At 36.1% G+C, this 72089-nt stretch overlaps 2 protein-coding genes across 2 annotated transcripts; one reads left to right on the forward strand and one right to left on the reverse strand.

The window, feature by feature from the left end:
• Window positions 1-8833: 8833 nt before the first annotated feature.
• LOC131636451 (F-box/kelch-repeat protein At3g06240-like) lies at window positions 8834-10060 on the forward strand. The gene has a single exon (XM_058907059.1). It carries the CDS (start codon window positions 8894-8896, stop codon window positions 10058-10060), a length of 1167 nt encoding a protein of 388 aa, XP_058763042.1. The 5' UTR covers window positions 8834-8893.
• Window positions 10061-24502: 14442 nt separating this feature from the next.
• LOC131636445 (pentatricopeptide repeat-containing protein At4g32450, mitochondrial-like) lies at window positions 24503-28401 on the reverse strand. The gene is made up of 3 exons (XM_058907054.1): window positions 28267-28401; window positions 25884-27934; window positions 24503-24882 (listed from the first exon to the last, which is right to left on the reverse strand). Exon 2 carries the CDS (start codon window positions 27915-27917, stop codon window positions 25896-25898), a length of 2022 nt encoding a protein of 673 aa, XP_058763037.1. The 5' UTR covers window positions 27918-27934; window positions 28267-28401; the 3' UTR covers window positions 24503-24882; window positions 25884-25895.
• Window positions 28402-72089: the final 43688 nt, after the last annotated feature.

A 72089-nucleotide genomic window follows, 5' to 3' on the forward strand; every position in this document is an offset into this window, starting at 1 on the left:
AATCCTAAAAAACTAAATTAGTTTATCTTTAAAAAGTTTGATTTTAATTAAAAGATTTGCAATTTTTAAAGAAGAAAAAGAAAAGAATAAAACTAACCATATAAATAAATATAAAACAATTTAGAAAAACCTAGGGTTTAGATCTGGTGTTGCTGGTCTTTGAAGTCCATGGTGGGGCGCAAGCTCTAGAGCGTTAGTACTGGCCTCGTGATTGATCTGAGGGCGTAAGGTTGAGAGCGCATCATAATCGCCTGGATCGAACTGGGATCTGCATGGACATCAATTCATTTACGAACCAGTGGAGCAGCGCTGCCTTGTTGATATTTGTATCGTTGCCAATCAAAATATATTAAACTCAAATATCAATTTGGATGTTCAATGGTCAAACGCGGGCCCCAGCACTGGAACATATAACCGAATCAAACGAGGAGAGAGGGGATGGACTTTGTTGACTAGCGAACAAAAGTTAGCCACGTGTGGAAAGAGAGCCACAAGCGCTGACCGGCCAATAACATCCCTACGCGTGCATTCAACTTTCGTCCCAGGCACTGTTCATCTTCTTCCTCAGTTTACCTGCGGATTTTGCTACGCTTTCACCTGCGAATTTACCTGCAATTTTCGAAGCTATTCCTATGTAGATTCAACACTCAAAGAATACATGTTAGAAAAATCAAAGGGGACTCAGATCCCCTAATTAGAGTGCCACAAACTCATTGGTGGGATCGTTTTGAACTGAAACATAATGTATCATCAAGAACAAAAGCCCTCATTGTTTGTGCCCTAACAATGGTTTAACTTGCTATAGGCTCCGAAGCTTCAGTTATATGATTCTAACCTCTTCTAAACAACCTTAAGAACACGTTAGTAGGGTTAGTTTGAATGAAAACACACCAGATAATTGAAAACGAAAAACTTACCATGAGGAGCATGATGAACATATGACTCGCGTTCTAGGCAGCATGGGACTCAACCAATGAATCATTCTTACCCTATAGCATCTCAGAAACAGTTTGGAATGGCTGGTGTTGGTTGAAAGTGACTGAACCGAAAAATCCAACATGCCCTAGCTTCTTGAAAATTTTTGTAACTTTGAAACCCTTATCTTCCACCTTTTTTCCGTTACCCTATTGCTCAGAATATATGCACTTATATAGAGGGTGAGAATTAGGTCAGAAAACTTGCATAAAATCCAACCATTGACATGTTGAATATTTGATTGAAAATTGATTGGAAACTTTCTATTTTAGCTTCAATTTTGATCCAATCTCTCTTGCCATGATTTAGGTCCATATATTTGACATATTGATTAATTGGATTTGATTGGAAAATCAATCTTTGATTTTAAACAAATTATTAATATTTAATTGAATTAAAATCCAAATAAATAAAATGAATATTACAAACATTAAATAATTGGTCCAGGAGTCTTCAAATAGCCCACAAGCACGTTTGAAACCCCTCTTTTAGGCCCATTGGTCCAAAAGTTCATTTTTGCTCATATTGACTTTTGTGCATTTCTCCAAAATTGCCTAACTTTACGAAATTATAACTCTCTCAATTTTTATCATATAAAGGTGTTCTAGGACTTTTTGGAAAGCTTAAGATGTCCTCTACAAGCCACTTTGGAACATATTTTGCATTTGGAGATTTTATCTTGATGATATGGCTCCTGACAAAAAATATCTTTTTGCGAGCTTCTAGAAGGACCTGTAATGTTTTGACCCATATCTCTTAAATAGTGCATTTCTTGGCTTTGGGTCCAACATCAAAGTTGTAGAGAATGAAATTTCCTTGAGAGTAGGCTTTGGTTGGGGAATTTATGATAAATTATGAAAGAGATATGATCGGTCAAAGTTAGTTGACTTTCTCCTAGAAATCCTAATTTAGTAACTTGGACATTTGTGGATTTCTGAACTTTCCTTGATGAATCATGATCAACCCTTGATCAAATGATGAATTTGACTTCAAAATACTGATGTTGACCAAAAATCAGGAGTTTTGACTGCAATTTGACCATAGTTGACTTTTATGTCAAATTGGTCGACTGTTGACTATTTGAGCTTTTGTCTGGGCAATCTTGTGAATCAGAGCTTGAATCTTGGCATGAGGACCCTTTGAAGCATATGAGAGACCATGGGATCCATTCGAGGTGTCGGAACCTTGGGAGAGAGAAAACCCTAATTGGAGGCTTGTTGCTTAGGAGATATGTAAGTGAACCCAATTCTTGTATAGCCTTGAGTTATATGATTCAAAGTATATTGAAATGTGATAGGCATTTTGGGGTATGACAATCTCCATATTTAGAAACTATATAATCTTCAAATATTCTGATTTGATTCTTCTGATTGATTCCTCAAATCTTCTTATTGATTCTTCATACTTGTTATGCGTATATGCCTTTATTTGATTTGATAATATTCCTGAATATTCTGCATTCTTCTGTAGTAATTAAATCACACCAATTTAATTAAAACTCTTTACTTCTGCTAAGGCATGATGTCATAACATCCCATGTGACATTTTATGCTAGATGTTAAATTTATTCAACATAATATGTTCTGTCACTTCAGTGGGACTTCTTTGTTGTACATTTTTTTCTTATTTATTAAATTATCGACATTCTTATTTGTTTTACAAAATTTTAACCAATTCTAAAAATAGAGAACTAACAACTATAATATTAAGAAGTCAATAAATAATTTTAAATAGTAATTGTAAAAATAAATAATTACATTTATTAATTATAGTCAATAATTATTTATCGGTTTTAAATAAATAATTTTTAAAATAAATATTTTTCCTTTCATAATAACTATCTTGAAAAAGTAAACTGTTTTTATTTTCTTGTTTTTATGTTAAAATTATTAAATAGTTTTTTGTTTCACATGGATCCTAAAAATGTGCTCCTCTCAAGGTCTCAGGTTCGAAATCCGCCAGATACAAATCGCTTATTAAAAAATAATAATTTTTTATTATACATTTACATTTACAGTAGTTATCACACAAAAAAACTAAAAAAGATATTGAAATAATTGTTTTATTAACCTAATTTGGATATTAAAATAAATTTTATGACTTGTATTAAAAATTTAAATTATTTTTGTTGTTCATTATTACCCACTTATCACATACATAAAATCGTAATAATTATTTATTATTATCGTTAAAAAAAATTAAAAAAATCATAAAAAATATAAAAAAAATTTAAAATTGTAATAATTATCTAATAAAATCTTATGTTACTATTATATACATTTTTTATTACACTTATTATATATTTTTATTTTGCAATAATTATAAATGATAACCATAATATTAAGAGATTGACCATAATTAATAAATTTCATTATTTTCAAAAGTATTGATTGACAATAAAAATTGACCGATAACCAAATCAAAAGTATTGAATAATTAGTTTTTAATTTTTTGTTTCTATGTTAAAATCATTTAAAAGTTTTTCGTTTTTAATTTTGAGTTATGTGATGCATGTACTCCTTCTGTCCCAAAACAAATGTCATATTTATAAAAATTATTTGTCACAAAATAAGTGTCACTTTTAGTTCCAATGCAATTTTAGTTTTTATCTTCCAATTGTATCCTCTAATTAATATTCTTAAGTTACTATTTCTCTCCCATTGCATTAATGATAATAAGAATACACCAATAACAAATAAGAATAATATGATAAAATTGTCATTCTCTCTCTTTTATTTATCACATTTTCTAAATTTGTGTGAAAGTGTCAACTATGACACTTATTTTGGGAAGGAGGGAGTACCATACAATTTTTCTTTATATTTCTATTTTAAAAAACTTTGACGTAAAGGTAGAGTTTATACCTCACTCTCTATGCGGCTTTTGGTTGCTCTATGCATTGAACAAAGTGTCAATTCAAATTTTTATTGAAAGTTGGAAATGACTATTCATTTTTGCATACGTGAATCAGATTTAATGTATAAAGTAAAAGGAAATGATAAATTATATGTAAAAGATAAAAACATCCATTTAATTAAGTACGTTTATAGGGATTTGTCCTTGTAATTCAAAAAAATTAAACATACATTAATAAGAGTTTAGTGGGGATTTCAAGAGATATATTTAATAGATAAAGAGAGATAGATATCAAATAAAAAATTAAACATATTTAGAACTTACAATTATATTTAATTTTATAATTTAAGATTACCAAAAAATTAATTTAAATTATATATAAATATTTATTAAGTGTAATGTGGTGGTATATTTTTTTTATAATAAATATTAAACCAACTATATTGGAGTGGTGAGACTTTATTTTGATGTATAATATTATGCATGTGATAATGGACAATATTGTCGTGCCTAACACGACCATGTGCACATTATGGATTCATCTTTTAGAAAACTTCCTTTCAGTATTTATACATTTTTTGTGAGAAAGATATAAGAACAATGAAGTTAAATAATATAATGAAAATATCATAATGTACATTCCTTAAATAAATCTTAGTGTTTGTATAGCAAATGTAAAAGAAATCAAATGAAGACTCGTTAGGATAAACTGTCAACATGAAAAGATTGTTTGGTATACATGTTTCAAATGCCAAAATTTTAATGATAACTTGGTACAACCAATTACAAAAAGCACAAGATGAAGAATATTAACTAAATCTATGTAAACTACGAAAATCACGTTAAAAGAGATTGCTAATTCTCTTTCCAGGATCCCTTTGTTTCATATTAGACTCTCCCATCAAAACCCGCAGAAAATTTAAAATAACTACTTTTTCAGTTTATTTTCATAAGCCCTTTATAATGGATTTTAAGAACAGATAATAGTTGATATAAAAAGTTGACTTCAATAATCATAAAAATAAAATTCTCAATACTTACAACTCTAACTCTTGCTTCTTGTTCATAGGCAATATCTTTATAATTAAACAAACCAGATTCCCCTATCATCTAAACAAACCATATAATCATCCGTTTAAAATAAAAAATGAAACCATACAGATCAAGAGAAGTGGCGGTTTAACCGCTTGCCAAGTGAAACACACTTGCCTTATAATCTTTTCATGGTGTGTCTACTGTGCATGTGAGCATTTCATTTTAATGACGTTCATGAGTGATTCCAAAACATCGTCGGGAGTGATTACTAAAGAAGAAGCCATGAATAATCGCAGTCACTATCGAAGTCTATTTGATTTCACACGAAACCGATGAGGAAACAATATTAAAGAGTTTTGATATTGGTTTGTATAGTTGAATAGAGAGAAAAGTAGGAATTGAAAACGCAGCAAGGGATGAGGAAGAAAAGGAATGAGGAAGAATAAAAAAGTTAAGAGAGAAAAAGGGGGATAAAAAAGGGAGTGAATATGAGGAAAATTAAAAATTAATGCATCGATTGTTTTTTCATTTTTTCAATGTGACTTTTCGGTTCAAAAGATGCATTGAAAATGTTAAGTGTAATTTAAATAAAAAATAAAAATAGTAAGAAAAATTGGTGGACTGACATGTTAGCAATATTAAATATCAAGTGAGTGAGGTTTAAGTAGGGGTGGCAAAACAGGCCGAGGCCCGCCGGGCCGGCCCGCGCACCCGCCAAAAAATGACGGGTTGGGTTGGGATTTTAGGCCCGCCGCTCGCCAAAGTCCGCCCCGCCAAAACCCGCTGCCCGCCCCGCCAATGGCCGCCGCCCGCCAAAGTCCGCCCCTCCTCCAAAAAATTTTCTTTATTAGTTAATTCTAGGAATTCCAATTCTTGATGGTTTATTTTATATATTTATTTGTAAATATATGTAATTTTTTTAAGTAAAACTTGTTAAAAAGTTGCTTTTAAAAAAAATTATTTTAAAAAATAAGTGAAAAATTTAATTAAAAGGTAAAAAAACCTATTAATCTATTAAAAAAATGAAGAAAAAATATAAATAAAAATAGGCGGCCAAGTCCGCCGCCCGCCAACCCGCCATCTTGGCGGGGCGGGCATGATTTTTCTGCCCATTTCACTTGGCGGGCATGCCCGCCCCGCTCGTTTTTTGGCGGACTTAAGGCGGGGCGGGCGGCCTGTAACACCCCATTTTAAATTATTTAGTCAGTAGGTTATATTTTAATTGCTTGTCCTTGTTTTGGGTGTGTGATCGAGCGCGTAGGCGAAGTACCCTTACCGGAACGGATAATTTAGAGATGTCGATATAATATTAATTTAGTAATATTAGACTTGGATAGATTAATTATCAGTGAGAGTATTAATAATATTGCCATTATTATTATTATTACTGTTATTAATATTATTATTAGTACTATTATTATTAATATTATTGTTATTAATACAAGGGAGAAACTAAGTCATTAGTGGTTAAGGGTAGAAGTGGTATTTTAGTAATAAGAGTATAAGGGTTTAGTGGTAGATATGAGAAGTTAGTTTTCATTTAGAATCAAGAACCGTAACATTGAGAGGAGAGGAGCAAGGAGGCCAAGCAAGAGGGTTTCACCATTGTTGAGTCAAGCTTTCCGGAATCGAGGTAAGGGGGGAGAATCGGTTCATTATAGGTGATTTAATCATGAGGGGGTAGTGAGAGGTCCTTTCCCTCGTAGGAATTTCATATGTTAATTTTGTCTGGTTTGACTGTTTGATTTGAATTGAATAATTTGTATAATCGAAGAATTGAATTTGTGTGAAATCGGTATTCTTCTTGCGGTCATACTGTTTGATATTGTTGCTGTGAATCCATTGTGAATCGTACTCTGGAAATGCTGTGTGTCAATGATAGGGTGTCTGTGAAAATATTATACAATTGCTGGGAATCATATGTTGACAATTGATACTGATAAGAATTAAGGAAATAAAGTGTGAATTTGGGCGCCCCACACTTACTTCACTATTATTTTCTTTAATTTAATTACTGTAAGAGTAGCATTATGCTTAACCATAGGGAATTGTTTCTAATAGAAACATAATTAATTGGGAATGGGGGCCCCATAAATGGGATGACCGCCCCACACTTAGTTCATGGTGTTTTCATTTTGATTTAGTTACTGTAAGTGCATCATATTAATGCATTTAGTATAATGCATTGGGGATGAGGGCCCCATAAATGGGATGGCCGCCCCATGCTTGTTTCACACATATATATATATATATATATATATATATATATATATATATATATATATATATATATATATATATATATATATATATATATATAGGGGACGACTCAAGTGAGAACACTTGGTTATTATGAGAAATGAGAACAATGAATCACGACCATTAAATTTGATTTTAATGGACTGGATTGGTTTCTCTTTCTAAGATCCAGTCCATTAAATATTAAGGATCTTAGAAAGAGAAATCAATCCAGTCCATTAAAATCAAATTTAATGGTCGTGATTCATTGTTCTCATTTCTCATAATAACCAAGTGTTCTCACTTGAGTCGTCCCCTATATATATATATATATATATATATATATATATATATATATATATATATATATATATATATATATATATATATATATATATATATATATATATATTTGCTTGGATTAAGTTACAGTAAGGCATTATGCTAAATCAATATATCATTTACAATAGAAAATTAATAATAGGAATATGGCTTTAATTAGATGCACACCATATAATTACCTTTAATTAAAAATAATATTTATACATAATTAATTAGTTTAATTAAGTGGTAGTATAATTAAGTGGTGGTATAATTAGTGAACTGCAAAATTAATGTGAATGGTTGGCAGTAGCAGTTCTGGAAAATGTTTGAGTACCAGAACATATTTTGATGATAGAATTATAATAAAATCTGGAAGTGAACTAACAGTGGTCGGTTAGTAGTATAGATCAGAATTGACAGTTAACAGGTTTTCATCAGTATTGATATTATTATGTGCAAGTGTGCTGTATTTGGACAGCGATTGTAATTTCGATGTGAATTACGGTAAGCGTTGCTTACGAGTGATCAGGGGGATCGTGGATCGGGCGGATCGTGTAATATGCATATTGTGTATATTTTAATATGTATATTGTTTTTGGTGCATTGCATATCATCGCATGGAGACTGCTAGGTGAAGATCTTTGGTAGATGCCTAGTAGGTCCGGACTCACTTGTGGAGTCGTTGTGGAGATAATTCGTTGCTCAATGGAGTGTATGCGAATTATCCGGATTCCGTAGTGAATCGGGTTCAATTGAATGAACCGAGTTTGGTACCACATGCATTTGTGTCAAGACATGGAGTCATATTGCATTATTGTAATTGATTTTTAAATTGTGATTATGTGATATTGTGTGATAGGTGTGAGTACTACTCCTTAGCATGTATTATTCACTGTTATTTATTGAATGTAGTTCTCACCCCTTTCCTTCTTGTTTGTTGTGTCTGTGCTTCTTCGGAAGTACAGGTAACTCAGGTACCTAATCTGTGCGGGGAGTACGTGTTGCTTGATCGAGTCTTAGGAGTCGCTCTGATACGTAACACGGGAATTTTTGGGAATTTATTTCAAATGTTTTTTTTCTTATGGAATTTTGTTACGTATCGCTTTTAAATTCTAATTTTTGGAGAACCACAAGTTTGAGGTGGATTTGTTTGTTAGTGGCAAGTGTGCCGTGATTTGGTTTAAATAAAAACTATTTCCGCTGTATTATTGATTTTTGTGAGAAACGAATAAATAAAGTATTTAAACTTTAGTTTCTGTTTTATTGGAAAAGTGAGACATTCCACTTAATAAATACCACATCAATCTAGACATTAACTTTTGAGTTTAATTTCTTTTATTGCTATTAAGTGCGAGTGCAACCGCCACAAACTTTATCACAACAATTTTGCAACTGCACACATTCCCTTTGCTTTTCCACACAGCATCACGCTACTTCCATTTTCTTTTCAGATAACAATCACTCCATGGCGCCAACAATTGAAAAGGTTAGTAACCATGTTCCCGAAGATATCATCTTCTCTATTTTCTCTAAACTACCTTTAAAATCTGTTCATCGTTTTACCTGTGTGCGTAAATCTTTGACTCTTTTATTTCAAAACCCTATTTTCATGAATATGTTTGGCAAAAACATGGTTTCCAAATATCATTCACTACACGATGATGAAGCTATTCTCCTTCTAAACCATTTTGATAACATCCACCGTCAATGCAAGTTGTATCTTCTATCTGATGAGAAATTTGAAAGCAAAGCGCAACTGAACTGGCCATGTCCTTTCAGCCCAAACTATGGTCCTTCTAATCCTCATATTGTAGGTTCTGCTATTAATGGTATTCTTTGTATATGTGATACAGAATACTCTTACAGGATTGTGTTATGGAATCCCGCTACTGATGAGTTAACTAGGGTTCCTCAGAGTAGGGCTGGATTGTATCATGAGTATGAAACTCATTTTGTTATTCATGGATTTGGTTATGATCATGTTAAAGATGACTATAAAATCATTCAACGTATTGTTTATATCGGAGGCTTAGAAGATTATTGGCAATCAGTGCCATCGGGTCCTTTTTGGGAGTTATATAGTTTTAGAAACAACTCATGGAAGAAAATTAATGTCGACATGCGACAACGCTACCTAATGAGTGATGAAGGTGTTGAAGTATACTTGAATGGAGTGTGCTATTGGTGGGGGAAGACAGATCATGAAACATATGTTGTGTCGTTTAACTTGACCAATGAGATGCATACTACCACTCTCTTTCCCTTTAATTTGGATGATTTTAAAAGGGTTGATAGGCATTTGGCTGTGTTGAATGGGCATGTTGCTATGATCTTGAGCTATGTTAAGAAAACTTCACCTTCTTTTAACATATCAATATCAGTTTTGGGTGAGGCTGGTGTTGCGGAATCGTGGACTAAACTCTTTGAAGTTAGACCATTGTCTTGTATCGAGCATCCTATTGGATCGGGCAAGAAGGGTAATGTGTTTTTCAGAAAAGATGATGATGAACTAGCTTGTCTTGATTTATCTACCGGAGTTGTTGAGAACATTGGTATTAAAGCAAAAAGATATTATTCTCAGGTGGTTGTTTATAAGAAAAACTTTCTTTCGGTGGGAGGAATGATCAATTAGTTTTTTTTTGTTGTCTAAGCTTCAAGTTTGTGCCCTCAAGGTTTACTAGCATGGTTATCAGAAGTTAGCATTATTTTATATGCAAATTGGTTTGTTATTTTCATGTGGCTTTGTTTTGGTTTTTATTTCTGTTTTTATTTCAGTTGTATGAGTAATCTCTTCTAAATATTAGATGTTGTATGTATTATGGTGAAGCAACTCATGCTTTGTAGACTTTTGATGGCTTTCTAATTAAAATATATCAGTTTCAACTTCAGTACATCCTAACTATATTTTCTGTGTATTATATTCTGGAGCAAATAGTCAAATTAGTCTATGTAATTTTAAGTTGCTCTCAAGAGAAATACCTGCTTGATCACAACCTTGGGCATAAAAATTTAAATATTATAAAAAGAATTTAAATGAAAACATCGAGAGTGTAAAGAAATTTGATTTTTATTTTAAATATATTTAAAATAATAATTATGAATAGTTGTGATGAATTGATTGCGTAAAACTTTATATACCAACCGTGTATAATAATTAATCTCTTATAAAAATATACTATTAAATTATTTTTATTTTTTATCTTTTTCTTTTATGAGTGTGTGCTTAAATTTTGCCTAAACTTTGTGCCCATACAAGAGTTGCTGTGCTCTCAAACACATTTTTGACTCTTACTATTTTAAATTAATTTCGGTCAATATGAAATGTAATGGTACTTGAATTTAAGTCAAGCTTATGAATGATAAATCTTTTTTTATTTCGTTATTTTTTTTTTTTGCATTTATTTTCTTTGAACAATCTTGGTCTAACGATGACCGCCCTTAGTGGAAGTCTTGGGTTAAATATTCGGAGAGTTTAAAGGGTTTTAGTGGTCGTCTCTAGTGGAGGTCTTGGATTAAATACTCAAAGAGCCCAGAGAATTATGGTGGCCTCCCTCTAGTGGAGGTCTTGTGTTAAATACTCAGAGAGTCCAGAGAGATCCAGTGGCCATCCCCAATGGAGGTCTTGGTTAAATACTCGAAGAGCCCAAAGAGTTTCTATGGTCGACCTAATGGAGGTCTTAGGTTAAGTACTTGGAGATCTCAAAGGGTTTCGGTGGCCTCCCCCAATAGAAGTCTTGGTTTAAATACTTTAAGAGCTTTATGTGTTCCGATTCGTGCTTCGTTGACACCTCAAAATAATATATTTATGAAATGCCTAGGGTGCCTCATTAAAAAATCCTTTCACTTGTAAGGGAAATGAATGCTATCCAAGGTCGTTATTTTATTTATAACTTTCAAAGTTTATTTTACAATTTATTCGAGACGATAAAAATATCCTCCTAATTGAAATGATGCCTTACGCTTGATGCATTCCAGGTCCGATGAACTTCCACTCTATCCAAGCTTTCTAGCTTGTATCCCTTATTTGACAGCTTATAAAAAATCATGTATGGTCCTTCCTAGTTGGGTTGTCATTTTCCCTTTTTGGACGGGTCCATCACTCGCTTCAAAGCTAGATTACCTTACTCCATCATCATTGGTCGCACCTTGTTGTTGTGCATGTTCTCTCTGCAGTGGCAGAGAGACTCAGAGGCCTTAATATGTTTATAAAATAATAAATGGTGAGGGTTTGTCCACGGCGGCGAGAGGCCCTATATAGTGATGTTTTTAGGTGATTTAGGATATCTACTCACGTGAGGAGATAAACTTTGCTGATGACTGGTAATGCTTGGTAGCAAGCGTTTAATTATTGGAGGTCGTGTATTAAGGTTTTAGTGAATGTTGTGCTATTTTGGATGTAAATAATATGTATTACTTGGGGTATGTCCTTTCTCTCCTTGAGAGGAGATGCATTTATAGAAGTCTATAGGACCTAGGGCTTCCTAGGAAATGGACACCTCCCATTTAGTCTATAGTGGACAGTTGAATCCCTATTTTCAATGGAGTCGTGGGTCAGTTAATGACCTTGACTTTCTCTTTTTCTCAGAAATGTCTTATCCCACATTTACTCTATAGGAGCGAGGGAAGACTACGGGGCGAGGCGATACCTTCCTTCGGGCGAACTTTCATCGTCGTCTCTTCTTGGGAAGTCCATGGTCATATCCCTATTACACTTAATAAACATCTCATTCCGCTATGTTTAGTAGGAAAAATACTAGTTACAAGTCCAACAAAACATTTTGTCTTGTGCGTGTACCAATTCATGTTGTTTGATTAAATTGTACTAATTAGGAACTTAAGTCCTAAAATAAAAATCATAGTCTTAAAATAAACTCTTTAAGCTTTCCGAAACATATTTATTTGTTTGATTCCGAATCCGTTTGATATTCATTTGCTTGATTCTGAATCCGCCTGATTCTCAGCACGTACTAATTCATGATTTCTTTAGTATTTTAGCTGCACCTTTCATTTTTATTTAAAAAAAGAGAGTGATGTCACTACGATTCTTTAATCTAACCATTGTGATATAGTATTTTCTAATTTTTAATTACTTAAAACCTGATGTTTTTTTAATAAAATATCATAATATAAATCTTATATCACCACGGTTGTTTAAAAAAAACATTTTAATATATTTTTCATTATTTTTTAAAAATTTTAAATGCTTAAAACCTGGCGCTTTTTTATAAAATTTTATCATATATCACAACAGTTTTAATAAACAACGATGATGATATGATTTATTCACTTTAAGAAAATAGAGCTAGCTAACTTGTCTCTTCAGTTCCATATTCTCATTTCCATCACGAAAACAATGCAATTTCAACCCCTGGCAAAGTAAAACCAGTTTCAATCCTAACAAAACAAAACCAGTTTCAACCCTAACGGAACATACAACATCGTCTTGAAGCCTGAAGAAACGACGTCATTTTCAACCAATTGTTGTGCTTTCGTGCCGTCGAGGAAAGAGCCGATATCGTGTTCTTCGTTGTTGATTAGCCTTCGGTCTAGCTATCGGGATGAACTCAAAGAATCTGACAACTTTTTTGTACTTATTCATCACGTTTCCAGTACGTAAACATTCTCCCCATGTATCTACAGTACTGTCATTTTCCATTGTTGTTTATGTATTTTTTGTTGTTGATGCCATTGTGTTGATGATACCACCGATGCTTATGTATTTACTGTTGTTGATGCCATTGTTTTTTATGATGTCATTGTTGTTGTTGATGCCATTGTTGTTGATGATGTAATTGTTACTAATGTATTTGTTGTTGTTGATGTCATTGTGTTGATGATGCCTACTGATTGTTATGTATTTATGGTTATTGATGACATTGTGTTGATGATGCCACTTTTATTGATAATGCCATTATGTTGGTGATGCTATTGTGAATGATATTTGTGTCTTAATGTTGATTATTTTATGTCTTGATAGATGGCTTTTTCTTCATCTAGTAGAGACGAAGCTACATATAAAAAAGAAACCAGTACAAATGATTCTCAATCTATAGGCGGACAACAGAAAAAAATACAAAGAGGTGTCATAATGATGGCTAAATATGTTAGGCAAAATACCTTTTTTAGTGCCCTATATTTACCTCGGGGCCCATTTTGATAACCTTGATGGTGAACACATGCCATGTCAAATGTCACGTGTACAAACAGATGTCACGCATGCAAAATTAATCGCCGTTTGTGAAAATTGGACGGAAAAGAGTTAAATGATATTGTCTGAAAACTTAAGAGACTACAATGGTCCTTTTAAAATTTAAAGGACCAAAATGAACAACGAAGTAAAGATAAGGGACTAAAAGGGTATTTTGTCAAAATATTATTTATAAATTAATTAGTAATTGCTAAATTTTTTAGAATGATTTTAAAACTTTTGTTGTTTGGGAAAAAAGGTTATGCTATTTCTTTTATATCTATATATATATATATATATATATATATATATATATATATATATATATATATATATATATATATATATATATATATATATATATATATATATATATATATATATATATATATATATATATATATATATATATATATATATATATATATATAGAAAAGTTGATATATTATTAGGCTAGATTCAATTTTATCATCTTGCATGACATACATGTAATTATATATATATATATATATATATATATATATATATATATATATATATATATATATATATATATATATATATATATATATATATATATATATATATATAATTACATGTATGTCATGCAAGATGATAAAATTGAATCTAGCCTAATAATATATCAACTTTTCTATATATATATATATATATATATATATATATATATATATATATATATATATATATATATATAAAGAAAAGTTGATATATTATTAGGCTAGATTCAATTTTATCATCTTGCATGACATACATGTAATTAATTTGTGATGAAATTCTTTGTCAAAACAAAGAAAATAAAAAAGTAGGTAAACAAAAATTGGATAAAGCAAAAAAAAAAAATTGAATGGGTTAAATCTAGTTCGAAGAAAAATTGGATTTCAAATCGGTTCTCAAAAAAAAATCCAATTTTGAACTTGTTCAAACAAAATAGGGATTCAAATTTAAGAGTTTGAATCTCGGCAGTGTTAAATTTGAAACTCGGTAATATCTAACAACTCTTGAATTAGGTTAGTTCATACGGAATTTTAATAGGGTCTCTAACAATTCTTGAATTAGGTTAATTCATACGGAGTTTTAATAGGGTCCCGGATTAGTCGGTAGGGTTGGAGGGTCCAGGATTAGTCGGTAGGGTTGGATGTCGAATTTTGTTTTAAAAAAAACATGATGCGATCTAATTATTAAATGAAGAAATCATAAATACAACTCATTAAATGTGAATTTTACTATTTTCCAATAAAAATGACATAAGTAATTTTTTTCATATTTTCACAATCTACACTTATCATATTTTCATTTGAAAAATAGTAAAAATTATACATAAGAAACTGCATCTAAGTTTTCTCCTTGTTAAATTTTAAAAAAAATATATGAGAATGAGTGAACTATCCAGTATCATGCTCTTGAATTTTAGTGAAACTTTCATATTCTAATGAAACCTAATCGTTGATTGAGGTTTTAGACTTTTCAGCAGTAACTTGCCCAAAATCTGGATTGAGAACTGAAATTCTGGACTCAGACACGCGATGTCTAACAGGATGTCACGACATCACTATCTGAATGTTTTTAAACAAATGAACAAAGTGTAAACAGAAAAACAACACAGGAAAGTTGTTAACCCAGTTCGGTGCAAACACACCTACATCTGGGGGCTACCAAGCCAGGGAGGAAGTCCACTATAAGTAATATCAATTCAAGGTAATACAAAACAAGATTACGCCTTTCACTTAATATCTACCCAATGCAACTTCAATCTAAACCACTTAGACCAGAGTTCCTACTCACTCCCCCTCAATCACAGCAGTGATGAAAAACTAACCAACGAATAACAAAAGAAGACACTCTTCAAAAACACAACTTGATCTTGCTTAAAAGCTTTGATCAAGTACAATAGTACTCTTGCTTAAAAGCTTTGAGTACTTCTTACAACTCAAATCAAAACACCTAGACCAAGACAATCATCATGATGATTGTTTTGGCTTACAAGAAAACTACAACAAGAAACTTAACCACAAAGAACTCTAACAGTTTCTCCACCAAAAAACCCCTGACGGCAACAGCAGCCCCTGCGTGGAATAAATAGCCTTCAAGCAATACAGCAACTGGGCCTTGGATCCACAAAATAGTTTTTGCCCTAATAAAACAAATCTCCATAACACAAGGAACTGATAATAAAAATCATCCAAGACGTCCTTAAAACAGATCAGAATCCATCATTACCAAATATAGCGCATAAGGTCTTATCAGATCATAAAATCATAAGTAGTAATAGAAACTAACGAACAGCTGCGAATGTCATGACATCGGCCTTGACATCAGGTAAAGGCCTGCATAAGGAAGGACTTCACAACAACAGAAAGCATGTCATGACACTGGTTTTGACAGGATAGAACCACAATTAGTTTTACCAAAAATTACAGCCAATCAACAACATCTACAAACTCCCCCTTTGGCAAATTTTTGGCTAAAACACTAATAGATGTAAAACAGATATCAGAGCATACAGCAGCCAACAACAGAAAAATAAATTCTGTAACAGAAAAATAAATTCTGAAGAAACAGCAGCAACTTGATTCAACTTGATTAATCACCAGAAAACCAGAGAACAACTACTTAATCAATTGTTACAGAAATCACTTGTCCTTGTCAGGGAGAACCAGAGAACACCCAAATAAAGAAAACCACAAAATAACCATGTCCAAGAAAAAACCAAAAGATCACCAGAACAACAAAACAACCATTACAACCATTACAATCAAAACAACAAACACACACTATACTCCCCCTTTTTAGCCACAAAAGGAGCCAAAACATATTCAGCTCAGCAGAGCTAATCATCAGACCCATCACTGTCTTCATCACTAGAGCCACCAGGATTGTCATCACTTGAGCTACTAGTCCATTCAGCAGCATCACTACTCCCACTTTCAGCACCCTCAGCCTCTTCCTCAGCTTCTTCCTCAGCCTCTTTGTCTTCATCCATATTGTCACCACCCTTTTCACCAGCAAGATCATCATCTGTAGACTGCTCAAGACTGTGGATGAGATTTTCAAGTTTCAGCTTCCTGTTGTCCAACTCTTGACAAGTCTCTTTTAGCTCAGCAATAAGAAGAGCTTTGTTCATAGATTTGCTGGGTTGTGATGTCCCAGCAGATGTCTTGTCATCAGACCTCTGCAGCAGCTTGTAGTGAAAAGACAAAGCACTCTCCCTCTTACATACAGAATCTTTACTTTTCAGAATTCCAGGGTGTTGCTTGAGGATTATTCCACATATTAGGGATGGAAAGGCAATAGGAAGCTTAGTGGCAGAGGTACCTGCATGTCTCATAGTCTGGTCAAAAATATAGGTCCCATAGTCAAACACAGTCTTGGTCCCTATAGCATAAATGAATCTACCTAAGCCAACAGCAATGGTAGAGGTGTGATTGGTGGGCACCCAGTTGGCAGAACCAATTTTATGCAGCAGAGCATACTTGACAGTCAAGAGACTAGCAGACAGTTTGCTTTTGATGGGCCACTTTTTAACCTTACCCCCAGTGATGGTGTTGCAAACCTCATTATCAGTTACTTCAAGCTCAGGTTGAGCTTCAGCATTTCTACCTAGATAGTGATTGATAGCAGTAGGGGAGAACTCTATGCATTTTCTTCTAACATAAACTTTATGAAAATCATCTGTTCTACCATCAGCACAGTCTTGAGATAAATTGACAATAAACTCTTTCACAAGCATTTCATAACATTTAGAGAATTGAGAAACAGTCTTAATCAAACCTGCAGTCTTGATGAGCTGCATGACCTCTTGATTTTCCAGAGCATCATTTGCTAATTCTCTTTCAAGGGCCAGCTTTCTTTGATACACAAATTTCCACTGGATTGCATTAGAAGCATAGTGCAGATATATGTTATCCAAAGGAACATCACGGACCTTTGTAGCAGATTTAGTAACAGCAATCTTCTTCTTGGAGGGGATGTCAGGGACATCACTTGGGACATCAGCTTCAGAGTCAGAAATGCTTCTTTCCTTCCTCTTCTTCACACTAACTTTGCTTCCAGACTTTGAGGGTCCAGTAGGAACTTTCTTCATCTTTTCTTTAGTAACAGTCTTCAGAGGAGTAACCTGTGGCTTGAGAGAATGTTGCTCACAAACTTGTTTTCCCTTACGAGCCTTGACCCTGTTGGAGATGCTGGAGATGAGGTCATCATCAGCAATATCAATAGGATCATCAAGTTCATCTAGGTCCACCACATCATGCACATTAGGGTTTTCATCTTTCTTAGCAGGAACAGCAGGAACCTCTTCATCTTTCTCAGGTGCAAGAGTCTCATCATCTTTGGTACCAGAGGCTTCAACATTGATAGCTTCAGATGTTTCAACATCTTTGGCAACAGGGGTCTCGTCATTATTAACAGATGTCTCAACATCTTTAGCAACAGGAGTCTCATCATTTTTATCAGCAGATGTCTCATCATTTTTATCCTGATCTTTGCTGGCATCATCTTGCTCACCTTGATCATCATCGGAAGCAGGCATTTGGGCTAGAGGAACAGATATTCCTTCAACCTTGTGCCCTTCATTCAAGATTCTGGTGACAATATTTGCAATCGCATTATGAACATAGGAAGAGCCCTCTCTACCCTGGACAGAAAAAGTTTCTGGAACAGATCCTCCGGTTGATTTTCTTGCATGCATCTTTCTTGGTTGACTGCGAGCAGAATCGGAAGGAGGAACAGTGTTCAATGGTGCGACATTCAACACAACATCTTGATCAGTCACCACATTGGGTGCCCTAGACTCCGATGCTTTTTCAGAGGAGGGAGACGATTGCTTTGAAGGAGTACTTTGAGACATGATGAGAGAGAATGGAAAGCTGGGTAAGTATTTTGGAATGCAGAGAACCAGAGAGATAGCGTGAGTGTGGAGGAGAGGTTTTGAAGGAATGGAAACCGTTTGGGTAACTTGTAAAAGAGGGGGAAAATACACTTTAATGTGTAATGATATCCAAGATTTGGAGAGAGAAATAGTGCTGGCCCCACACCCAATTAATTGCTATAATCCTTCACAAAGACAAATGCCTAATTTGTTTCTTAGATTTTCAAATTGATTTGCATCTAAGGCTTTTGTAAAAATGTCAGCAAGTTGAAGGTCTGTAGCAACATGTTCCAAGCCAATTATTTTGTCCTCAACAAGATCTCTAATGTAGTGGTGTCTAATATCAATATGCTTGGTCCTGCTGTGCTGAATGGGATTCTTTGAAATGTTGATGGCACTTAAGTTGTCACAATATAATGTCATGACATCTTGTGTGACATTGTATTCTGATAACATTTGTTTCATCCAAACAAGTTGAGAACAGCTACTTCCTGCTGCAATATATTCTGCTTCAGCAGTGGATAAGGACACACAGTTTTGTTTCTTGCTGAACCATGAAATAAGGTTATTTCCCAAAAAGAAGCATCCTCCTGAAGTACTTTTTCTGTCATCAGCACTTCCATCCCAGTCTGCATCACAATATCCAGTGAGAATGGGTTCACATCCATGAGAGTAAAGCATTCCATACTCACAGGTACCATTCACATATTTCATTATCCTCTTGACTTGATTTATGTGACTGACTTTGGGTTCTGCTTGATATCTAGCACATACCCCAACAGCAAAGGCAATATCAGGTCTACTGGCTGTAAGGTACAACAGACTTCCTATCATGCTTCTGTATAGACTTTGATCAACACTAGTTCCCTTTTCATCTTTGGACAGTTTCAAATGAGTAGGTGCTGGTGTCCTTTTGTGAGTAGCATTTTCCATTCCAAACTCTTTGACAATATTTCTAGCATACTTGCTCTGAGAGAGAAAGATTGAGTCTTCCATCTGTTTGACTTGCAGCCCAAGAAAGTAAGTTAATTCTCCAACTAAACTCATTTCAAATTCAGATTGCATCTGCTCAACAAAATGTCTAGTCATCTTGTCTGACATCCCACCAAATACAATATCATCCACATAGATTTGAGCTATCAGAATCTTTCCTCCTTCATCTTTAACAAAGAGAGTTTTATCTATCCCTCCTTTCCTGTATCCGTTGCTAGTAAGAAACTCAGTTAGTCTCTCATACCAAGCTCTAGGGGCTTGTTTCAGACCATAAAGAGCTTTTCTTAATTTGTACACATGATCAGGATGGTTTGGATCTGCAAAACCTTTAGGTTGTTCTACATAGACTTCCTCATTCAAATTACCATTCAAGAAAGCACTCTTCACATCCATCTGATATAGTTTGAATTTCATAATGCATGCAACCCCTAACAACAGCCTAATTGACTCAAGTCTGGCAACAGGAGCAAAAGTTTCATCAAAGTCAACTCCCTCAACTTGAGTGTATCCTTGAGCAACTAACCTTGCTTTATTTCTGATTATAGTTCCCAGTTCATCTGACTTATTCTTGTAGAACCATTTTGTTCCAATGACATTAGAATGTTTTGGTCTTGGAACCAGCTCCCATACTTCATTCCTTTCAAACTGGCCTAGTTCTTCCTGCATGGCATTAATCCAGAACTCATCTGTTAATGCTTCCTTGACATTTTTAGGTTCAATTTTTGATACAAAGCAAGAGTTTGAGACAACTTCTCTTGACCTTGTAGTAATTCCACTGTTGAGATCTCCTATAATAAGTTCTTTAGGATGATTTTTCTGAACTCTTATAGATGGACTCTTGTTAGGAGGTTCAGTCTCAGATTCTGTGATAGTAGGACTGCAATCATCTTCTCTTGTAGATCCTTCAGCTGTAATATCCCAGAATGTTCCGACATCTTCTGTGACATCTGCTTGATTATGGGCATCATCAACCACAACATTTATGGACTCCATAATTATTCTGGTTCTTGAGTTGAACACTCGATAGGCTCTGCTGTTTGTAGAGTAGCCCAGAAAAATTCCTTCATCACTCTTGGGATCCATCTTCCTTCTGTGATCTCTATCAGCAAGAATGTAACACCTACTACCAAACACATGGAAGTATTTGACAGTGGGCTTTCTTCCCTTCCAGATCTCATATAGGGTGGTAGAGGTTCCTTTTCTTAATGTAACTCTATTATGGACATAACAAGCAGTATTCATGGCTTCAGCCCAGAAGTAGATAGGAAGATTCTTAGCATGGATCATTGCTCTGGCCGATTCTTGAATAGTTCTATTCTTTCTTTCAACAACCCCATTTTGCTGTGGAGTAATAGGGGAAGAGAATTCATGATGTATTCCTTCAGAGGAGCAAAAATCAGCAAATTTTTTATTCTCAAATTCCTTTCCATGATCACTTCTAATTCTTACAACACCATTTTCTTTTTCTCTTTGAATTCTTTGACATAGGTCCTTGAAAACATCAAACACATCTGACTTTTCTTTGATGAAGTTTACCCAAGTGTATCTGGAGTAGTCATCCACAACCACATAAGCATATTTCTTTCCTCCAAGACTTTCTATTTGCATTGGTCCCATCAAGTCCATATGTAGCAGTTCAAGAACTCTGGAAGTAGTCAGATGTGTAACCTTTGGATGCGACATCCTGGTTTGCTTTCCTACCTGACATTCACCACATATTCTTCCTTCATCAATTTGTAGCTTAGGAATTCCTCTCACAGCTTCCAGAGAAATAATCCTTTTCATACCCCTTAGATGAAGGTGACCAAGTTTTTGGTGCCACAGCTTTGCTTCTTCTTCCTTAGAGCATACAGTAGAATAGCTGGATTCATGAGACACCCACAAGTAGCAGTTATCTTTGGATCTGACACCCCTCATTACTACTTCCTTTTCTTCATTAGTAACCACACACTCAGCTTTGGTGAAGTTGACTTGGTATCCTTGGTCACATAGTTGACTGATGCTTATGAGATTGGCAGTCAGGCCTTTGACCAACAAAACACCTTCTAAATTTGGCACTCTTGAACAATCTAATTTTCCAACTCCTTTGATTTCTCCTTTAGCTCCATCACCAAAGGTTACATAACTAGTAGAATGACTCTTGATATCAACAAGCAGATTTTTGAGTCCAGTCATGTGTCTGGAACATCCACTGTCAAAATACCAGTCTTCTTTGGCTGAAACTCTAAGAGATGTATGGGCTATTAAAGCCATATTTTTGGGTTTCCATTGTTGCTTCTGGATGTGCATGATCTGCTTAGGTTTGTAGTAAGGAGCTTGATCTGGGTATCCATATAATCTGAAGCAAAAAGGCTTAATGTGTCCAAATCTTCCACAATAATGACATCTCCATCTTTGAAACTTTCTCTTCATTTCACTTTTCTCGTGATGTTGAGTCACATGTTTTGACATCGGTTTCAACATCTCAGCTTCAGGTTTAGTTCTGCTACTATCTTGGAAATATTTCTTTGCACCAACAAATCCTATACCAGACATATCTCCTGAACTTTTTCCAACCTGCAAAATCTCCTCCAACATATCCGTGCCACTGTTCAACATTTTTACTGATTTTGACATCTGATCAAGTTTGGATTGTAACATGATAATTTCACTATTCAGTTCAGATATAGTTTCATTAAGCCCTTTGTTATCAGCCTCCAACTGAGCTATGTATTTCTTCTGCTTTTCACCTTGTTGACACACTTCAGCACTTCTGATACAGAGCTTTCTGTAGGAGGTTGCCAGCTCTTCAAAGGATAGCTCATCTTCACTAGAATCTTCATCTGAATTGCAAACTCCAGTAAGGGCTGTGACATGTTTAGCTGATTCTTCTTCAAAATCACTCTCAGAATCTTCATCAGACCAGGAAACTGACAATCCTTTCTTTTGTTTCTTGAGATAAGTAGGACATTCAGCTCTAATATGTCCATACCCTTCACATCCATGACATTGAATCCCTTTACTGTGATTGTATTTTTCTTCTGGTTTAGCTCTTCTGCCTGAGTCATAAGATCTACTGATGTCAGATGAGATGTTCTTGACATTAGGTCTTGGCTTCTGATCCATTCTTCTTATAATTTTGTTGAATTGTTTGCCAAGCATAGCTATAGATTCAGATAGATTCTCTTCTCTACTTTCCTCTACTTCCTCTTGAGAGTTGGACACAAAGGCTATGCTTTTGTTCTTCTTTTCAGAATTCTCACTGATTCCCATCTCAAAGGTTTGAAGAGATCCAATTAACTCTTCTACCTTCATTTTGCTGATGTCCTGTGCCTCTTCTATAGCTGTAACCTTCATGTCAAATCTCTTAGGTAGGGATCTAAGAATTTTTCTCACCAGCTTTTCATCAGACATCTTCTCTCCCAAGGCTCCTGAGGTATTAGCAATATCAAGTATATTCATATGAAAATCCTTAATACTTTCATCATCTCTCATCCTTAGATTTTCAAACTTCGTAGTTAGCAGTTGAAGTCTTGACATCTTCACTTTGGAGGTGCCCTCATGAGTAGTCTTGAGGGTATCCCAGACATCTTTGGCTAGTTCACACTGATGTACCAGTCTGAATATATTCTTGTCAATTCCATTGAATAAAGCATTTAAGGCTTTAGAGTTGCCAAGCGCCAATGCCTCTTCATCTTTGTCCCATTCTTCCTCTGGTTTAAGAGTTTTCTTGCCATCCTTTTCAGTAATAACAGGATGTTCCCATCCTTTGTTCACAGCTCTCCATGCTTTGCTATCCACGGATTTCAGAAAGGCCACCATGCGAGGTTTCCAATAATCATAATTAGAGCCATCCAGAATGGGTGGTCTAATCCTATATCCACCACCTTCTTTGTCCATAATACCAGAAAATACTGTCCCTAGATCTCACCCAGTAAAAACAGGCAGGGTGCCTACTCTGATGCCAATTGAAATTCTGGACTCAGACACGCGATGTCTAACAGGATGTCACGACATCACTATCTGAATGTTTTTAAACAAATGAACAAAGTGTAAACAGAAAAACAACACAGGAAAGTTGTTAACCCAATTCGGTGCAAACACACCTACATCTGGGGGCTACCAAGCCAGGGAGGAAGTCCACTATAAGTAATATCAATTCAAGGTAATACAAAACAAGATTACGCCTTTCACTTAATATCTACCCAATGCAACTTCAATCTAAACCACTTAGACCAGAGTTCCTACTCACTCCCCCTCAATCACAGCAGTGATGAAAAACTAACCAACGAATAACAAAAGAAGACACTCTTCAAAAACACAACTTGATCTTGCTTAAAAGCTTTGATCAAGTACAATAGTACTCTTGCTTAAAAGCTTTGAGTACTTCTTACAACTCAAATCAAAACACCTAGACCAAGACAATCATCATGATGATTGTTTTGGCTTACAAGAAAACTACAACAAGAAACTTAACCACAAAGAACTCTAACAGTTTCTCCACCAAAAAACCCCTGACGGCAACAGCAGCCCCTGCGTGGAATAAATAGCCTTCAAGCAATACAGCAACTGGGCCTTGGATCCACAAAATAGTTTTTGCCCTAATAAAACAAATCTCCATAACACAAGGAACTGATAATAAAAATCATCCAAGACGTCCTTAAAACAGATCAGAATCCATCATTACCAAATATAGCGCATAAGGTCTTATCAGATCATAAAATCATAAGTAGTAATAGAAACTAACGAACAGCTGCGAATGTCATGACATCGGCCTTGACATCAGGTAAAGGCCTGCATAAGGAAGGACTTCACAACAACAGAAAGCATGTCATGACACTGGTTTTGACAGGATAGAACCACAATTAGTTTTACCAAAAATTACAGCCAATCAACAACATCTACAAGAACCTTGAAGAGGACAAATATCATGAATCTTGAGAGAATGTCGAGAGAAAAATAATAGTATAGTCGTAACAACTAACAACACATTCAGAGAGTTCTACAGTCACCATAGTATGAAAGAATAATAAAACAACACATTCATAAGATAGTAAGAGGGAATGACTAGTTAACCCTTGTATTGTTTCACACATCATATAAAACTGCTGCTATGTATATATCTAACAGGAAATTTTTAGGTCAATTTGCATTGCAGGCAGCACTTTGGTACAAAGAAGATGCAAGTAAACAGTACAAACAAAATTTTGAATATAACACTAATAAATTAATTTGAGTTCTGTTATATGTAAATTAATTTGAGTTCTGTTATATGTTGACAGTCATAACAATTTTGACTCCATGGATGCACGCTCCATTACTTGATGATTTATCTACTCATTACGCAGAGTTTGGGGATGGATACCAACGGCCGCATTATTCAATCCAGCATGGAGTCAGGATGCACCTTCATAACAAGATTGCTGTCAGTCAATAAAAACCTCAATGCCAAATAAGATGACGTCGAAAAGAAGCAGCAGTATATTCTACAATACATTAACATCACGTTGCAAACACAGAAGCAAATAATGTAGTTAGCCACAAATCTTCGAAAAAAGCTTTTAATGCCCTCAATTAAGTCTCTGTCATTGCTCTATAACTATTCTTCAGAAAAAAATAGTAGAATCCAGATTCAGGGTGTAATACTTGCCATTTGTTCTATTTGATGAATTTCCCTTGGCTTTTCTCTGTTAGATGATGTGATAAATATCATATAATATTTTGGTTTTACTTTTTAGTATCTTACATTTTCTTTTAAGATTATTTTATAAGTATCTTTGATTTTCTTTTAGGGTTACTTTTCATATGGATTAGTTATTCTTATGATTTTGTTTCTCAATTGATTATAAATAGCAATATTATGATTAGAGGCCAATAATTGGCAGATTGAGTTTGAGGAGGTTAGATGATATGAAAAATATTCTATAATATTTGTCTATATTTCTAACATCTTATATGTCTTATCCATAGTAGTACCCGTACCTATGCATCATAGATTATAATTCATGAAAGTGAAAACTAAAACCCGTTATAGTCAATCTTATAAAACAATATTAAGGCTATACTATTAGCACCACAAATTGTAGATTTAACTGTCATGCAATCATTTGTTTTAATCAAAGCATCAGAGTTTTGTAATCATGATCAAAAGACATACACTCTGGTAAATTTGCTTTGTTCCTAAGAGCATGTCACTAAAAGTGAAAACATGTATCTTTTGCATTGACTTTAACATTTAAACTAAATTATTTATTATAATTTATACCAGAAACTTAAAAAATTTTGATATACAAATTTCAAAACATAGTTCATTTTCCTTCAAATATTTTAGTCAAAGATAATTATGGAAAGGAAAATCAAGACAACTTCAGTTAGAATATATATTTAGCTATCAAAGGTGGACAGTACCTAGGTTAGTGTTCACCAATAATCTCGACAGGAGCATAGGCCATTTTTAAAATGGTGGAACCTTTTAGCATCTCGGATGATGAGTTCTCTTCCGACGAGATCAGAAATAATCTTTAGAGCAGTATGACAATCACCACAAACACGGAGGTTTTTAATTACTCTAATGGGAGAGCGAGCAGAACTATTGAGGAGACCATAAGCAACAGCAAGTCTCTCACTGTGGGCAAGGAGAGCATCTTCTTTGCCTTCCTGGTCTATGTCATGCAACACATATTTCGTCTCAGCAATATAGCCAGCTTCTTTCATTTGCACCCTTAAACCTCTAAGCAAAGCATAGATCTTGTCATTTTCTGGATGGGAAGTATCGCCTGCTCGATATTCATGGATTTTGCTCCGAACTTCCAGAAGATTTTTGCTTGCTAATTTGTTCTGCTCTTTGTTTTTTATTGAGTCTGAAGTTTCTTCGAGTAAAAGGCCAGCTTTTGATTTCTCATTCAAACGAGAAGGATCCAACTTCTCAACTAGTTCAGCACAACGATCCCCCAATTCGGTGTTTCCATGAACTCGGCTACTATTCATCAAAGTCTCCCATACATCTACGCCTGGTTCCATTGGCATCTTTTCGATGAACTCCAAGGCTTCACCAAGATGCCCGATACTACCGATCATGTCTACTAAACTGACATAATGCGCCATAGTTGGCACAATGCCATAGTCCCTACTCATGGTTTCAAAGTGCAGCATTCCCTCACTAATATCTCCGAGCATACTGCACGCACTAAAAACCCCAATAAACAGTTGGCCATCAGGTTTTAGTCCCAAGCTTTTAAATTGAGTAAATATATCAATCGAATCTTCTGCAAACCCATTCTTAGCAAGCTGCGTTATCATAGTATACCAAGTAGTCGAATCGCGCTCAGTCATGTTCTTGAACACCGTGACTGCATCATCTACAGAACCACATTCAAAATACATCTCCAATATTTCATTGCATGTGCTGACGTTGAGAGGTGACAAATGTTGCAACACATGTCTGTGTACAACTTTTGCCTCGTCAAGAGACCTAGCCTTCCTACATTGCTTCATCAATTGCAAACATCGATGCAAATCCACATGAATATGAAGCTTTTCCAACACTTGCAAAACATCAACTGCTTCCTTCACTTTACCCTCGGTGCAAAAACTATCCAATTCCTCGAGTGTGCCTCTATATGGATTATCGCTAGATGCATCAACTGATTCCCCATCAGGTTTTGGATTACTCGATAGATGAGATCCAACCGTTGATTTCTGTACCGATTTAAAATTTGGAGGATATCGACCGTCTACACTCTGTTGAGACTGTCCATAAGCGGAGTACTGTTGACCCATCTCATTACTCCTTGTATAGTAGCCATTATGTGTCTGCGGAAAATGACCAATGTTTTGGGTAACGTTCTGTTGACCCATTTCATTACTCCTTGCGTAGTAATCATTTGGTGTCTGCTGAAAATGACCAATGTTTCCGGTAACGTCTCGTTTTGGATGTCCCTGATACTCTAACGGCCTAGGAAAACTACCCGCATTGGAATACTCCACCTTTTCTCCAGATTCCGGTGTCCAGCTATGATTCTCAAGAGTATTCGGATGCATCCTAAAACCCCTTGAATTATCAACACCTACCCCAACATTTTTTTGCATTTTCAAGTTGCTTTGAACAAAGTCCCCATTGAAACTTCCATTATGCTCCGCCGAATTATTTTGAACTACATTCTGAGTGATATTTACATGACCTCCACCTGCAGTTCGACCAGCCCCATAAGAAATTCGCTCTGTACTAGCATGATTATTCCGATAAGATCCACTTGCGTTTTGCTGATAGAACCCACCTTGATTTTGTTGGTAACCCGAAGACGCGTCTGAATTAAAACCACCAGAAAACTGAGAATCCCATCTCTCAGCAGCAGTGCAGATAGTCCTTGACATATAACAGCCATTGCAGAACCTCAAAAGAGAACTAGCTGTAACTACTGAGGCTTTCCTAGAAGACATCATTAGGGATTTAGCATAATCTGAGAAAAGCCAAAATAGAATAAAAAATAAAGTTAGTACATTTACATTATACCAATCAAAACAACAAGTTTCATCAAACCTCAATGAACAAATAAGATGCTAGAAAGTTCTAGCTACCACATGTGAGTAAGAAACATCAAAATTGAACTGATAACAAAGTAACTATTCACATCTATGGGAAATTTCTAAGCGTGGATACGATTCCATGCTGTGAATGGCGCCGCTTTAGCGCGAATATGCGGCGAAGCAATTCTCTTTTGGGACGGCTATTGCGCCCGCAAAATGCAAGCGCTTGAGAAATTTTTAAATAAATCAATGAAAGAAGGAAAACCTGGAGAATTTTAACGGTGTTTGTGGTGGCCGGCGACGGATTCAGCAGCGTTTACCGGCGGTTGAGTTCGTTTGATGGAGCTGAGTTTCGTTGTTTTAGGTTTTAACTAATTGTATTTTTTTTATTCAGAGTTTTATTTTAGTTCATTGTTAAAATTGTTTATTTTGTTATTTCTGAATGAGAATGGGCTCTTCCAAAGGAAGTTGATTGGGCCTTGTATTAGAATTCCATCGGATTTTATCATGGCACCCTCCAATTACACGAGCATCATCCCCTAATTTATATCTGACATTCCCATAATTTAAATGAATTGACTATATCTTCACACATTTTAGACCATTTTTTTAATTCACTTAAAATTTTTGCACCTAACAAAAGTTCTCGAACGATACTATAAATTTCACTCTTCATAAAAAAAATTTAGTGAAAAGTAAGTTGTTTTCCAGAATTCATGAGTTTTTATCAAGAATTTCAAAATTTCAGATAAAACTCTTTGTATTTGTACCGGGAATTTAAAAAATACCAATATATATGTTAAGAAATGTGGTTGGGCCTAACTCAACCCTACAAAACCGGCTTGTAGGATGATAATCAAGTTGCATTGCATATTGCTTCAAATCCAGTCTTCCATGAGAGGACCAAACATATTGAGATAGACTGTCACTTTGTCAGAGAGAAGATTGAATCAGGCGACATTGTCACAAGCTTTGTCAACTCCAATGATCAATTAGCAGATGTGTTTACAAAATCTTTACGAAGTCCCAGAACTAATTATATATGTGGCAAGCTTGGTGCATTTGACTTATATGCTCAAGCTTGAGGGGGAGTGTTGATATTTGTAAATATATAGTGTTAATAATATTTGTATATAGAATAGTCCCACATCGACTATAACATATAATTAGTTTTAATCTCTCTATATATAATAAAGTCTCTGTAGTGCTTTACAAAACACACGATTTATTCAAATGTCTCTTAGTCTCTCGTATTTCAACATGTTGATATTTGTAAATATATAGTGTTAATAATATTTGTATATAGAATAGTCCCACATCGACTATATCATATAATTAGTTGTAATCTCTCTATATATAATAAAGTCTCCGTAGTGCTTTACAAAACACACGGTTTATTCAAATGTCTCTTAGTCTCTCGTATTTCAACATGGTATCAGAGCTGGAACAGTTATCGACCGAATTGGTGGAGACGTTTCTGCCGGTAAGGTTAGTTAGCCGGAAGATTGCCGGAAACAATAGCAGCAACAACGAATGGCGGCGGCGACTGGAGAAATTTGAAAACAGATGCCGAAATGAGTCACGGCAGTGTATGGAAGGCAAACCGGAGTTATGACACGGTTTGCCAAAAAATTTCTCACTGGACGACAGTGGGTCAACCGGGTAAAGCACGGTAAAGATTGTCTCTCAGTAGGCTCTAGATACCATGTTAAGAAATGTGGTTGGACCTTACTCAACCCTACAAAACCGGCTTGTAGGGTGAGGATTGCCCCCACTTATAAGGACATGTTCAGGCCATATATTGTCCGATGTGGGACTCTTAACAATATATATATGTTCATGAGTTTTTACTAAGAATTTCATAATTTCTAGTATTTACTCATACAATGGTGTACTGGAAATCTTGAAAATCTCGGTACTTCAAATGTTAAAAATTTCATAATCGGCGGTAACTCATTGATTTTTTGCATTTTTACATTTTGCAACGAAGACCATGGGAAAGGACGATACTATTGCAGGCATTTGGATAGAGCAATAACCCGGGCTAGGGCTGATGAAGCAGAATCTTGCAGCTACGGGCTAGGAGAGTGGCTCCAACTGGTTCTCACTAGAAACGGTTGGCGGAACAGTTTTGCGTACCACATAGCACCCGATGTCGAACGGTTAGATTAGACGAGCAGCCCAGAGATGAGCATGTTGCTGAGACTGTTTGTAACACCCTAAACCTCGAAACTTATATAAAAAGAATTACCCAACAATTTAAGGTATCACGACGACAACCCTTCAACAATGAGAAACATTTAGCAACTGTAGAGGAATAATAAAGTACATACAACACCTGTCATCACACGCTCGCCAAACATTAGGCTAATTGCGACGGAATCATCATCAAAGCAAGTAATAACAACATGACACCTCAAGAAATTTAGTCTCATAAAGATGTAACTTTGATAATATTATTAAGAATGGAGTTGTATTGTTCTATTCTTAATATCTTCAAAACTTCAGCAACATGATATTACATTTCAAAAAATCACAATAACCAAAAGCAAACATTCCCAACCCCGATGTTACAAAATCAGAGCCTAACATTTAGAATAATAACAAAACCAAAACAAAAAATAACTCCAACGAGCTATCTTCCACTCACAACAACAACTTCTAATCCAAGTTAGTTGCAACATGTCCATGGTGGACAAAATTAAAGCAAAAGGGATGAGAGTTCAACATTCAACACTAAAGCATAAGGGTTAATGTTGAATCTTTGTTTACATCACTCTATGTTTCAGTAAATTGGGACAGTTGTTAGTTTTTCTTAGTTGAGTTGTAAATTCAATATTCAATAAGGTTGTTATCACTTGGGATTAGTGATTGAAAGAAAGTGAGAGGGGTTGTAATATTTAGGGGAGATTTAAATAGAAGGTCACTAGGATTAGGAAGAGGCATTGAACATCATTAGGTTAATTTTCCTATAAGACTAATTGTACTAATTCGGAGTAGTGAATTTGCTTTCTTGAGTAGAGTGCCCTCCAGACGTAGGTGTTGTTACACCGAACTGTGTTACCAATATCTAGTGTTATTTATTATTTTAACATTGACTTTGTGTTGTCGTACATCTATGTGTTAAATCTGGTTTAACATGTTGGACCAGTTTTTCCAACGTCGTGTTCAATATATGCCCCTCAGAAATAGAATTTCAGATTTTCACACCCTTTGGTTCAATAGATCTCACCTCCCTTTCTCCAAGAAGTTCCCCACTAATTACCAGGCTCTCTATTCCAAACTGACCACGACCATTATGAACATGAAGGATAACCTTTTACTAAGGGGGCTCATGTTACAATATTTTGAGCAAGAAAGTCACAACAAATATGAAAAAAGAGCTGGAGGAGAATCTCTAAAAGCAAGTGGTTGCTTACTATGACATCCAGAGGTTGGTGTAGTCCCTCCATAAAGACTAGGAAAAGTGGAAGGAAAATATGGTAAATGTAAATGCCAAGGCCAAAGAAATCTCTGCTGAAGAGGAATCACTACAAGAATCCTTGCATACTTCTTTCCTTCGTCAAAAGGAGTTGGAGAAAGAGGTTTCTGAGCTCGCCGATAAGGCGGTGTCTACTTCTAGCGTTTATTTCGAGAGTGCCAAGGACCAGGTCCTCTTCCTCTACCCTGCTGTGGATTTGAGCCCCTGGATTTTATCAAAGTCGTTCATGGTGGCGAGCTGGTGGATGAGGAGGCAGTGGTCTCTCTGGAGCTTGGAAAAATCTCCTCCCTCGAGACTGCTACGGGCGAAGGAGAGATGATGGAGGTTGGTGCCTCATCCAAAGAGAGTTGTTGAGAAGGAGATGCATTGGGAGGAAGAATGATGGATTAGTTTTCCGGCCCCCATTGGATTTATATTTCTTTGTCCTTTTTTGTATTTTTGTTGTACTTCTTCGCCAATTTGAGGGATTTTGTAATTGTAATGAATAGAAGCGCCCCTTGAAGGCACCATTTAGGTTAATTGTTCTTATTTTTATCTTATTTGTAATTATTTGTGTGATCTTAACCCTTTAACATTTAATTGAGGGCATTTTCCTCCTCACCCCTTTTGGAATAATTTGATAGCTCGCGAGGGGACTTGCTTTAAGAATCTGACGTTATGGTCATCTATAAGGACGATAAGGATCCCACTTTAGGATCCAACAAAATGTTCACCTATATGTGTGGCAAGGATCCCACTTGAGGGTCCAGCAAAATGATCTCCTTTATGGGTGGCAAGGATCCTACTTGAGGGTCCAATGAAATAATCGTCTTTATGGGCGACAAAGATCCCACTTAAGGATCTAGCGAAATGATCACCAATATGGGCGGCAAGGATCTCACTTGAGAATCCAACGAAATGATCGCCTCTATGAACGACAAGAATCCTACTCGAGGATACAACAAAATGATCGCCTATATGGGCGGAAAGGACCCCACTCGGGGATCTAGCGAAATTATCGCCTCTATGGGAGGAAAAGAACCATTCGAGGATCTAGAAAAATGATCGCATCTATGGTCGACAAGGATCCCATTTGAGGATCCACAAAAATTATTGCCTCTATGGGTGGCAAGGACCCCTTTAGAGAATCCAACAAAATGAACACCTTTATGGGCGACAAGGAATCCACTCGAGGATCCTACGAAATGATCGCCTATATGGGTGAAAAGGATTCCACTTGAAGATCCAGCAAAATGATCATCTCTATTGGTGGCAAGGATCCCACTCAAAGATCAATCTTTTTGGATTGCTTCCATGGCAGATCTTCCCTTGAGATTTTGGGTTTCCTGTAAAAAACAGCGTAGCCAAACATACATATTCTCTAAAATAATAATAGTTAGGTGCCTCATTAAAACCCCTAACCCTATGCAAAAGCGAAGAGAGAAACTAGTGAAATATCTTGTCTTTACGATCGATAGAGATGGAATACTTACCTATAAAAATTATCAATGAAGTAATCCAATAGAATAAACAATGCAGTGCCTAACCAGTTAAATTTGCCCGCCCTATAATCATATTGTATGAAGAGGGGGCATCAATGACCAAATACCTAACCTTTATTTCTTTAGCTTAATTGTGCTCTACGAAAGTGATATTTAAGGTGATATACCCCTTTACCTGTACCTATCTTCTAAAGAATCCAATCAATGATCCTCTAAAAGCCTTTAAATATTTTGGTTTTAGGCAAAGTCTTTTAAACGCCTCCAAGTATAGTATGCCTGTGGAACTCCTTTGATCCACGAGAACTCTTTTAATTTCCCAGTATTCCCACTTGAGGCTAGTGACCATTGGGTTGTGTTCATGAGGATGGATGCCAACTGCATCTTTCTTTAAAAAGGCGGTCATGGTTTTCGAAGTTTGGCGCTTGACTTCGGTATTGATTTCAGAGATGTTTTCTACACTCAGGATCTAGCGAGCGTACCTTCTTCGAGTGAAACTGGTTTCCCCACCACCGACGAATCCTCTTGTTACAGTGTTGAGTGTGTGGTGTGCAGCTTTACTACCTTGGCACTAAGGCATCTCTTTGGCTTTGTTGGGCCTAAGGCTTCAACCTTAATCTTGCATTCTTTAGTTAGACTTGATTTACGCATTTGAGGAGTCGCCTTTCACATATTTCTTGAGGTGTACCTCATGTATTAGTCTATAGATTTCCTTTTTGAGCCGGTAGAAATCTTCAGGATGATTTCCCTTGACTCTATGAAACTTGCACCATCATTCTGGTTTAAAACCCATGACCTTCTCCATGGGGGCAGATGGTGTAGGGATATTGTGCAGGCGGAGAACCTCGCGCCAAATCTACTTACGGCGTGTATTTAGAGGTATGAAGTTCTCTATCGCCTTACCTTTCATTTTGAATGCAATCTTGCCCTTAGTGGGTGATGTATACCTATTATTCCTATGGTGATGTGAGCCTTCAACATTGTGAACACGCTTCTTAACCCTTAATGTAGCACTCTACTCGGGTGACCACTTCTCCCAACTAAAGCATTGGCTTTTGGGTGAGGGACTCGTTGAAATGTCTTGCCTTGAACCATTTTTGGAACTCCTCCACCAACATTTCTTAGTTTGGTGGGATAACTGTTGAAAGTATTTGTGGGTAAATATTTTCGGTATATATCGTATCCACAAGGATTGGTTTAATATTACTGTCGTTCTATAGTTGGCTATTTTGAGTGAGAAAAAGTAGTTGAATTTGTTTTGTGGTTATAACTATGCTATTAAATCTAAACAATAATTTAAATGCAAATTCTGAAAGTTTGTTAACGATTAAAGAGATATGTTGAGCTTTAGGGTTCATCAACCTATTCCTATACAAGTTGTTAATTAAATCACAATTGAACAATCATTTGAATTATTATCTTCACTTATCCTCAAATATGATTCCATGTCTGCAAATCAAATTAGATAAACTTTTACCGTTATGAGATTCGATCTCTCAGAATATCAATATCGATAATAGTAATAAAGAACGATAATTATGAAAACTCAATCACAATTCCATCTCTGCAAATTGGGACTGAATCAATATAGTAACCTAGGGAAAAAGTTAGAATCCTTTCTTTCAATCAAAGACTCCACAATAATTTAATATAAAAACAAGGTTTCTTATTGATAATAAATTCAAACAATTGTTCATAGGAGTTAATCAATGGTATTGCATATTCATAGGCTAACTACTACCTTAAACTCAACAAGAGGAATTTAGCTCTCCATAGACATGAAGAACACACAAGAATTAATGGAGGGATTCATCTTCATCAAAGGAGTGTCTTCAATTGGTAAAGAATCCACCTTCAATTGTTGTTCTCAGCTTCAGAATCAGAATGCTCTCCTAATTTCGCTTACAAAAAGTCAGTCCCTCTACTTGAAGACTAGGGCTTCTATTTATAATTTTTGGGCCTGAAACGTCGCGTCCGCGGCGCGACAACGTATTACCGCGGCGCGGTCACAAACAGTGAGTTTGGCACGGCGCTGTCTTGGACTCCCGCGGCGCGCCCTTGCTAAAACTCCTTATTTTTGCTTTGCCTTTAATACTTCAGCTTTCTTTCCTCTTCATGTTCTTATAAAGCTCCTTTTCATCTCCAAACCTGCATCAATAGTACCCATAAGTGATTCGCTTTGCTTTACAAATGAACTAAACTTATTCAGTTCAATTCTTACTAAAAACCTATGGATCTATCACAATTTGCATTATTTTAGAAAAGAATTTACTTATATTAACACATGAATTTACCATTAATTTACTCCTAACAAACTCTCCCCAACTTAGAGCTTTGTTTGTCCCTAAACAAAAGTACTTACCTCAATGAATACAACAAAACATACCAACAATCATGCAACAAGTTTTTCAAAAAGATTTTTCAAATGGTTCAATTCAGTGACCACCTCAGATACTCTTCATCTCCCTGCAAACTCAGAACATACACATGAACCGGATTTTGTTTGAAAATTACCTCCAGAAGTTCAAAACACTACACAACCGCAGTTGAATCAGCACTAATCACTCCCATAATAAATTATGATGAATAAAATAGGGGTTAAACACTTATCCAAACAATTAAATCAACAAGGATCCATATCATACGTTCACCATATTGTTAGCATCAAGTCCTGTGGAATCTAAGAATCAGAAGGTCTTTCTAGGGTTGTAATGTGGTTTAGATTCAAAGAAAAGAAGATAAACGAGGGTTGTTCCTATTCTAGGGAAGCATCCGAATCACAACTTCTTTCCTTTTCCTTGATACCTTAAACTTTTTCACCCATTCTTATTTTTCACTCGTAGCTCGATGTTTCTCTCTTTTTTTTTTCCAACAACTGTTTACTTTCAAACGTTGTTCTTCTTTTGTTTCCTTTTTTATTTTTTTCAAGCTACAAATTTCTTTCGTCCTTTGCAAATCACGGCCTATACTTACTCTTCTTTTGATTATGACTCTCCCCAACTTGGAGATCAACCTGTATTTAGATTATATGAATGCTCCCCTATTTTCTATGAAGGTCAAAGAGAAAACACATCACCAAAGTTTATGGTCGATGGTCCAAAACAAAACTTTTTATTGAGATCAAAACTCACCAGGTGTTTCCTTGGTGCATATGATGAAATTTACCTTGACCTCAGGCTCAAAGAATGGTTAGCAAAGGATCACACTCTCACAGAAGAAAATAAGTTTTAGGATGAAACCAGCTCAAAGAACTCTCAGATTCAAACAAGTGCCAAAATCATTTCCACAGATTTCCACAAACGATGCGACAAAAGGTTTAGCATGATACAAACAAGTCAAAATAATCGATGGTCTCCTGCATATAGTAAACAATGGAAAGATTTCCTCACAATGGTTAAGGCTAAGCCGATCCAACTAAAATAGTGTACCATAAAGAACTTCTGCTAAGTATTTACTAACAACCTATGTTTCATGCACACATTCGGAGTTTGAGTTTGAAAATTCATACCTGACTTGTCACTTATTGAAAAAGAAAGTGAAAACTAATTTTGTTTGAAAATTCACTCACTACCACTTTTATACATGTTGCTCCATTGTTAGTACTTTCATTACTCTTCACTTGAGCTTTTCTTTGTGTTTTCAGGACTACTCACTCTAAATTGAGACAAATACAAAAACAAAACAATTTGCAATACTTAACATAAACTTTAATACCAAGACGAAAAGCAAGTCATAGTGACCCTAAGGTTCACCAGAGTACAGGTCAGCCATTCATAAAATAACTAAAAACAAGATCAACAATAAAACAGAAATTATCATCATATCAGTTATCAAACATCGAATCAATCTCGACATCAATATCCGCATCCTCCTCCGCCTCATTCTCTTGTGCCTGGTTATTATTTTCAACACGTTCACCCCCTACAGGAAAAGGGTTGGATTCTGGCCAACCACAATATGTGAAATAGCTTTCCCGGGTCGGGAAAGTTCTCTCCTCAGGGGCAGCAGAAAGGTTCCTGTACTGCTGTTGCATAGCATCGTGCAGGAAGATATGAGACCTCTTGTTAGCCTCAAACATGGCTGAATAATAGTAATGAGCAACCAGAGGATCAAATGCAGATGCACTACTAGGTGGTGGTGCTGTAGATGCAGAAGGTCCAGCTTGAGACGCGACAGCTGCAGCCTTTTGGTCCCTGTAAAATGGCTTTGCACAAAACCTGTTAATAAAAACATCATCAATAAAAGTGTTAATCACATGATGCCCTTGCCCCGAGCACTCTACCTCTGCCTCCTTGCATAATCCCATAATTAGACCGGAAAGGGGAAGCACACATTTGGCATTAATGCCATGTTGTGTGTCACTCAATGCTGCTCGGCGCAATTCATTCGAAAGAATGAATGCGACATCAACGGTATGCTCAGACATGATGACGGTCATCAGAAATGCCATATCTAAAGGAATTGTGGTCACATGCGTCCTTGGCCTGATATTGTACAAGATCACAGACAGAATTCCCCTCGCATGGATGTTCAGATCCTTCCTGTTGTAGTTGGTCGGATTTCCTTGCCTACTAAGTTGTGTTCCTCTTCCTGGAATGCATATTCTTTCAGACATCTGGTCCACAAGGTCAGCACAATTAAGCACATTTTGCCTATAGAAATATTTCTCATCCTCTGCTAATTGGAGTGGTTCACCCAAGAATTCATTGATGGAATCTCTATCAAATGCCACGGTTTTTCCTCTCACAAATGATTGATATGTATAGGCCACCGTTTCATCCGTGGTTTTGATAGCATTAGCGTAGAATTCCTTCACTATGTCGTAATCAATGACTGTGTGTGGTTGAAACACATGCTGCCAGTTTCTATGCTCAAAGGTAATCCCACATAGTAGAGTAAGGACCTCCTCCTTGTCCCAAAGTGGTGACCAACTTCTCAGTTAAGATGGTTCGGGACCCCAAATCCTTGAATCTCTCTGCCTGAGCCCGACCCAAAAATCGCTCAGCCTGATCAGTCGAAGCACATGCTCCCCTAGGACCAGAACTTGTTGTCTTGGTGCGTCCTCTTTTGGAGGGATTCATCTGCATTTAACATAACATATAGAAACAGACAGCAGATACTATGTTAGGATCAGAAAAACAAAACAATAGGAAGATTTCTCACCCAGTCGCGGCGCGGCTGTGACGCAACTGTTAGGGTTTGACTGTAGTGGGTGTTATCTGAGGCTCCTAATGCCCTCAATCACTCCTACAGTCTCAATTCACATTAGATGCTTGTCATCTACCCTAGGGTTCCAAACTTTCATGAATCCTACATCTATTCATAATATCTAAAGATCTGAGTTGCAACTTGACATACTTGGTAATGAACACAAGAATAGATAAAGGGGTACATACCTTGATCCTGATTAAAGTGAGAATGAACGAGATTTTTGGATGAGAACTGCAAATCCACTATTTTTCTCTCTGAGGAGTACTGAGGTTTTGAAATATAGAATGAGGGGGAACTGTACAGTTTCCAAATAAATGCTGAGTTTCGCACTACCGCGGCGCACACATTTATACTCGCGGCGCGCCAAACTTTCTATTTGGCTTCGCGGCGCGCCCATTTTACTCGCGACGCGGCTTTGCGAATCACATCCTATTTGCAAACTGTTACACCTTCCTACTCTCATTGCACTGATATGATGATACAAATAAATAATAAAAGAAAAACAAAAGAACTTACTCTGTTGGGTTGCCTCCCAACAAGCGCTTCGTTTAACGTCGCATGGCTCGACGATTGAAATCCTTCTATTATGTGCTCAAAAGTGAGATTTTGCACACTTCTCTATCAAACTCTCCCCCAAGGTAGTTCTTTAACCGTTCTCCATTAACGGTTCAACTTTCTTTACTCTTACTATCCTCGATAGTAATGGCACCATATGGTTTGATTTCCTTAATTACGAACGGTCCGGACCACTTAGACTTTAGTTTTCCCGGGAAGAGCTTAAGTCTAGAATTGAAAAGTAGAACCAGGTCTCCCACTTTAAACTCTTTCTTCTTGATTCTCTTATCATGGTACCTTTTCATATTTTCCTTGTACATTTTATTAGACTCATATGCTAGGTACCTGAATTCCTCAAGCTCATGGATTTGATTCTTCCTTTTCTTATAAGCCAAACTATCATCTCTATTGAAGAATCGTAAGGCCCATAATGCTTTGTGTTCCACCTCTACCGGGAGGTGACATGCCTTACCATAAACCATTTGGAACGAAGATGCACCAATCGGTGCTTTGTATGCTGTCCTATAGGCCCACAAGGCATCATCAATCCTTACCGACCAGTCTTTTCGGGATTCTGACACAGTCTTCTCTAGAATATTCTTGATTGCTCTGTTTGAGATCTCTGCTTGCCCATTGGTTTGGGGATGATAAGGTGACGCTATCTTGTGGTTGATATGATACTTGTCCAGCACTTTCGCTACCTGTTCGTTAACAAAGTGAGATCCACCATCGCTTATAATCACTCTAGGCATGCCAAAACGTGTGAATATGTTTCGATTTAAAAATTTTAGCACAGTTTTGGCATCCGCTTTTGGTGTGGAGATGGCTTCTACCCACTTGGAGACATAATCCACTGCAACTAGAATATATTCATTAGGAAAAGAAGGAAGAAATGGTCCCATGAAACCGATGCCCCAACAATCAAAAACTTCTACTTCAATAATGGTTTGAAGCGGCATCTCATCTCTTTTACTTATCCCACCAACTCTGTGACATTTGTCACAATTCTTTGCATGATGGTGGGCGTCTTTGAAAATAGTAGGCCAGAAAAACCCGAATTGGAGAACTTTTGTTGCCGTCCTCCATCCGTTGAAATGCCCACCACTAGGTGAATTATGACAGTGCCACAAGATTTGTTGGGCTTCTTCTTCAGTAACACATCTTCTTAAAATGCCATCCTTACCTATCTTGAACAAATATGGGTCGTCCCACACATAGTATTTTGCATCGGCTAACAACTTTTTCTTTTTGTTCCAATCAAAGTCCTCCGGTATCATACCGGTTGCTTTATAATTAGCAAGATCGGCGGGCCAAGGTCTTATTTGGAGTTGAAAAAGTTGTTCATCCGGAAACTTATCATTTATTTCAGCTTCTTGGTTGGTGACATTTACATTGACCAAACGGGATAAATGATCTGCTACCACATTTTCTGAACCTTTTTTATCCCGGATTTCTATGTCAAATTCTTGCAAAAGAAGAACCCAACAAATGAGTCTTTGCTTCGAATCCGGTTTAGTAAGCAGATATTTAATGGCCGCATGGTCTGTGTAAATCACCACCTTTGACCCAATGAGATAGGATCTAAATTTTTCAAGTGCATACACTATAGCTAACAATTCTTTTTCTGTGGTAGCATAATTGACTTGAGCATCATTTAGCACCTTGCTTGCATAATGTATGACATGAAATATTTTTCCTTTTCGCTGGCCTAATACCGCACCTATGGCATAATCGGTAGCATCACACATAAGTTCAAAATGGTTTTTCCAATCGGGTGCTACGATCACAGGTGCGGTGGCTAGCCGTTGTTTTAGGTCATTGAAAGCTTGTACACAATATTCATCAAAATTAAAACATGTACCTTGGTTGAGTAAATTACTCAAAGGCTTGGCAATCTTTGAAAAATCTTTTACGAATCTTCTATAGAATCCTGCATGACCTAAAAAGCTTCTTACTCCTTTGACATTTATTGGAGGTGGAAGTTTTGAAATTACCTCCACCTTGGCTTGGTCAACTTCAAGTCCTCTTGAAGATACTTTGTGTCCGAGTACAATTCCTTCAGTTACCATGAAATGGCACTTTTCCCAATTTAAAATCAGATTGGTCTCAATACATCTTCCAAGCGCCACATCCAAATTATTCAAGCATGTATCAAAAGTTTTTCCAAATACTGAGAAGTCATCCATGAATACTTCAATACTTTTTTCAATGAGGTCTGAGAATATGGCTTGCATACTCTGTTGGAAAGTAGCTGGAGCATTACATAATCCAAATGGCATCCTTCTATATGCAAAAATTCCAAATGGACATGTAAAAGCTGTCTTCTCATGATCTTCTGGGTTTACTACAATTTGATTGTATCCTGAATACCCATCTAAGAAGCAATAGTAACTCTGTCCCGATAACCTCTCAAGCATTTGATCCATGAATGGTAGAGGGAAGTGATCTTTTCTCGTAGCTTTGTTGACTCTACGATAATTGATGCACATTCTCCACCCGGTTACAGTTCTTGTTGGTATAAGTTCGTTCTTCTCATTACGGATTACAGTCATGCCTCCCTTCTTTGGCACAACGTGTACTGGACTGACCCATGCACTATCAGAAATTGGGTAAATCATACCTGCTTCTAGGAGTTTGATCACCTCTTTCCTTACTACCTCTTTCATTGTTGGATTTAGTCTTCTTTGCGGTTGAGCTACCGGTTTGAATTCTTCCTCTAACATGATCTTGTGCATGCAATATGCAGGACTTATACCTTTCAAATCCGCCAATACCCATCCAATTGCAGCTTTATTCTTTTGGAGAATTTGGATGAGTCTTGCCTCTTCTTTTGTAGTCAACTTGGAACTGATAACGACCGGTTTATTTCCCTCTTCATCTAGAAAGACATACTTCAAATGAGGTGGGAGTAGCTTTAATTCTATCTTAGACTCTTTAGCTCCTTTTTTTAGCCCCAAATCTTCTACCTTGTCCTCCTTTGTGATCGTGTTGCCACCTTTCTCTAATTCCTTTAAAAATAACTCGATTTCTTTTTCTTCTTCTTGAGTAAGTACATTAAAAGATTCAACAAGGGATCTCTCTAAAGGGCCAGATAGATGAATTTGGTTTGCCACTTCTACTACACTCTCTTCAGTAACATCCATGCGAAAACAATCATTCTTGTCTTTGGGTTGCTTCATGGCATCGAAAAGATTAAAACATACCTCTTCATCTTGAACTCTTAACTTCATTATACCATCATCAATATCGATCATCATTCGGGCTGTTTTCATGAATGGTCTTCCAAGAATGATAGGTGACTCCTTGTCTTCTTCCATGTCAATCACAACGAAATCTACTGGAAACAAAAATTTGTCAACTTTCACTAACATGTCTTGTGCAACTCCATAAGGAAGAGTGGTTGATTTATCTACTAATTGTAAAGTCATTCTTGTTGACTTCATCTCAATATTTCCCAACTGCCTCACTATTGATCGAGGAATTAAATTGATACTTGATCCTAAATCGATCAATCCATTCCCAATATTTTGATTGCCAATTGTAACCGGCAATGTGACTCTTCCAGGATCTCTTGCCTTTTGAGGAAGGCGTGATATTATAGCACTACATTGTGCATCAAGTATAACAACTTCTTCTTCTGGTCTTCTCTTCTTTGTCAAGATATCTTTCATGAATTTCGCATATTTTGGCATTTGAGCAATTGCTTCGGAGAATGGAATATTAATTTGTAGTTGTTTAAAAATTTCCATAAACCTGGCATATTTCCTCGCATTGTCCTTCTTTGATGGAGCATGGGGATATTGCAAATATTGACTTGGTATCACGTTGCTTGCCATCTTTTCTCTAACAGTCTTTCTTTTTAGTTTTTCTTTTTTTTCACTTTCTTTATTCAAATTTTCTTCATCAGCCTCTTTATTAATAATTTCATAGTCTTCATCCTCTCCATCATGTTTTTCATCTTTCTTTTCTGTATCATCCTCAACATCATTCTTTTCAATTTCATGCTTACTTCCTTTTTGCCCAGTCCTTGTCACCACCGCTCTGCAATGCTCCTTTGGATTCTCTTGAGTGTTGGCAGAGAATGTTCCGTTTGATTGATTAGCTGCAATCTGCTTCGCAAGTTGTCCCACTTGAGTTTCCAGATTCTTTATAGCTGCCTCTTGATTCTTTTGATTTGTCATTGACATTTGCATAAATTGTGTCATAGTTTCTTCTAACTTTGACGGTCCTCCTTGTTGTTGCGGTGGTGGTTGAGTGTAAGGTTGGAAGGCTTGTTGTTGATACTCTTGATTATGTGGCCTTTGTTGAAAACCTTGATTGTTATTCCTTGGTGGATAACCTTGTTGATACGGAGGATTCTAATATTGATTCTGCCTTTGCCCTTGGTTGTTGTTCATGTAATTCACTTCTTCTTCCAACACCGGTGGGCAAAATCCTGTCTGATGCTCTCCCTTGCATAACTCACACTTTGCAACTTGATAAGAATTAGATACACCATTCAGCTCCTTGAGTTGTTGTGGTAATTTAGACATTTGTTGTGTTAAGAGTTCCACTTGCGATGTTAGTAACTTATTTTGGGCCAGCAGAGCATCACTGTTATTTAATTCCAAAATTCCGGCTTTCTTATCTCTGACAGTTCGATCATGATTACCCTGACGATCATTCAGATCCATTCGCTCAATTATCTGAGTAGCTTCAGCAGGTGTCTTGGACATGAGTGAACCACCGGCTGTGGCATCCAAGAGTGTCTTGTTTGTAGGTGTGAGACCATTACGGAACATGTGGATTTGATCAACTTCTGCAAAATCGTGTCCTTTGCACTTTCTCAACATAGCTTTATACTTTTCTCATGCTTCATTCAATGATTCATTACTGCCTTGAGAGAATACGGCTATTGCTGTTTTTGCTTCAAAGAATCGGTTTTGAGAGTAAAACCTTTCTAAATTTTTTTCCTCTAAGGTATTCCAGTCGGTCATCACTGTTTCGGGTTGATCCAAGTACCAATCTTTTGCCTTAGATAACAAAGAATGTGGGAACAACCTCTTGAATAGTGTCTCTTCATCAGCTTGAGCTACACCAGTTGTACCTGCTAACTCATATAACCGAGTAAGATGCGTGTACGGATCTTCGTGGTCCAATCCGGCGAAAGGACTTGCACAAATCAACTGTATGATACCGGTCTTCAATTCTGACGTTCGCCCGTTGGCGGCAGTTCTAGCGAACTGTGGGTTGAGTCTTGGACTATTTGCACATGGACCAGGAGCAGCCATGTTGACAACAGTGGGTTGTATAATAACTTCCTGTTCTTCTTCAGCAAATAGTTCGTGAAAGAAAAGTTCTTCTGACGACTCGTCAATTGTTTCCAGTTGCCGTGACGATGTCGCGGTTGCGTTGTCTCTTGCTCTTGCTATGTTTGCTCTTCTTCGTGTTTTGCTGTTTAACCTCCTAGCGGTCCTTTCGATCTCGGGATCAAAAAGAAGTTGATCACTGGGAACTTTGTTGCGCATACACGAACTTCTGCACAAACTAACAAACGAGTGAAACAACCAACTCAATAAAATAGTAACAAAAACTCAAAATAAAACTATTGCAATGCGTGCAATATTGACACTGTCGCCCTCGGTTTTTTATATCTCGTGAGATACGAACTGACTCTTCTTTTATTTTTTTTTAGTTTTGAAAATCAGAGAGTCGCCACCGACTTTTATTTTATCCAATTAAGGAAAGGTTTATAAAAGAAACAGAAAAAGACCTTTAAGAGATTTTGGGTTCGGGGGTAGGTTATACAAAGGGAATGTATTAGCACCCCTTTGTATCCATGGTTATCCATGGGCTCTTAATTGCTTAGCTCACTTGTTTGAATCATTTGTCTTGCCTTGAAATGCTTGTATATGGTTTTAAAATACCTTTGTAAATTGACTTTGTAATGATCCTTGTGCGGATGTATACAAAGTATTTTATCTTTCGAAAGATGTTTTTTGAAAAAAGATCTTTAACTTCGTAATGATTCTTGTTTGGATATATACCAAGTATTGTCTTTTTTTGAAAGTTTTATTTTGAAAAACAGTGAATATGTGAGACATTTGTTGTTTTGATTTGAGCAAGCAATTAGGAGATCTACCCTAAGTTTATAAGGTCTCTTCCTATTTCTTTTAGAAAATTCTCCTTTTACCGGATGTAAACAAAAGTTTGGATTTGTATTCGAAACAGTAGAATTGATTTTGAAAAGAGTAACAGAGGGATTACCCTAAGAGGTGCAAGTGTGATCGTGTTCTGATTCAGATATTTTTGTCTTTTGAATTTAGTGATCTAACGCTTCAGTTATTATCTTTGACATACACGCAGTTTTATATGTACAGAAATTAAAGTGCAGGAATGTAAAATGCGGAAAGTAAATCTACGCTATTACATCGATTGTGCGAGAAATGTAAACTACGCTATTTACATGATTTTTGACAACCTATACACTTATCTAGGAATTTAAATTGCAATAAGATAAAGGAAATATTTTTGGATTTTTTAGATGGTTGATTTTAATTAGAATTAATGCATAATTAATTTAATTAAAATGAGAAAAAGGTAGAAATAAAATTTAAACCTAAAAAATTAAGTCTAAAATATGTTCATATTGCTTGTTAATTAATTTTAAAATAAAACTAATTTTTTTTGGATTTTTGATGTTGTTTTGGAAGTTATTAAGCTAATTAACATATAATTATACAAATAATTATATAAATAATTTATACTTAAAGAGAAAAATATTCTAAATATGTACAAAATTAGTTTATAATATATAAACCTAATTTAATAAAAAGAACATATTTTTTTTTGATTTTTTGATAGGTTGAAATAATCAAAAAGCAAATATATAAATATATACTAATTAATTAAACAAAATATTTTAATTATAAAGGAAAATAAAATATTTTTGCATCAAAAAATAATATATTATTTTATAAACCTAAAAATATTTTTTGTCTATTTTTCTGATTTTTAAAACTATTTTAAATTAATTTTACAAAGAAAATAAAATAAAATGGAAAATATATTAAATATGATCTGGTGTGGTTGATAGGAAGGTCTATGGTAAGGATGAGCATTCAGGCACGTTGGATGGGGAATTAATGAGATCAGATGGCTTGGAATGAGAGGGAGCATGATAACGCGTACGTCTTAACGCACAGGATCCCTTCGTTTCAAAACCAAACGCGCGCGCAAACCAGCGAATGAGGGAACGACACGTGGTCATCTTCAACCTCTAGACCGTCGTTTTAGGTCTGCAACTGCCTTTAGCGACGGTTCCCGATCGTTGCTATAGCCCTGTCAATACGAATGCAAGCAAAACAACACAAAAATATTTCGCGAGGGTACCTATGGAGTCGTCTGAATCTCACAAATTCAGCCATGCCTTTAATTGAGGCTAATTTTACCTGTAGAGGAAAGCCCTAAAAAGATTTGGAAAACCCTAACTATGGTATCTTCTTGAATACGTGATCAAACCTTAATTAACTATCCAGAAACGTTCATCAGGTTAATCTAAACATGGATATGTAATCAAAAATTATTTAAAATACGTGGAAGTATGGATTCGATGTTGGTTTTACTTAGTACAAACCGTGAGCTCTGTGGTACGGTTCTGAATGCCTCCAAGCTTGGAAATGATTTGGAAATGTTCAATGATACTTGAGGAATGTTTTGGAATGAATATTTGGACTTGAATTGGACTGAAACTTAAAATTCGAATTTCAAATTTCTTACAATATTTCAAGCATGATACAAGTGTGCTACAAGCATGGATTTGGTTCTGAAATTGTGTGTCTGTATGTTACTGAAGTGTCCTACTTCATTTATAAGCAATGAATGAGCTTCAAACTTAAGCTAAGAAGCATTGATGATCTTTGAATCTTTGAATTCTTTAATATTAAAAATCTTGAATTCTTTGGCCATGGCTTTGAATTTTCTTCACCCTCTTGCTCTAGGCCTGCTATGTACTTCTCTTTGTTGCAGAAAATAAGCTATCTTGATGACTCAAACAAGAGACAAAGCTTTGGATAATGATCTTGCATCATTTCTTTTTAATTTAATTTTAAAGGTAATAAAATTAAACTAAAAAAAGAAATAAAAATGTTATGGGCCTTAGGTTGGTCGTGGGAGGCCCTTAGTACCATTAGAATCATGTTTGGATCATGGAAACTTGGCCCCTTTTGGAAAAAAAACATTTTTGATCAATGTTGATTTCATGCATTTTCCCAAAATATGGCCAACTTAAACAAGGCATAAATCCCTCAATTTTGATCATATGAAGGAGTTCTTGTACTTTTTAGAAACCTCAAGATGTCCTCTACAAGCTACTTTGGAAACTTCTTTTCATTTGGAGAAGTTATCTTGATGTTATGGCCTTTGACAAAAAACCACTTTTTGTTGACTTTGAAAATGACCTGTAATGTCTGAGCTCATATTTTTCAAATGGTGAATCCAATGACCATGGGATCAATTGCATTTGAAATATAATTTAATTTCCTTCAAAACAAGCTTTGGTTGGAATTTTTTGAATGAACGAGGAGAGAGTTATGGCCAGTCAAAGTTCAGTTGACTTTTTAGGAGAAAACCCTAATTTTGAAACTTAGGGTTTTGCTGATTTTTGATCTTTTCTTGATGAATTATGATCAACCAATGATCAAATGATGAATCTTTTGACAAAATATGGATGTTGACAAAAAATTTCATTTTTGACTATCTGTTGACTTTTCGGTCAAACTGGTCGTCTGTTGACTGTTTGAGCTGCTGACTGTGCGTCTGAGTGAGTTGAAGTTTGAAAATTTGGATGGTGGTACTTTGAGACATATGGAGGTCCATGAAATCCATTTGAGGTCTCAAAAAACTTGTTCTCCTGAAAAAATAAAAAAAACCCTAGTTAGGGACTGTTTGTGTAGGAGACAGTTGAGCGTACCTGATTTTTGTGCAGTGCTGAGTCTCTGCTGATCATGTGATTATCAGAAGACTTCTAGAATAAAAATCTTGGAATTTTGAAATGCAAAAGATTGATTTGATTAATGGTACAAAACACGGAGAATCGTGCTGTCAGCGGGTTTGACTGTCAACTGGCTGTCCGAGCATTAACATAACAGTTAAAGTGAAAATTCAACAGTTAAAGTTAATTTTTTCTTTTTGTTTTTTTGTTGTGTTAATGGTGAAAATTTATTTACATGAGTTGTTAGAAAAACACAAACATAATAAATAAATAAAATATACCGTACGCGAACGAAATTACCGATAATAACCTTGAAAAATATTTAATGCACAGAAAAACAAATATTTAACTAGTAGAAAACACACATAATGTTACCTGGATAATTAAACTATATTACGACAGATAGTACGACATTTAATACTGACAGTACAAATATTACATAATATAATGAACAGTACGACAAATAAACGGTACATTATTTGAAAACAAAAGATACGACAAACTTTAAAAATGACGATTAAAAAACCATGCTATAAATAACAACATATAGATGATCGGGAGTGTAAGCAACCCAGGTCCGCATTTTTCAGGACTATGCAGGCAGAAAAAGGACATGATCACCACCAAAACAGTGATAACCATAAGAAAACACGTATCCATCCACTTTGTCATCTTTGCCGGGGAAGAAGAGAAAATAAATATGAGGTAGAAGTTTTGAGAAGTGAGTTGAAATTTGATGTGAGAATTTATGAAAAAAATGAGAGATGTTTATAGAGTGAAAAGAAGGATAGAGACGTTGGGGAATGAAGTGATTCCGTACAAAAGAGGAAAATTTAAGTGGTAGTAGGATTTGAAAGAAAGTGTATGGTAGGGTTTGAAAAGAGAGATGTGTAGAATAAAGTTAGGATTTGATTTGAAAGAAAGAGATTTGAAAAGAAAGGAAGAGATTTTGAAAATAATAGAAGAGATTTTGAAAATAATAGAAGAGATACAAAAATTAGTGGGAAACAAAACCAATAATAATTTACTTGTTACCAATACAGTCTGAATCCCCGGACTCTGCGCCTGCAAAATTTAATTCTGTACCAATTGCGTCAGTACTATTTATCTGCAAATAAATCTCAAATAAACAGCGTGTGTGAAGTAATAAACAGTACTTGGCGTTTGTGTAAGAATAAATTCAACAGCGAACCAAAAATACTGTATAAGAAAAATTCTAAAAACTGAGTATTCATAAAATCAGGATATTTATGAAATAAAATCCAAGATTATATGAAACTCCCAATTTTTAGACAGAAGTCTGTTGTCTTCTTCTTGAAAAAGATGCGGGCAAATTTTGGGGTATAACAATTGCCCCTATTCAATCTTCTTAAACCTGAGGAGACTGATTGGAATCTGAAGGTAGAAGATGATTGAATATTTAGATGCCCTGAAAATTTGCACTTACCTCCATCGGAAGTGATGTTGGAAATTGCATTTGAATGTTGTCTGAGAAATGTTGTTGGCAGATCGAAACATTACCTGAGATGGGCTTTCAGATGCCATCTGACAAATGTGTTGATGGTTTGTTCATCAGAATGAATCCATTGATTATATCTTGATGAAGGATTTGAAAACCTCTGTGTTGACCGTTTCGGAACCGTCCGAGGTTACCGCTTTAAGTCTTGGAGGCTGATCGTTTCGGAACTGTCCAAAGTTTTTCCGCTTTAGATTTTGAAAGTTGATCTATGTGGAACCGTCTGAGGTATCAGCTTTAGATCTTTGAAGGTTGATCGTTGTGGAACCGTCTGAGGTATCCGCTTTGGATCTTTGAAGGTTGATCATTGTGGAACCGTCTGAGGTATCCACTTTGGATCTTGAAGATTGAATGCTTTAAGGAACCGTCTAAGGTATCGACTTAGATCTGAAGGTAGATCATGAAGGAACCGTCCAAGGTATCAACTTAGATCTGAAGGTAGACCATTAAGGAACCGTCTGAGGTATTGACTTAGATCTGTGTTGCTTGTTTTGAGTTGATATGTGATTCGGAAAGAGAGATCCCTTCACAATGAATCTTTGGCTTGATTATATCTGAGAGGAATGTTCGTCTGAATAGAATTCAGAGGAACACTGCATGTGATTGAGAATAAATTTGCTGAGGATATTCGTCCACCTGAAAAAATCAAGTTAGTGACATGCAATGTCATGATGCATGTAATGTGTATGTTGAAATTCTCAATCTAAATGAGAATCGTGCATGTTATGTATGTGTTTGTCATAAAACATTATATGCTATGTATGAATATGCTTATGATGTATGACTTATGCAATTTAAAACATGTCAAACTTCTGGTTGGGAAAATAAATCCCTACTTGCTATTTTGGAAACGAAGGCATTGTGATTGTTGATGATTTTTGCTGTCTTGTTCGAGTATACTCGACTGGGGAACTTCCTTACGGACCAGGGTGCTCTGTTGAGGGATATTTGACTACTGCTTGAGGATGAAAGTAATTTGAAAGTTCTGATTTTGATGCCCTTTGAATGGGAATAAGAAAGATGCGTAATCCTCCGATGCACTATTTGACCAAGCCTCGGTGTGGAGGATCACACCTTCTGGGGATAGTGATCTTGAACAGCCCTGCTGGGGAATAAGATTTCTCGAATCACTTTGTTGGAGAGAAAAATCTTATTAAGGAATTTGCTGAGAACCGCATCTCTGTTGGGGAACTTTTCTTCCGATGCCGGTTTCGGGATGATGTCCAGATGATTACCAGGATGCTATTCCTGTTTTTCTTATAAACATCAATCACATTCAAATGCATATGTTCATTCAAAATTATCATTGGGACGTTTATGTATTCAAAACAGGAGAATGGAAACATTGATTTTGAGCATGAGCTGTATTAATTTTGGAAGAGAGCCATAGTAGGCGGATTAGTACAAGGAGACAAAAATCCTAGTAGTAGGAAGTTGTCATAAAACTTTGAAAAGTACTTATAAATAGCTATGTGAAAACAATCCAGTCAAGTTTCAACTCTGCTATTGCCAATCTGTCTTCGAGTATCTCATCCCTCACTTGTTGGAAGAAAGTGATTGAACTGATTGGTGCCTTTGATGTGTTGAACCTTGAAGGTGAGTAGGTAGCCAAACGGGACATAGTCGTACGCTTTATTCCCTAACTTTTTCCTAGGCTGCCTTTTCAGGTTTTCAACCTACCGGGATAATTATTTATTTAGTCTCTAACTTTTGCCTGGATCGCCCTTTCAGGTTTTCAATCCACCGAGACGCTCATTTTTTGCTTAAGTCGTCCTTTCAGGTTTTCAACTTAGCGAGCTTTTCTTTAAGCGAAATACTTTTTGACTATGTCCGCATTTACAGGGTGTGGGAAATCCTCGCCATCCATAGTGGTAAGCAACATGGCTCCGCCGGAGAATACTTTCTTGATTACAAACGGTCCCTCATAAGTGGGAGTCCACTTGCCCCTGGGGTCACTTTGTGGTAGGATGATACGTTTGACAACCAAATCACCGGTTAGGTATGCTTGGCTTTTGACTTTCTTGTTGAAGGCTTTGATCATACGTTTCTGGTACAACTGACCATGACAAATAGCTGCGAGCCTCTTCTCATCAATCAAGTTTATCTGGTCCAACCGGGTCTGAATCCAATCGTCTTCGTCTAGATCATCTTCTTTGATAATCCTTAGGGAAGGAATCTGAATTTCAATTGGAAGAACTGCCTCCATACCATAGACTAAGGAAAATGGAGTTGCCCCTGTTGAAGTACGCGCTGATGTGCGATAACCATGAAGAGCAAAAGGTAACATCTCATGCCAGTCTTTGTAGGTTACTGTCATCTTTTGTATGATCTTCTTGATGTTCTTGTTGGCAGCTTCCACCGCGCCATTCATCTTTGGTCGATATGGAGAGGAATTATGATGTTTAATCCTGAACTGCGTGCAGAGTTCAGTAATCATTCTGTTATTTAAATTTGTGCCATTGTCTGTGATGACCCTATCAGGGATGCCATACCGACAAATGAGATTACGCTTGATAAACCGGGCCACAACATTCTTGGTGACTGAAGCAAACAAAGCTGCCTCTACCCACTTTGTGAAGTAGTCAATAGCGACCAGGATAAAGCGATGTCCATTGGAGGCAGTAGGCTTGATTTCTCCAATCATATCAATACCCCCATTGCAAAAGGCCAAGGAGCCGTCAGGACGTTTAATGGGACTGGAGGTACATGTACTTTGTCGGCATATATCTGGCATTTGTGACAAGTTCTGGTGTGATGATGGCAATCTGTCTCCATGGTAGACCAGTAATAATCTGCTCTTAAGATCTTTTTAGCCATTGTATATCCACTTGAATGAGTACCAAAGGCACCATCGTGTATGTCTTCCATAATCTGTTCTGCTTCCTTCTTGTTTACACAACGAAGCAAAGTCAAGTCATGGTTTCGTTTGTACATGATTCCATTACTTAGAAGGAATTTAGCGGCAAATCTTCTTAGAAACTTTCTATCGTTAATGGATGCCCCTTCAGGGTACTCCTAAGCTTCGAGATATCTTTTTACTTCATGGAACCATGGTTTTTCTTCCACTCCTTCGGTATCAATCTCATTGCAATAGGCTGGTTCATCCTATCTGTAAATGGTGATCATTGGCGCCTCATTGTCCCACCTGACTTTGAACATAGATGACATGGTAGCTAAGGCATCAGCCAGTTGATTTTCTTCGCGCGGCATATGTTCAAAAGTGATTTCTTCAAAATAAGGAATCAAACTCAGCACATATTCTTTGTATGGAATTAGATTCGGGTGCTTCGTGTCCCATTCCTCTTTGACTTGATAAATTACAAGAGCCGAGTCTCTGTAGACCTCCAGGAACTTGATTCTTAGATCGATTGCAGCTTTGAGACCCAGAATACATGCTTCATACTCGGCTATATTGTTAGTGCAAGTGAAACATAATTTGGCAGTGAATGGTGTATGTCCTCCTGCAGGAGAAATGATCACGGCTCCGATGCCATTGCCAAGTGCATTAGAGGCTCCATCAAAAACCATAGTCCATCAGGATCCTGGCTCGGGTCCTTCCTCTGGTCCTGGTTGTTTGTAGTCAGTAACTAGCATAATGTCTTCATCTGGGAAGTCAAAGTTCAATGCTTGATAATCATCCACTTCTTGATGAGCCAGATGATCAGCTACCACACTTCCTTTGATCGCTTTTTGTGAAGTGTACTGGATGTCATACTCTGTTAAGATCATTTTCCATCTTGCTATTCTTCCAGAGAGAGCAGGTTTTTCGAACACATACTTGATAGGATCCATTTTGGAGATCAGAAAAGTGGTATGGTTTAGCATATACTGTCTTAGTCGGCGAGCCGCCCATACCAAGGCACAGCAAGTTTTCTCGAGTAGTGAGTATCTTGTTTCACAATCGGTAAAATTTTTGCTAAGATAGTAGATTGCATGCTCCTTTCGGCCAGACTCGTCATGTTGTTCCAGTACACACCCCATTGAATCTTCTAACACTGTTAGGTACATTATCAGAGGTCTTCCTTCCACTGGTGGTAACAAGATTGGCGGTTTTTGAAGATATTCTTTGATCTTATCAAAAGCTAGTTGGCATTTGTCGTTCCATCTTTCCACTTGATCTTTCTTCAACAGTTTGAAGATTGGCACACAAGTAGTAGTCATATGGGCGATAAATCTGGCGATGTAGTTTAGACGTCCCAAGAATCCTCTGACTTGTTTCTCGGTACGGGGTATGGGCATTTCTTGAATGGCTTTGACCTTGGCAGGATCAACTTCAATACCTTTGCTGCTGACGATGAAACCTAAGAGTTTACCGGATCTTACTCCAAAGGTACACTTGTTCGGATTCAGTCGCAATATGTACTTCTTGAGTCTGTCAAACAGCTTGTGCAGATGACCCAGATGTTCTTCTTCGGTGTTGGACTTTGCAATCATATCATCGACATAAACCTCTATTTCCTGATGAATCATATCATGGAACAGAGCTACCATTGCACGCTGATATGTTGCTCCTGCATTCTTTAAACCAAAGGGCATTACTTTGTAACAAAAGGTTCCCCAGGGTGTTGTGAAGGTTGCTTTTTCCATGTCTTCGGGCGCCATCTTGATTTGATTGTACCCTGAGAATCCATCCATAAAGGAGAATACCTTGCATTGTACAGTATTGTCAACCAGTACATCGATGTGAGGTAAAGGGAAATCATCTTTGGGGCTTGCCCGATTCAGATCTCTGTAGTCTACACACATTCTGACCTTCCCGTCTTTTTTAGGCACAGGCACGATGTTAGCTATCCATGGAGGATAACTTACAACTTTCAGAAAGCCAGCATTGAATTGCTTCTCAACCCCGTATTTGATTTTCTTGGACATATCGGGCCTACTTCTTCGCAGCTTCTGCTTAACTAGAGTGCTACCTTCTTTGATTGGCAGGCGATGAACCACAATATCCGTGTCAAGACCAGGCATATCTTCATAGGACCAAGCGAATATCTCAAGGTAGTCTTGTAACATTTGAATCAGTCTTTGCTTGACACTGTTTTCTAGATCAGCCCCTATCTTGACTTCTTTCTTTTCTTCGTCACTGCCCAAGTTGATAACCTCAATTGGTTCTTCATGCGGCTGTATAGTCTTTTCTTCTTGTTCTAATAACCTTGCAAGTTCCCTAAGTACTTCACAGTCTTCCTCACTTTCGTCCTCAATTTGGTTGATCGAATTTTCAAAGTCATGACTGGCAATAGCAGAATCATTATCAACAGGATCCAGAGTGAATGTGAATCTGCATTTATTATGTGGGTGTGTGTAAGAACACATAGCTATTTGAACATGAATAAAGCAAAGAAACAAAAAGGATCACAAAATTTGAATATGCAAACGTCCCATGATTTTATTGAATGAACATGATCATGATATGACAAACCCTTATAAAAAGGACTAGTGTGCTTCGGGCAAGGCACCTGGCTTTTAAGTTCATGGTTCGATAGTACATGAACCATTTTTATCTTTGAACATATAAACAACGAAAACAGGAAATTGCATTTACTCCTGATTAAAGGAGATCACATCCTCAGCTTCCCAGTTGTTCAATCCATTGTTGTGAGCTGGGAGTATCCAGCTGCTCCAGTTGCAACTGTCTTCTTCGTCTTCCACAACATTGATTTTTTTGGTGGTGAAATGAGCTGTTGATCCTTCGGGGTGAGCAAGATACTCTGCTGGATACGAGAGCCCAGGCTGAGATACCTCTGTTGGCTGAGAGAGATACTCGATAAGATCGTCCCATCCAGTTGGGATGATGTCTTCGAGGGAGACTTGTGCATTCTGGGGAGCAGTGTACTGCATCAGGAAATCATTCTCATTATTTGGTGTTTCCCAGACTTCTTCAGGAGCGACATGGCTTGTGAATGTCATCTACTATCTACCATATACTAATAAATTGACCAAAGAGACAAAACACCCTTTCATAAAAATAAATTTGCACTGCAACATGGACATAAAAGTAATTAACAAATTAAACACTACCTTTTTCAACTCTCCTCAAAGAATGTTACACCTGTTCATTTTTCATTGGCACAATTTAAAATTCAAATACTAATATTTGGAACAATCTTTTACCCGAAACATTTCTGATTCATTCTTTCTCTTTCTCCCTCTTTATCTTCTAACCCTTTCCCCCTCTCTGTTCTCTCTTACATTCAAAACCCTAAATCGCCATATCTCCACCACCGTGTACATACGAATCACCATTCATCTTCCCAAGTTCACCAAATCGGATTCGTAAAGTCACCTTCTCCGAATGACACATCCGACACCATCTCTCAGCTTAGATTTGCGCCGACGCACCTAGGAATTTCTGGTTGCAGGTTTTATGTTTCTTTTATTTTTAACTTACATCCACCTTTCATCTTCCAAATCAAACAAACACTTCATTTGTTTCTGTAGATTGACCCTAAGATTTACAGTGTTTTTGAATTAAAACTCAGATCTTAACTATCAACTGAACAATGCATCCGGCAAAGGGAACCAGAAAATGAAGTAGAGATGGATTTTTCGGTTACTTGTCAGTGTTCTTTGTTCGATTTGCATTTGATGCATAACTCACATCACAAGTTCATTTCATCGAATAATGTTACCCATAAATTTCTCTTACCCATTAGTGTTTCTTACTGTCAATTTCTGTAATATCAAGTGTTTCTTCTTATTGGATGTGTTAAATTTTTTCTTTAACACAAAACTTTCCAGATTAGCCAACATAGTTTTTTGTAGAAGATTTTTGTTATTGATGTATCGCTTAAATAATGTATGTTTGTATATATGTTATTGAGGTATGAGTTACAACAATATAAGTTCATTTGATTAGGAAATGTATCTCCTAGGTTCTGGTTTATTTGTTTTCTAACTTTTTGATATATGATTTTTTTTTCCATTTTGTACTTTTCAATTCACAACATCATGTCTAGACCTCCCATTATGATATCTGATTTAAACAAGGGTAAAATTATCGGGAAGATTGTCGTTCGTATTGTCGACCTCTGGACCATGAAAGAACAAAATGGAGAGGAGCCTTTTGAAACTATTATACAGAACATCAAGGTACACATTTTGATTTTGTTCATAGCTCAATTATAATGGTGGTACATTCAATAGCTTTACTAAATAATACTTTTATGTCTAGGGCAAGTTCATTTTCAAAACACAAGTTCATTTTCAAGCCTATTGTTGATTTGTTAACGGGAAACTTTTAAACTGACCGTTTATACGGTATTGCTTCTATACTTTCTTATCATACTTATTCTTCATAATGAATGTGTGTATTACGTTTCTCTATAGCACTGTGTTTTTTAACCCCATTCATTTTTCCGTTATCTACCTGCATGTTTGGTTCGACTTTTGAAAAGGCCAAAAGCAATTCTAGAGGTGTAGAATCAATTCTGGGTGATTTTAAGATGTTTGGTTTGACAAAAGTAGAATTGATTCTGTCTCCAGAATTGATTCTACTTGAAGCTAGAATTTGTAGCTTCTACCTCCAGAATTGATTCTGGATGATTTTTACACTGTAATTTATTATTCAACTCACTTTTACAAAAATGTATCCAAACATAAATCAATTCTGTTAAACTCAATTCAGCTAGAATCAATTCTACCAAACTCAATTCTATTAGAATCAATTCTGTCCACCGCCAATCCAAACACACCCTACATTACGCAGATTTCATTGGGGTTCTCCGTGATGTCGTCAAGATACAAAATGCAAGAGAGGTAAAAATAATTCGTCAACATTGGCCTTAGAAGATGAATCGTATGATTCCTAAACTCTATATGTTTATTGCTCTCTACTGTTTTTGTCTTAATCACTAAGAAGTCCCATTTTTTCAAAAAGTGTAAATGAACTAGATCTTTACACTTTAGGATTCCTATGCAAACAAGTTTATTACTTATACACAAGATAAAGATAAGCATTATTCCAGACCAACAATTATCATTCAGACTCATGCTTAGTAACAAATACTTTAGATAATACGTAGTTCATGTAGTATACGGATACTTGAGCTGTACGCTACGTATGCATGACTAAAGAGAATACCCTATTTATAGGTGGCATGGGATCCATGAGCAACACTTGTGATGCCACTCCCTGATATTCTTCACTGAGCCCAATCAGGAACTGTATTATTCTGTCTTCAGCTTTGAAGTTCTTGACATTCCTCATAGCTAAGCATGTGCATGGAATTCTACAACTGCAATTTGGGACTGGTCTGTATTGATCCAGCTCTTCCCATAATCCTCTCAATTCAGTGAAATAGTCAGAAATCTTCTTGGTACCTTGCTTGAGATTAGAGATTTCTTGGTGCAACTGTGCAACCCTAATTCGATCTCCTCTCATGAACCGATCTCTGAGATCATTCCACATATCAATGGCATTATCAATAAACACCACACTCTGTGCTATTGATGGTGTAGTAGAGTTGATGATCCATGTATGAACCAGGTTGTTGCATCTTTGCCATGCAGCATAGTTCAGATCATCTTCATTTGGAACTTGTATGGAACCATCTACAAACTTGAACTTGTTCTTCATCGCCAATGCCCTTCTCATCTTCATTGACCATGCATGATAATTGTCACCAGATAAAGCTGGTGTGACGCATACTGTAGATGAATTCTCCGATGGATGAACGTAGTATGGATCTAGTTGATCCACTTGATTTTGTGAATTGTTGTTGTTCTGATTTCTCGCCATGACTACGAGCACCGAACTTGAGCAACGATACAATGCAAAGAAAACGAACGAAATCAAGAAAGAAGAGTAAATCTCCAAGAACCTTCGATCACCATAACCAATCAATCGAAGAGAAGAAACGAACTACGATATCGCAGCGAAAGCAGAGCAGGACGAACCTGCTCTGATACCATATAAGCAATACTCAAAGCTCCATTAGTGAAGCAAAAATGGTGAAGAAGATTGAGAGAAAAGAGAATGAAGAAGATGAAGCTAATTTGTTGTATCAAAGTGCTTAACTGAAATCTGTTACATAGTGGCTTTTATATGTAGCTCACTAAGAGTTAGTTGTAACAAACTCTAACTAACTACAATGCCATGCATACGTAGCGTACAGCTCAAGTATCCGTATACTACATGAACTACGTATTATCTAAAGTATTTGTTACTTAGGTCCGATTAAGTTCAGGTTACATCATCTATAACTTTGGATTTTTTTAATCTACTCTCTATTATATACTAAGAGTCAATATGGTGAATGGAGAAGGGTTGATACATAAAAAATGGTGAATGGAAAAGGGTTATCAGGAAAGTAGAAGATATTGTGAGGCCATAGTTTATAAATGTCCCCAGGTAGTTCTTAATAGGTTCTTCAACAGTGAATTGAGGCTGAATTTTTCGGATTTTGTAATTGAATGACATGTTTTACATATATGAAATACTTTAAAAAGTAATTTTGCTTCAACATGTGAGACATTATACCTTTCTTATGGAATTTATGTATGTTTATGGAATAATGATTTCAATTGCAACAGAAAAGGGCTATAAGAATGATACTGTGGCAATAAGAATGAAATACTCACCATTCCCCGCATCTATTTGTCTCATAGAAAATGATTTATCAAGTTAACCCGTTTTCAAAAATCAAATTCATTCATGAGTATTGTATATATTTAACTAAACCATTATTGTCATATATTGTATAAATCAACACAAAATACAAATAGCTATTTCTTGAGAATTTTATTAATTAATTTTATTTTAGAACAATTTTTTTTATGTGAGGTTAATGTATAGAAATGATTTTATCCATGCGAATCTACGAGTTTTTTTAACTAGATATCTTTGTTGAGTTTACTTTTGATGATTTTTGTTCTGTTTTGATTTGTTTACATGCATGTGTGGATTGTGGCTTAATAGCTCTTAGTGTGTTTGTTACTTTGTTTAAGTGATTACAATGTTTATTTGAAGGATGAGCTTTTCTGCATTTGTTTTCCAGCCAGACCAGCTATCGATCTTAATACCAATCCATATCCCCAGCAGGTCAATAATGATCTGTTAAATGATCCTGTCACGGTTATTGACGCCAAATTGTTGCAAGCACAATCTCAATTTGGTGCAGCTGGTGCTGTAGCAGTCGCTGTTGCTGCTCCCAGGCATTCTGTAGGCTTTTAGTATGGACTGTCAATAGAATGGGATCTCTCAAAGAGAGATTTTCCAGAAATGCATTGTGTCTAAGTTAGGAAGTTAAATTTAAGTTGGGTTTAGTTTTTATTTTCTACGTCTGCTTTCATCATTGTAATTATATGTACATCATTTAAATGATTAATAAAAATATTGATTGTTCCTCTCTCTCTCTCTCTCTCTCTCTCTCTCTCTTTTGTTGAATAAATTAGCACAAGCAAAAGAAGAAACATGAAATTGCAAATAAATTCTATTCGGACACTGGTTTTAAACTCAATTGAATATGAATGTTGTGATACTATGATACACTTGTGTTGTAACATATAAATAAGTGGCCATACTTAGCCATCATAAAACTGAGACTGTCATTAGTTTTTTTTTGGAATGATAATGTCAAAGTTTCCTAATGTCTAATCATTTCCATAATTGATAGAGGAGCTCAAAAATTTAAGTTTTTGAAACTTTGTATCATGATGTTTAATCACTTGTGCTTTAAAATTTTCCTCTTTTTTTCTTTCTTCATTGGTCCTTTTTTATTTTATTTATTTTATTTATATTTATTTAATATAATTGAATTTTTATGATAATAAAATGTTTAATCTTACGGGTCACTATCAATACAATATCTATTTTATTTTAATTAACAATGACTTTTATTTAAAAAACAAAATCTTTATTTTGAGTTTAAAAAATAAATTTATCCGTGCGGGTCACTAGCACCATAATACTTAGTTTTTTTAAAACGATCAAACCTTATCAAATGAAAGATATGAACGAATTGATTTGTGCAGCTGCACGAGTCACTATGACCATAACACTTATTTTTTTGAAGCGATCAAGCCTTATCAATTTTTTTTGTGGATTACTATTTTAACTTAGAACTATTTTCTTACTAAAATTTTCTTAGTAAAACTTTTTTTATATTGTTAATTTCCATTTCTTAAATACATTTTGGTCAAACTTCTTTACTTCACATTTTTCGTATCGTTTATAAAAGACTAGACCACAAGTAATGCACCCGGGCGACAGCACGGGTCTCTGACTAGTATTGTCTTCGAAATGATTGTCCCATCCAGTTGGGGTGATGTCTTCAATAGCGATCTGCGAACTCAGGGGAGCGGAATACTTCACCATAAAGTCATACTTACCACTTGGTTCTCCCAGTGTATCCCAGACTTCTTTCGGACTAGGTGGACTTTGGTATTGCTCAGTAATGGGACTTGTGAAACTTTTGCAATCTTCAAACTGATAATCCCATCCAGTTGGGACGATGTCTTCAATGGCAATAAAAGAACTCTGAGGAGCGGTATACTTTACTAGAAAATCATACTTGCCGCTTGGTTCTCCCAAAGTATCCCAAACTTCCTTGGAAACAGGTGGAACTTCATCTTCAATAGCATTTACTCATTGGCTGATGAAATGTGACATTAATCCTCCAGAACGAGGACTTTGATCATTCTTATGAGTTCCATTAGCATAGCCCAGACCTAGCTTATCGAACTTGTAAGGCACATCAAGGAGTTGTCCCCATACTGTGCAACCACCCTCTTCGATCATAGCTTTAGCATCTTTGAGAGAAGCCATAGTTGGAGTTATTTTTGTAGTAGGAGTAGCAGAAATATGTTTGGCAGTAGAGACATCTGGAGGGACCACCTCAAAAGATTGGCAGGGAGTTTTGATGAATTCTCCATCCATCTCAACATACTTGGAGTTACTCAGGTGGCTAACAACATACTCTTCTTCACCATAAACTGTGACGACCTTGCCTTTTACCGGATACTTTAACTTCTGATGCAGGGTAGAAGTTACAGCATTTGCCCCATGTATCCAAGGGCGTCCTAGTAAACAGGAATATGCTAGATGAATTTCCATCACGTAAAAGGTAGAATCAAAGATCTGAGAGCCCACTCTGATTGGGAGCTTCACTTTTCCGTACACTGTTCTTGTTGACCCTTCGAAGGCTCTTACCACAACATCGCTTGGTTGTAACACAACCCCTTCGAAGTCAAGTTTTTCCAGTACTGCTTTTGGTAACACGTTCAAAGAGGAACCATTGTCTACCAGCACATGAGACAAAGTGGTGCCGTTACATTCAATAGAGATGTGCAGGGCTTTATTGTGATTTTTCCCAGCAGGGGTTAAATCAACATCAGAGAAACCGAGACCGTTAATCATTGTTAGACTGGCAACACAATTTTCGAATTGATCGACTGATATCTCCTGTGGTACATGTGCAGCTTTCAGGAACCTCATCAAGGCCTTGGCATGAGCTTCTGAATACTTTAGCAGAGACAACATTGAAATTTTTGAAGCAGTGTGCCCCAGTTGTTCGACAATATTGTAATCACTTTTGCAGATGATTTTCAATATCTCCTCCATTTCTTGCTTCGACGGATCTTCAACAGTGACTTCCACCGGTACATGAACTGGTTCAACTAGTGACTCTTTGCCTCGAGCGTTGATATCTTGATTAGGAGCTAGGACCTGGACTGGATTAGTAGCAACATTTGGAGAAATTTCTGGTGAAAAGATCCTTCCACTTCTCGTAATCTTACTAGTACCCACAATATTATCAACTGTTGGAGTAGTAAAATTCACGGCCTTTTCAGTCAAGGTATCTTGCTTAACTCCATGGACATAAACATTAGTGTCATAACTCCACGGGACAGCTTTGTCTGAGGAGTATGGAAATGGAGCCGGACTGGTGATGATTGCAGATGCCACTTTGGGTACATCAGAAATTTTGAAAGGAGTTTTGGTAGGGATTTTCAATGGTATGTTAGAAACCACTGAGACGTCCTCTATTCTCATCCCATTTGAAAAAACTTCACATAAATCGTCCATAGAAGGGAGCCTCTCAAACATAATGATACGGCGATCCATCCACTTTTGAATTCCTATTTTCAGATTCTCACAACCATTGGGTAGGTGTGCACAATAAAAGCAATTAGGGTCACAACCTCGAAAGAAACCAGCTCGTATTAGCTTTCTTTTGACTTCAAGGAGCGGAGTTGACAATTCTCTCACATCATAGATATAAACAGTGTCTATGATAGCATTAACAGTCTTGTCGTGCTTTGGCATAGGTGCAGTGATGACATTTGGAGTCTCTGGAGGATCGAATTCAATTTCCCCAGCATCTATCATGTCTTGGATTTTATTTTTCAAGGCCCAACAATGATCTGCGTCATGTCCGGGACAGTTGGAATGGTATGCATGTAACACCCCATTTCTACCCGGCAAATATATAAATCAGAGTTTTCAAAATTTCTCAATAAACAAATGAGGCATCACATAATCAAAACAAAACAAATCAACTCGTCGCATACGGCGGATACATAACACCTTTGAAACAAAATAACTTATTTTATTAAAACACAGCAGAATCACTTAAACAAGTATTCAATAAAATATCTTCAGTTAACTTATCATTTTGTTCAACCAAGATAACACAATTAAACAACAACATCATGAATGACATAAATCGTTCCCCCCAGAGTGCTACGTATCAGAGCGACAACCGACTCGAGTAACGGCAACTAAATCTTCATACTTGAATACCTGCACGTTACCAATATAAAGGCAACGGCGAAACAAGAGAAAAGGGTGAGATATCAAATCGTATAAGTGGGCGCATGATAAATTGTATATTAGGATTCAGGCTTATAAAATCATTACATCGCAAGTATCAACAGTTACCATACACATTATACTTCCACAGTTCATTAATCTCTCATACTTTTCATCGCACAACCAGTCATAATCATGTAAATAGTATCATCCAATAAATTCCACATATTCAAGTATGCACGAAGTTCAATCGTATAATAATCACAGGATTCAATACTATTATTCCAAATATATATACACAATCCATCACTATCACATATTCTCGCATTTAACCAATTACGTATTCAAACATCACCCCTTCTCAATTATCAACTAATACAATTATCACTACAACACCAAGTGTACATAATCAATTACCAAACTCATGCACATAGCATCACAACATCAATGCACTTAATCAATTGTTCACTCGTACACTTATCACAACAACATAATGCACATAATCATTTATCACATTCATACACACATCATCACAACATAATGCACATAATCAACTATCACATAACTCTAATGTGACTCAATGAAACATGTGACACTATGCATGTGGTACCAATGTGAAATTCTAAGTTTCACCGGCCTCCGATTCATAACTCTAGAATCTAAGCCACACTTCCGATCCGGACAAGACCAAAGTCCACCAATTGTAAACATATAGTTTACGGCTTCCGATTCACTCTAGAATCCAAGCCCGCTTGTGTTTCAAAGCAAATCCACCTGTGTTTCAAGGCACACTATGATATGAATGTATGTACAATATCACAAATATATGCAATTAAGATCATCTCTACCATCTTAACTTTCCGCATATCTCAATAATTCAACTCTATGAGTTATCCACCAATTGTACACAACATTCGCAACACACACATCATTAACATATAAGAGGCCAATTAATCAATTACGACTCACACAATCCAATTAACACTAGTAACCATACTATCTCATGTTAATTCTCATTTTTGCCAATTATACATAAACACACACTTTCAACATCAAGCAATTAATTATTAATTTAATGCTAACCAACTAACCACAGAGAATCAATATTAGCACAACATCATGGCATATACATATATTATTCTCAACATACATATTCAAGCCAAAACACAATTACGGACGAATCCTCAAAATACCGTAATTTACCGACAAACCGAATAATTGATCCAACTTCAAGTATATTCCAATCAATTAAACTCATTGCAATTAACTTAACTATTATTTTAACCAATTAATATCAAACTATATTAATTTAATTCTCTTCAATTTCTACTCCAATTCCAATTTCTAGCATTCTATTGCTCAAAACCATTTTTATTGAAAAGAATATCACGCTAGCTTTCTAACGCCTCGAACGGAGACTCAAACGGAGTTACGGTTCAGAAGATATGAATTGTTAAGGTTCCAATGAAAAAACAAACACCGACGTTATACAATGACAACTCTAAACATGTCAGAATTACTCAAAACAATTAAAAATATGACTCTTAATAATTCAAAACAACTCTGACAACTTATTGTCGACTCTAACAACTCTATTAACAACTCTAACAACTCTATTGATAATTCTATTAAATTATTATAATTTATTTATAAAGAATATTTAAATTAAACACAATTTCAGTCGATTAGTAAAATATCACAATTTCAACAAAATAACACCACCATGTTAATCTACTAATTAAACTTAACTACCACGTAAATTTTTATCAAATTCCGGACGACTAATTATACCGCTTAATTTGGCTAAATCGACACTGTTTTACATACTAGTCAATTTTATTGGTTCGGTGAAATTACTCAGTTACTGCTACCGAAGAATCCTACTAATATTTCCTGTCATAAACATATATTCCTCCTTACTAATGTCCATGTCATTTTTCTACTACTTACTACTATCTATACTTTTACTAAGTGTGCATATTTCATTATAGTCCTCTTCCAATTAATAGCTCTGCATTTCAACAATTCTACCAAGTTAATAATTATCAATTTTATACTCCTCCTAATTTATATTACTCTTGGTAATTCCCTTAGTTATTTTCTACCAATCATCACATCATTCTTCAAACATATATATACACATGCCTATTGAAATTCTCGATTGGCCCACCGAAATGCCACTTCTTCCATTTACTAATTGGGTTTAATTTAGGTACAGACAGTAGCTTAAAAAAATAAACAATATAGCACAATTTCAATACAGCAAGCAAAAACATAATCCCCTATCCCTAACATACAATTTCTCATAAGCCCCATTATAGGAAGAGAACCCCACCCTTACCTTATCAATGGAAGCAACTCAATGGGTCTCTAATTGCATCTTTACTTGACACCATGGATGAAAATCTTCAAGCTTCTTCTTCTTCTTCTCCATAGTCTTGCCTCTTTCTCCTCTAGTCTTGTCTCTTCATTATGACAACTCCCTCTTTCCAAAATCTCTAAAACCCTAATATAAAACCAATTGGGCTTAGTGTTTAAATCCTCTCTTTATTTAATATTCTCCAAAATCAATTTAGGCCCAATAAGAGATATAACTCAAATAATCAATTATATCACTTATAATAATAATTCCTTCAATATAATAATTCCGACTTATAAATAATATTATTCTTAATATTATTTTCCGACTATCCGGCTTTAATTTAATAATTCCAAATATGCCTTTAAAATAATATCGGCCATCCAAATTCCACTAAATCCATATTTAAATCATTCAATAATTTAATTAACTAATTTAATTAAATTCGGGGTGTTACAATGCACATGTTGCGTCGGGGCGATAACTCGGAGAGGAAGTGTTGACATTCTTTGGAGGGTCTTTTAATGTGATCAGATTTGCTTTTAACAAGTGTTGCAATGCTTGAGAGATTGACATATTGATTCTGGTGAAGTTCCTCCTTGGTGCATCTGGTCGACGCGTATACTTCGGCGGTTGATCTTTTTGAAGTGCGGATGCAGAGATCAGAACAACCCCTACAGATTGGTGATGCTCACTTTTGCGACTTTTTTGACTGCATTGTATTGACTTCATTTCTCCCACTGATGGGCCTCTTTGTAATACCAGAGGAGGAGCCTATTTGAATTTTTCCACTTTGAATACCGCTTTCAACACGCTCTTCAGTTAATATCAGGTCAGTGAAACCTGACGACGAGCTTCCCAGCAAATGACTGTAGAAAGGGCCAGTTAAAGTGCCCATGAACATGTCGACCAGCTCGCGATCAGATAAGGGTGGTTGAACCCTTCCAGCTAGATCTCTCCACTTTTGTGCATACCCTTTGAAACTTTCTTTTGGTGCCATAGTCATGCCCCGTAGTTGAGTGCGGGTTGGTGCAAGGTCAGCGTTGTATTGATACTGTTTGTAGAAAGCAGCAGCCAAATCTTCCCAGGTGTGAACTTTTGTACTTTCCAGTTGGTAGTACCACTCGAGTTGTGTACCCGACAGACTTTCTTGGAAGAAATGAATCCACAATTTGTTATCTGCTGTATGAGGTAGTATCTTCCTCACATAGGACCTCAGATGTAGTTTTGGGCAAGAGACTCCATCATACTTTGCAAAGACAGGAACTTTGAATTTTGGAGGAATAACAATATCTGAGACGAGTCCAAGATCTTTGCAGTCTAAACCAGGTATTTTTTGTATCTCCATAGCTTTCATGCGTTCTTCCAACTGCTGGTATTTGTCATCACCCTGTTCGTCTTCGGAATGATAATCTTCTTCGTTAGAAGAGAGGGAGGGTTTGGCAGAACCCTGGTTGCTGTGATTGTCTCCTTCACCTTCACCGACTATTTCAGGGATCGGTGCCTTTTTGGACCTTTTGACTGGGATTTTGACCTTCCTTGTCAGGTGACTTAAACCCACAGATCCTTTGGGCTTCTTTTTCTTCTTGATTATCAAGGCTTTCAGTTCTTGTTGCCCCTTTGCTAGCTCCAGAATTGCTATCTGAACTTGGGCGTTCTGTGCTTCGAGATTCTTGACGCTTGTTTCGGAGTCCATCCCTTCTAACTGAAATAAACAGCGAGGAGATGAGACACCTGTTATGTGAACCTGTTTATGCAAGGTTTATGAATGAAATGCATATGCAGTGTTTTCAAGGATCTTAGAATTTAGATTTGTTTAAAAGAGAAACAAACATTAGTTAGTCAAACAATTTATTTCTTTTTCTCTTTTCTTTTTCTTTCTCTTTTTTTTCTTTTTGCCTTTTTCGGGTTTACAAAATAAAATAAAGAAAATAAAGGATTCCTCAAGCCTACGCTTTCTCTTTGCACCCAGGAATGTGTTGATCTGCTGCTCTTCCTGGATTTGTTTGGTGAGCTCCAACACTTTCCTCTCATAGTCTTGACAGTGTGCTTTAAAGGTGTCTCTTTCTTCTCTTAGTTGAACCCAAGATTTCTGCAGCTCTTCCAGGTTAGTCGGCATGTCCGGATGTAGAACAACTCGAGGTTCGTCCCCTTCGACTTCTGGCTCAATAGTCACAGGTAGAATAGCGGGATATGGCATGATGAGCTTCTGAGCGCGAGCACGTACCCATTTGAGGTAAGGCTCCATGGGAATAGAGTTTCATTGTCCTAAAGTTTTGCTTTCTACTTTGTAGACACTGCCCCACGCATGTATAAACCTTCGTCAATGTCTTTGGGAATCATCTTCGTAGTCGAACACAATGCCACGGATAATCATGTCATGAGGACCGTTTCTTCGTGCATATCCAAATTGGCGCAAAGCTAAAGAGGGGTTGTAAGTGATGCCTCCCCTGATGCCAAGGAGTGGCACATTAGGGTACTCTCCACAATGGTCAATGAGAGTGATGTCTCTTTGAAAGAAGATGTTCCACCGGATATCTGAATGAGACAAAGACATAATCCTACGAGACCATTGCATCCTTTGTTCGTTTCTCAACACTGATCGGGGAAGGTGTAATGTAAACCATCTAGCCAGTAGGGGTACACAGCACATAAGAGTTCTTCGTTTCTTCATGGTACGAGTGTGTAAAGAATGTAGAATGTCTCCCAGCAAGGTAGGTACCGGGTTAAGAAAATGTTGATAATGTGTACACTTATGAACTGGTCGGGATTAGGGAATAAAACCAACCCATAAATCAAAAGAGCCACAACTTCTTCAAAAGATAGGTAACTTCTGTTTTTTAGTAGTAATCGAGCCTTTTCCATTAAGAACTTAGCAAGCAAACCCTGGACTCCACTCTTTGTTTCCCAATTGGACTCGATTTCTGATTTTCGCAAATGTAAGGCAGCAGCAATTATTTCAGGATTTGGAATCTTTTCTAAACCAGTGAAAGGTAATTGATCTCGAACAGGTAACCCAATCAGTTCAGAGAACTCTTCCAAAGTGGGTATTAGCTGGTAATCAGGAAATGTAAAACAATGATATTCGGGATCAAAGAACTGGAATAGGACCCGTATCATGTCTTCTTCAAATTTTGAGGTAACCAAATGGAGTAGGTGATCGTGCTTTTCGGTGAATTGAGCATTTCTTGGAAATTCTGATATTAAGTCCTTAAGTTCAGACGGCACTGTTGAAATGTTGATCCGGATATAATCTCTGGTAGCGGGAGCCATTACCTGTAACAACATAACAAAGGTAAACTCTTCGATCCTTGAAATGATTAGTGAGAAAATGATATGTTTATGATGCTTATGATGTCATGATGTCAAACATGTGGCAAACACAAACAAATCAAACAATAGGTTTAAAGGCTTGCATGAGGTTCATAGGTGATACCCTCCCCACTGAAGTTGAGTTGGTTTAAACCTGTCTTAAAATAGTATTCAGGTTCTATGATCCTTGGAGACAACATCTCAATACGGCGCTCGGATGGCCGATCAAAACATTCCTCCAGGATAACTAACTTCGATCAATTTCAAAGCTAGTCACTTAATAGGCCACAAGTCAAGTTCAACTAAAGGTTCTAAGACAAATTAGTGTTTAATGACATTTCGGAAGCCTAACATACTCCTTGATCATTTTCAAAGGATATCAGTACAGACCAAAATGTTGCACTAACGGTGACTACCTGATCAACCATATCGGTACATGCCGTACAGTTTTCTTGGTCTATTGTCACATACTTAAGGTATCTCGAGATTCGGATTAGAATCTTTCACACAAGTAAATACCCAAACAAACCTTTGAAAAGTAGAACAATCAAGACAAGCAATTGAAAACATCGAAGTGATCTAAACTCTAAGGTAACCCCTTTTGAAAATAGTTTGTTTTTGAATTCCCCAGCAGAGTCGCCAGTTCTGTCGCCCTTGGTTTTTTATATCTCGTGAGATACGAACTGACTCTTCTTTTATTTTTTTTTGAGTTTTGAAAATCAGAGAGTCGCCACCGACTTTTATTTTATCCAATTAAGGAAAGGTTTATAAAAGAAACAGAAAAAGACCTTTAAGAGATTTTGGGTTCGGGGGTAGGTTATACAAAGGGAAGGTATTAGCACCCCGTTGTATCCATGGTTATCCATGGGCTCTTAATTGCTTAGCTCATTTGTTTGAATCATTTGTCTTGTCTTGAAATGCTTGTATGTGGTTTTAAAATACCTTTGTAAATTGACTTTGTAATGATCCTTGTGCGGATGTATACAAAGTATTTTATCTTTCGAAAGATGTTTTTTGAAAAAAAGATCTTTAACTTCGTAATGATCCTTGTTTGGATATATACCAAGTATTGTCTTTTTTTGAAAGTTTTATTTTGAAAAACAGTGAATATGTGAGACATTTGTTGTTTTGATTTGAGCAAGCAATTAGGAGATCTACCCTAAGTTTATAAGGTCTCTTCCTATTTCTTTTAGAAAATTCTCCTTTTACCGGATGTAAACAAAAGTTTGGATTTGTATTCGAAACAGTAGAATTGATTTTGAAAAGTGTAACAGAGGGATTACCCTAAGAGGTGCAAGTGTGATTGTGTTCTGATTCAAATATTTTTGTCTTTTGAATTTAGTGATCTAACGCTTCAGTTATTATCTTTGACATACACGCAGTTTTATATGTACAGAAATTAAAGTGCAGGAATGTAAAATGCGGAAAGTAAATCTACGCTATTATATCGATTGTGCGAGAAATGTAAACTACGCTATTTACATGATTTTTGACAACCTATACACTTATCTAGGAATTTAAATTGCAATAAGATAAAGGAAATATTTTTGGATTTTTTAGATGGTTGATTTTAATTAGAATTAATGCATAATTAATTTAATTAAAATGAGAAAAAGGTAGAAATAAAATTTAAACCTAAAAAATTAAGTCTAAAATATGTTCATATTGCTTGTTAATTAATTTTAAAATAAAACTATTTTTTTTTGGATTTTTGAAGTTGTTTTGGAAGTTATTAAGCTAATTAACTTATAATTATACAAATAATTATACAAATAATTTATACTTAAAGAGAAAAATATTCTAAATATGTACAAAATTAGTTTATAATATATAAACCTAATTTAATAAAAAGAACATATTTTTTTTGATTTTTTGATAGGTTGAAATAATTAAAAAGCAAATATATAAATATATACTAATTAATTAAACAAAATATTTTAATTATAAAGGAAAATAAAATATTTTTGCATCAAAAAATAATATATTATTTAATAAACCTAAAAATATTTTTTGTGTATTTTTCTGATTTTTAAACTATTTTAAATTTATTTTACAAAGAAAATAAAATAAAATGGAAAATATATTAAATATGATCTGGTGTGGTTGATAGGAAGGTCTATGGTAAGGATGAGCATTCAGGCACGTTGGATGGGGAATTAATGAGATCAGATGGCTTGGAATGAGAGGGAGCATGATAACGCGTACGTCTTAACGCACAGGATCCCTTCGTTTCAAAACCAAACGCGCGCGCAAACCAGCGAATGAGGGAACGACGCATGGTCATCTTCAACCTCCAGACCGTCGTTTTAGGTCTGCAACTGCGTTTAGCGACGGTTCCCGATCGTTGCTATAGCCCTGTCAATACGAATGCAAGCAAAACAACACAAAAATATTTCGCGAGGGTACCTATGGATTCGTCTGAATCTCACAAATTCAGTCATGCCTTTAATTGAGGCTAATTTTACCTGTAGAGGAAAGCCCTAAAAAGACTTGGAAAACCCTAACTATGGCATCTTCTTGAATACGTGACCAAACCTTAATTAACTATCCAGAAACGTTCATCAGGTTAATCTAAACATGGATATGTAATCAAAAATTATTTAAAATACGTGGAAGTATGGATTCGATGTTGGTTTTACTTAGTACAAACCTTTAGCTCTGTGGTACGGTTCTGAATGCCTCCAAGCTTGGAAATGATTTGGAAATGTTCAATGATACTTGAGGAATGTTTTGGAATGAATATTTGTACTTGAATTGGACTGAAACTTAAAATTCGAATTTCAAATTTCTTACAATATTTCAAGCATGATACAAGTGTGTTACAAGCATGGATTTGGTTCTGAAATTGTGTGTCTGTATGTTACTGAAGTGTCCTACTTCATTTATAAGCAATGAATGAGCTTCAAACTTAAGCTAAGAAGCATTGATGATCTTTGAATCTTTGAATTCTTTAATATTAAAAATCTTGAATTCTTTGGCCATGGCATTGAATTTTCTTCACCCTCTTGCTCTAGGCCTGCTATGTACTTCTCTTTGTTGCAGAAAATAAGCTATCTTGATGACTCAAACAAGAGACAAAGCTTTGGATAATGATCTTGCATCATTTCTTTTTAATTTAATTTTAAAGGTAATAAAATTAAACTAAAAAAAGAAATAAAAATGTTATGGGTCTTAGGTTGGTCGTGGGAGGCCCTTAGTACCATTAGAATCATGTTTGGATCATGGAAACTCGGCCCCTTTTGGAAAAAAACAGTTTTGATCAATGTTGGTTTCATGCATTTTCCCAAAATATAGCCAACTTCAACAAGGCATAAATCCCTCAATTTTGATCATATGAAGGAGTTCTTATACTTTTCAGAAACCTCAAGATGTCCTCTACAAGCTACTTTGGAATCTTTTTTTCATTTGGAGAAGTTATCTTGATGTTATGGTCTTTGACATAAAACCACTTTTTGTTG

Source organism: Vicia villosa, unplaced genomic scaffold (assembly GCF_029867415.1).
Source record: "Vicia villosa cultivar HV-30 ecotype Madison, WI unplaced genomic scaffold, Vvil1.0 ctg.001741F_1_1, whole genome shotgun sequence".
Taxonomy (NCBI): domain Eukaryota; kingdom Viridiplantae; phylum Streptophyta; class Magnoliopsida; order Fabales; family Fabaceae; genus Vicia; species Vicia villosa.

Coding starts and splice junctions, on each gene's coding strand:
- LOC131636451 (XM_058907059.1), top strand. CDS start 8,894: ATGGCGCCAACAATTGAAAAGGTTAGTAACCATGTTCCCGAAGATATC.
- LOC131636445 (XM_058907054.1), bottom strand. CDS start 27,917: ATGATGTCTTCTAGGAAAGCCTCAGTAGTTACAGCTAGTTCTCTTTTG.